Source organism: Talpa europaea (assembly GCF_964194135.1).
Source record: "Talpa europaea genome assembly, chromosome: 12".
Taxonomy (NCBI): domain Eukaryota; kingdom Metazoa; phylum Chordata; class Mammalia; order Eulipotyphla; family Talpidae; genus Talpa; species Talpa europaea.
The window spans coordinates 78,260,539-78,328,499 of record NC_140079.1 but is presented as its reverse complement, the minus strand read 5'-3'; the positions used below and the strand labels follow the sequence as shown (position 1 = coordinate 78,328,499).

The window sequence follows — 67,961 nt, the reverse complement described above, 5'->3', positions numbered from 1 at the left end:
TTTGGGCCTCAGGAACTTAGATAAGCCTTTACTATTTTAAGTCGCTGAATTCTAAAATAACTTGTTTGATGGCAACAGATATCTGATACAGCCACCGTAAAAACCTCTCCAATTCTCTGACCATGACTTGAGTTGAAAATTTGAAGCCCCAAGCTAATCCTTTTCTTTCTGCAACTGCAGGGTCATCAGAAAGAGCCAGCCCACCTCACCATCCTTATAGTTTTCTTAGCCACTTGTTTTCACATGGCATTGAGTTTGACAGATACTCCATCTCAAGCAACTATGAGTGATAATTAAATTTACCGAGGCACCTCTTTTTAAATTTTTTCTTTACATAGAAGAACTGGGGTACAGGCCAGAGGTGCAGCAGTGAGAGGATTCACCAGAGACAGAGTGGGCAGAAGAGCAGATTTACAGAAATGCACTGCTGAGGGGAGTAGCAGGCAAGTCAGGAGAGATCTGCTGTGCCATATGTGGGTCTGCAGCTCCCTGACTCAGGCCATATGTTGATGGGTGCTGAGACTTAAACCCTGGGCCACAAGGGAGGCCCCTAAGGTGCCTCTGTGCTAGACTCTGGGATACCAGAATCCCATATACATTGACAAGGTGCTCAGCATTGAGTTCAAAATCAAAAATAAACCAAATCAAGTTCACAATCTCAAGGTCTTATTCTCTTGCCAGCTGACTTCCTTCTAACTTCTGACAACAGGAAGCACTAAAGGAACCTTGGAAGATGGACAAAAGGGAAAAATACTTCCTTCCAGTTTTCCAAGGATTGTCTGTTACTCAAGCAGCATTTGGCTTCTGCCCTAAACCATTTTGAGCACACAAGAGCTCAGGCTGCCCAAAGCTCTCCCTCTTCGGAGCTCGAGCTCCTCCTCAGTAACCTGAACATCACCCTGTCCTCAGGGTGCTGAACACCAGCTCCATGGAGATGCAGCTTAGAGCTTCTAGGTCCTGGTAAATTATACATTTCAGTTTCTGTTATCCTGACTGGTCTCTAATTGATGTAGTACTGGTACCAGGAATGGAGCTGAAATATTTGCAGAATAAAATAATGGGTATTTGAACTTACAAGAACTAGGCTCCTAGCTACCATCTTACTCTCAGAATGAGCACCTGATAAATTATTCACTCAATAATTAAATCATTCAATATTTATTCTACGTTAACCTCTTGACCATTCCATTCCATCAAACCAGCCATCAACCCCCTCTGCCGCCCCTTCTTGGCCCTATAAATAAATTTAAATGAGATTCAGACTCTACAGCCCTCTATTTGAACAACAAATACAATAGGTTTGTAGTTTTATTAAATTTTTCAAAGAAAGGAAGGGGAAATTTTCAATGAGCCTTTCTTGACTATAACAAAAATAATCTTAATTATTTATATCTTTCAGAAATCATATGAATCAAATGTTATAAAGGCAATCAATTATTAAATAAGATAACCAGTATGTAGAATTTCAGGGATTATTATTTATAGTTTATGAAAATATAGTAAAAAAAAACCCTAAAGTTTGAGTATCTTAAAAGACTAATTTGAACAAATGCCATTTCATGAAGAGGATTATACATTTGCACACTATCATATCAGACAGGAGTGTGGAACTGTCACTATTGTGAATACTCTCAATTTCCTATAGCTTTGTGAGAATGATGTCTGCACTTCAGCAGCTGTAGAACAAGAACATACAGTGTAAATGTCTTTTTCTAAGATTTTCTTGATTAGCAGCATTTTCAAGCAGAATTCCATTAGTTAGCACTGAAAAAAGAAGAGATTTAATGAGCCTAAAACACAAAATGTGGAAAATGAATTGCCAAGACAATTTTTAGACAAAATTTAAGCACAGTAAAATGCACAAATCTTAAGTGCCTAATGTGAAGAACTGTAATAAATGTATGCACCCCAGGTAACCACTGTGCCAATCAAGATATAGAACATCTTCATGTCTCTAGAAAGTTCCCTTTTTTCTCCTCCCATCAACCCCCCGCACCACCACCCCAAAGGCACCCACTGTTATGATTTCTTTCAAATTAGAATATATTTTCCTATTCTCTTTTCCTGTCCCTTCAAATAAATGGAATCCAACAGCATTAGCTTTTTTATGTTTACCTTATTTTGTTCAACATAATTCTTTCCAGGTGCATCCATGTTGCTGAGTACAGTTGTATTTGATCCTTGCAGCTCATTTATATTTCATTGTATGAATATACTCCAATTTGTTTATACATTTTTCTGTTAATGGACATTTTGGTTGTTCCCAGTTTCAGGCTATTACACAATTATATACAAATCATTGCAATGATATGTGTTTTCATTTCTATTGAATAAATACCCAGAAGTGAAATGGCTAGGTCATATGGTATGTGTTTAACTTTATAAGAAACTGCCTAAGTGGCTGCACATTGTTCATTTCCACCAGCAATGCCTGTAAGTTCTAGCTGCTCTGTGCCCTCAACAGCTGTAGGCATGATCAGTCTTATTTTTAGTCACTGGCATCTAATTGTGAATTTAATATGTATTTCTCTAGTGCCCCATTGTATTGATTGGCATGGTGGTTACCTGGGGGCAGACATCTGTATGCCTTAAAGTGAGCATCTTTCCATTTGCTTATTTGCCATCCATATATATTCTTTGGTAAAGTATCTGTTCAAAACTTTTAGAGCTCAGTACACTAACACTTATACTAAAACTGAAATAGACACAGCAGATTAGCACGGCCCCTGAGCAAGGAAGACACATAGATTCATGAAGCCTAATAATCCCTAAGCTAAGCAATACTTAATACATGTAGGCTTTTTTTTTTAAAGATTTATTTATGCGCTCAGGAACTGGGGTACAGGCTAGAAGTGTAGGGGGTGAGAGGATTCACTAGAAACAGAGTGGGGAACAGAACAGGCAGATTGACTGGGGCGTCCCTGGTGGCGCAAGGGGTTAAGCAACACACTATGAAGCAATCCGCAGCCTCTGCAGCACAAGTTTGATCCCCGGCCAGCCAGGAGCAACCCACATGGCACAGCAGACCTCTCCTGACTCTCCCGCTGCTCCCCTCAGCAGTGTGTTTCAGTCAGTCTGCCTGTTCTGTTCCCCACTCTGTCTCTGGTGAATCCTCTCACGCCCCGCATCTCTGTCCTGTACCCCAGCTCTTGTATGCATAAATAAATGAATCTTTAAAAAAAAAAAAAAAAAGAACCAGGCAGATTGACTGAAATACACTGCTGAGGGGAGCAGCAGGCATGTCAGGAGAGGTCTGCTGCACCATGTGGGTATCTCCCTGGCTGGGGATCAAAATTGTGCTACAGTGACTGTGGATAGCTTCATAGGATGCATTTCAACCCCTTGCACCACCAGGGAGGCCCTATAACATGTAGTTTTTATTAAGATATTATTCACATGCCATGTAACTTATCCTTTTAGTGGAACTCGAGTGGTTTTAAACATATTTACAATGTTGTGCAACCGTCACCACTATTAATAACAGAACATTTGCATCACCCCTACTTTACACTAATAGACACTTCTCATTCCATCCTATTCACAGTTTCTGAAAACTACTTATCTAGTTTTTGTCTCTGGATTTGCCTGTCCTGGACATCCCGTAAAAGTGGAGTCACACAATAGTAACATTTTGTGTTTGGCTTCTTTCAATTAACATAATATTTTCAAGGTTCACCCATGTTGGAGCATATGTGGGTGCATCATACCTTTCTCTGTCTGGATGCTATTCCTCTGCATATGTCCTTTTTATCCATTCATGAACTGGTGGACAATTGGACATTGTGGAGAATTGGTAGACAAATTGTTTCCATCTTTGGACTATTAAGAATAAACATTTGTGGGCCTCCCTGCTGGCGCAGCGACTGAGCACTGGGTTGTGAGGCTGCCCGCAGCCTCTGCAGCACTGGTTCGATCCCCGGCCGCCAGGCAAGAGTCCCACATGGCGCGCAGACCTCTCCTGCCACCCGCTGCTCCCCTCAGCAGTGTACTTCGTTACTCTGCCTGTTCTACTCTCTGCTCTGGCTCTGGTGAATTCTCTCACCCTCCCGTGCCTCTGACTGTACACAGTGCTTGTGTAAATAAATAAATAAATCTTTAAAAAAAGAAAAAGAAAAGAAAGAAGTCTTCCTTTAAAAAAAAAAAAAGAATAAACATTGGTTACCAGTTTTCATGTGAACATGTCTTTTCAGCTTTCTTGCATATATACCTTAAGGTGAATTTCTGGGTCATATGGTAACTTTATGGTAAACACTTTGAGGTAGTGACAAACTTTTCCAACTTTTTGGGAATGTGGCTAAGTCCTTTTACGGTTCCACCAGCAAGAAATGAGGGATTTGATTTCTCCAGATCCTCACAAACACTTGTTATTGTCTTTTTTATTATAGACATCCTAGTAAGGGGGAATGTTGTATCTTGATTTAATTTGTACTTCCTTAATGGCTAACGATGCTGGGTACATTTCCATGTGTGTTAGCTATTGTATATCTTCCCTGGCCAAACATGTTCAGATCTTTTGCCCATTTTTTTTTAAAGATTTATTTTTTTATTTATATATACAAGAACAGGGTGTGGGGGCCGGGGGTAGAGATGAGAGGGTTCACCAGAGACAGAGTGGGGAACAGAACAGGCAGATCAACAGAACTACACTGCTGAGGGGAGCAGCGGGCAAGTCAGGAGAGGTCTGCTGTGCCATGTGGGTAGCTCCCACATGGAACTCATGCTGCACTGGCTGCAGATTTTTTCATAGGTTGTGTCTTAACCCCTTGCGCCACCAGGGAGGCCCTCTTTTGCCCATTTTTAATTGGGTTATATTTTTGTTGTTGTTGTTTCAAATTATTTATGTATTCTGTATAGTAAATCCTTGTCAGAACAGATATGTGACTTGCAAATATTTTCTTCTATTCCTTTGTCTTTTTTCCTTCTTAATGGTGTCTTTTATGTATAGGTTCTCAATTTCGATGAGGTCCAATTTATCTAGTTTTTACTTTGCTGCTTATACTTCAGGTGACTCCTAAAAAGCCATTGTCTCACACAGGATCAAAAAGATTTACCTCTTGCTTTCTTCTAAGAGCTTTAGAGTGTCTGTTCTTACATTTAGTTCTGTGATTCATTGTACGTTAATTTTTGTCTATCATGTGAGGGGCAGGAATACAGGTTCAATATTTTTGCATGTGATATCCATTTTTCCCAGTACCGCTTGTCACACAGAGACTGTTCTCTCCCCCTGGAATGGGGAATTCTAGCACCCCTGTCAAAAATCAATTGACCATAATGTATGGGTTTATTTCTGAACTTTTTATTGTATTCTATTAATACAGTTTTGTCTTGATGTCAATGCCAACAGTCTGGATTACACTAGTTTTATAGTAACCTTTAAGATTGGGAAGCTTTGGGGCCTCCCCGGTGGTGCAGCGGTTGAGCGATGGGTTGCGAAGCTGCCCGCGGCCTCTGCGGCGCCGGTTCAATCCCCGGCTGCTCCCCGGCCACCAGAGGAGGGTCCCACATGGCGGGCAGACCTCTCCTGCCACCCGCTGCTCCCCTCAGCAGTGTACTTCGGTCCTTCTGCCTGCTCTGCTCCCCGCTCTGGCTCTGGTGAATTCTCTCACCCTCCCAAGCTTCTGACTGTACCCAGTGCATGTGTAAACAAAACAAACAAACAAACAAACAAATAAATAAATAAAAAAACATGCCTCTATTAAAAAAAAAAAAGTTAACTGACATTTAAAAAAAAAAAAAAAGATTGGGAAGCTTTGAACAAAGCTCCAGCTTTGTTCTTGTCTTTCAAGATTGCTTTGGCTATTTGGGGTCCCTCGACTTCCTATATGAAAGTTTGTCCATTTCTGAAGAAACAAAATCAAGCTGGAGTTTTTTGTAGGGTTTGCTTTGAATCTGTAGGTCAATTGAGGAGGGTATGAGTATTGACACCTTAATAATAATAAGTCTTACAAATCCACTGACATGTCTTTCCATTTATTCAGGTCTTCTTTAATTTTTTTTCAATGATATTTTTGTAACATACAGTGTATAAATCTTGTAGTTTGCTAAAATTATTCCTAATAGTTCTGTTTTTCTAATTAAATTGTTCTTTTAGTTTCTTTTTTGGATTGTTCACTGATAGTGACTATAAATATATTTGAGTTTTTGTGTATTAATATTGTGTCCCTGATGGATTTTTGTTAGCCCTGCTCATTCTTTGTGGATTTATTAGGGTTTTCTATATGTCATCTGTAAATAGCATAGTTTTACTTTTTCCATTCCAGTCTGGATGTCTTTATGTGTATTTCTTCTCTAATTGCCCTGCCTAGAACCCCCAACACAATGTTGAATAAAAGTAGCCAAAGCAGACATTCTAGTTTTGTTTTTTGGTCTTGGAAAGCTTTCGGTCTCTTGCCACTACATCTGATGTTAGCTGTGGAATATTCATATATGCCCAGACTCAAGCTGAGGAAATTGCCTTCTGGTCTCAGCTTAGTGTTTTTATCATGGGAGGACTTGAATTTTGTCAAATTCTTGGTCTATATCCATTCAGATAATCATGTGCATTTGTAGACAACATTTTAAATTGAAAAAGAACTAATTGGGGCCTCCCTAGTGGCGCAAGGGGTTAAGTCTCAGCACTATGAAGCTATCTGCAGCCACTGCAATAAGAGCACTATGCCTGCCAGGGAGCTGACCCACAGGTGCAGCAGACCTCTCCTGTCTCGCCTGCTGCTCCCCTCAGCGGTATATTTTGGTGGATCTGCCTGTTCTGCTCCCCATTCTGTCTCTGGTGAATCCTCTCATCACCCATGCCTCTCACCTGCATCTTGCATGCATAAATGAATAAAAATAAAATCTTTTTTAAAAAAAGAACTAATTTTTAAATAGTTTAGTATTTTACTTCTATGGTTTACATGCATTTCTCATTTTTTAAGAAACTTGACAAGTTGGTCACTTACATCAAGTATTATTAAATAAAGGCAAAAACTAATTACCTTTTAGCAAAATACTCTATGCAACAATTGCCAGTATCAGAAATATGATTTTGTGGTTCACATTTATAATACATGCCCTGAATATGATAAATTCACTTACTGTTTTTTAGATAGCATCTGGCTTTTAGATTAGGAATAAGGATTTTCCGGGGCCTCCCAGGTGGCATAAGGGGTTAAGCAATTCACTATGAAGAAATCTGCAGCCTCCGCGGTGAGTTCCATCCCCGGCCGACCAGGGAGCAACCCATATGGTGCAGCAGACTTCTCCTGTCTCACCCGCTGCTCCCCTTAGCAGTGTACTTTGGTCAGTCTGCCTGTTCTGTTCCCCACTCTGTCTCTGGTGAATCCTCTCACCCCCTGCATCTCTGGCCTGTACCCCAGCTCTTGTTTGCATAAATAAATGAATAAATCTTTTCAAAAAAAAAAAGGAATAAGGATTTTCCATAAATAAAAGTTACTGCAGAACATTCAGTGGTTAACAAGTCAATTATTTTTCCTAGTTGTGGTACCACAGTATTAAAAGCATTAAGTACCTAGGATCTGTGATAGAGTTGATTTATAAGTCAAACAATGCACAAGTCTGCTTTAAAAAAGAATCCTTTCTGGTCATAATTACTTCAAAATGGATTTACATTCAAATCATCTGACATAACATGCTTTAGCAATTATAGAAGTGTGATTTTTGACACATGGCAATTTTATAAGTTAGGTGAATCCAAAATGTTAAAAGTTGTGAACAATTATTCCTCCGTTTAAGTCTAGGGTGCTGCAAAATGTGGGTAATAATTTCGGTTAGCACTGTCAGCCTATAATGCAGCTTTATAAATCAGGAAGGTTTTTGGAAATACAAATCAAAAGTAGATAAGTCCTTTTTTTCAAAATTTTGGAAAATCAACACAGTACTTTTTAAGACAAAACCATGATGTATTTGTTAGATTCATATATCCCTTTAATGATAATTCCCATGGCAAAAATAACATTGAAGTACAAAATCAAATTACTAAGACTTTTCATGAGTTTATAGCAGAGCCATTTGTTTCATACAAATTAGTATGACTTTTAAAATTATATAATGTCCTTCTTTTAGAGTGTATAACTTCTTTCTTGTAAGCTGCTGAGCTAAAACAGCAATCATGTATATAAAATGTGCTGTGTCCTTCTGAATTTGGCTCCAAACCACTCATAAAAAGTTTTCATGTAAGACCCTACTTTAAGAAACTCAAACATAACAACAAATTAATTTTTCAGGGCCTCACTGGTGGCATAAGAGGTTAAGATGCAACCTATGAAGCTGTCCGCAGCCTCTGCAGCACCAGTTTGATGCCCGGCCGGCCAGGGAGGAACCCACATGGTGCAGCAGACCTCTCCTGCCTTGCCCGCTGCTCCCCTCAGCAGTGTATTTCAGTCAGTCTGCCTGTTCTGGTCCCCACTCTGTCTCTGGTGAATCCTCTCACCCCCACACCTCTGGCCTGTACCCCAGTTCTTGTATTCATAAATAAATAAATCTTTAAAAAATTAATTTTTCAAATATCAGTAAGCCTTCCATAAATAGGGCACCCCTCAATGATAAACGATCACATATGTAGTCTTTTTTTAGTTACTGTAAACCAACAGGATCTATTGCAACTCAAATATCATGAGTTTATTGTTCTGGTCCTGTGGCACAAAAGTGGTAGCAGTGAGCATGCTTTTTCCGTCCTAATTTTATTTTTTTTAAGATTTATTTATTTATGCATAGAAGACCTGGGGTACAGGCCAGAGATGCGGTGGGTGAGAGGATTCACCAGAGACAGAGTGGGGAGCAGAACAGGCAGATTGAAATACACTGCTGAGGGGAGCAGCTGGCGAGAGAAGAGAGGTCTGCTGTGCCATGTGTGCCATGTGGGTCACCTCCCTGGCCAGGGATCAAACTTGTGCTGCAGTGGCTACCCCTTGCATCACCGGGGAAGCCCCTCCCTAATTTTAAAGGAGTACTTTCAATATTTCTTTTTTGAAAAAGCTGTTTATTAGATGGCTTTGGTAAATGTTTTATCACAGGTTAGAGAAGTTTCCTTCTATACATTATTTGTGGAGTTCATAAAACAGATTTTGAAAAGTATGTGTCATCTTTTGAGATGCTCATGTGATTTTTTCTTTTTTAAAATGCTAAATGATGGGTTTCATTAATATTTTTAGTTGTTAAAAATCTTGCTTCCTTAGAACAAAACCAATTTTTGCTGTAATATTTTCATTTTTGTATACACTATTGGATTCTGTTGGCTGAGATTTTATTTTTTATGATATACCCGTAATTCTGAGGAAGATGGTCCTCTAGTTTTCTTTCCTTTTTTTAAAGATTTATTCATTTATGCATATAAGAACTGGGGTAAGGCCAGAGGTGTGGGGGGTGAGAGGATTCACCAGAGAAAGTGGGGAACAGACAGGCAGACTGACTGAAATACACTGCAGGCGAGACAGGAGAGGTCTGCTGCGCCATGTGGGATGCTCCCTGGCAGGCCAGGGGATTGAACTCACTCTGCAGAAGCTGCAGATAGCTTTACAGTGCCGTGCTTAACCACTTGGGCTACCAGGGAGGCCCGCTTTAGTTTTCTTTTGTCCTTGCCTTGTTTTGGTGTTGATCTTATTTTAACCTCAAGGAATTTGTGGGTACTGTTCCTTTTGTTTTTCCTCTTTCTATTCTCTGGAAGACTGTATAACATTTTGATGCAATTCCTTGAATATTTAGTGCGAGTCTTCTTTGGCGAGTCTTCTTTGAAGCTGTTGTGAATGCTGTTATTTTAAGATTTAAAATACCATTCAATTTCTCTGATGGTTTTCTAGATCTTGAGCTGTTTTTGATAATCTGTGATTTTCTAGGAAACTCACCATTTGGTCTTATATTTTAAATTATTGTTAGAAAAATGACAGTTTAAGTCTCTTTGTGTCTTGATCATTTCTAAAAGGGTTCATTTAGACTTCTTTTTTTCTTAACAATTGGGCCACAAAGAGGCCTCCCTGGCAGCACAGGGGTTAAAGTCTCAGCGCTATCAAGCTATTGCCGGCCACTGCCACATCAGTTCCATCCCTGCCAGGGAGTTGACCCACACGGCCAGCAGACCTGTCCTGTCTCTCCAGCTGCTCCCCTCAGCAGTGTATTTCAGTAGATCCCCCTGTTCTGTTCCCCACTCTGTCTCTGGTGAATCCTCTTCCCACCCCCATACTTCTGACCTATACCCCAGTTCTTGTATGCATAAATAAATAATAATAAATCTTAAAAAAAAATAATAATTGGGCAACAGGTTTTCTTCATTATTATTTATTCATTTGGGAGCTCATTAATTTCTGTTCTGATTTCATTAAATTCTTCAATTCCCTTTGCATTCACTCCATTTTTCTTTTACTAAGTTATTTACTGAGATTATTGGCTCACTGTTTCATATTTTCAGTTGCATGTATTTATGCCTGTACATTTTAAAAACATTCCTATAGCTACATCTTACAATTGCCATAACTAGAGTCTGATTATTTTCCTATAACCAGTGTTACAAATTCCACTTGATGGGAATTTGGTGGTAAACTTGGTTGCCTAAAACAACAGAAACTATTTTTTCTCATACAGCCCTGGAATCCTGAAGTCAGCATTACTAGGCCAAAATGAAGTGTTAGCAGGGCCAGACTCCTTCCAGATTGTCTAGGGGAGAAAACATTCCTTCCTTGCCTTTTCCAGCTCCCAGTAATCGCCAGCATCCTTAGGCTTGTGGCCCATCTCTGATCACTCTGCCTCCTGGTCTCCCTGCCTTCTCTTCTGTGTCGATCTTAGATAGTAAATAAAAAAACACCATGAAAATCTGCAGAAGTGTATGGAATAAAGGGAGTCTTCACACTTTCATTTTGCGCTGCAACCTACTAATTACATAGCTCAGCCAGCTCTGCTTCCAGAACTCTTGTCACATGTATGTTGATGCGCTTGATACTGTTCCACAGCGTTCTGAGTCTCTGCCAATTTTCTTTTTCTTTTTAGACTTGAGACAGAATAATATGTACTGATCCATCTTCAAGTTTGCAAAGGCTTTTTTCTATCAGCTCAAACCTGGTGAGTCCGTCTAGTGAATTTCTCATTTCAGCTGTATTTTTCTTTTTTTTTTTAAAGATTTATTTATTTATTTATGCATACAACAGCAACAGCTGGGGTATAGGGCAGAGATGTGGGGAGGTGGGGGGTGAGAGGATTCACCAGAGACAGAGTAGGGAACAGAACAGGCAGACTGACTAGAACACACTATAGAGGGGAGCAGCAGGTGAGACAAGAGAGGTCTGCTGCACCATCCCCTGGCCAGGGGGGGATGGAATTGGTGCTGCAGAGTCTGCAGATTGCTTCATAGTGCGGTGCTTAACCCCTTGGCCACCAGGGAGGCCTTCAGCTGTATTTTTCAAGTCCAGATTTTCTATTTGGTTCTTTCTAAATAATTAACATTTCTTATCAATATTCTCTATTTGGTGAGTAACTGTCATACTATAAGTCTTTAAAACATACTCCTTTAGTTATTTGAAAATATTTATAATAGCTAATTTAAAGTCTTTGGCTGCTAAGTCCAGCATCTGGACCCCTTCAAACAGTTTCTAGTTCTGCTTTTCCCTGTGTTTACACTTGGCTTTCCTGAGTTTCTTTACATGCAGGAAGACCAGAGTTTGTCAGTTCAACCCTTTAGTAGCTGTGTGACCTGGAGCAAGCTACTTCACCTTTCTGAGCTTCATTTTCCCTAAATGTGAGCTAGAAATTCCTCTGTTGGGAGGATTCGATGAGATCTGCCTCGTTATTTTTCTTGGAAACTGAACATTTTTGATAATATGTTGTGCTTCTGGATTCTGATCTCATAGGAGTTGCTGTTGAAGATGTTATCATTGTTAGTTGGGTGGCTGCTTGGTTGGTGTAATGACTTGTTTAGACTAATTCTAGTTTGTCTTCCTTGCAGCATGTGACCACCAAAGTCTGTTGTTCAGTTTGTGTGGGTGGCAGAGGTGGTTAATTCTTGTTTTTATTCATAAGCCTGGCTCCCAAAGGATTACCTCTGAGTCAGCATAGCTTAGTGATCCGGCAATGTTCAGAAGTTCTCCTTATGTTAATATGACACCCAGCAGTATTCAGGGACCCCAAACTGTTAAGGGGTACGTGTTCTAAAAGGAATTCAGCCATCTGTGTACACAAAGGCAAATTAAGCAAACTCATAGTGTGATTGATTTTTTTTAAGATTTATTTATTTATGCATATAAGAACTGAGGTCTAGGCCAAGGTGGAGGCTACAGGGGGGAGGGATTCACCAGAGACAGAGTGAGGAGCTGAACAGGCGGATCTACAGAAATACACTGCTGAGGGGAGCAGCAGGCAAGACAGGGGAGGTCTGCTGTGCCATGTAGGTTAGCTCCCTGGCTGAGGATCAAACTTGTGCTGCAGATGCTTGCGATAGCTTGATAGCACTGAGACTTTAATCCCTGCGCCACTAGGAACAGCCCAGTGTGACTGATTTTTAATATAATTCATGTGCTTAGAGAAAAGAAGAAAGGATGCAAATAATAGTTTCCCAAAAAAAAATGCCAAAAATTACCCATCTTCCCATGGGCAAGTGCCCAATCAAGCAGGTTTGTCCTAAAGCAGGGCTGCTGAGGCCCAAAAACTTGCTACAAATCTAAGTACCTTTTGGTGGGAAACCATAAGATAGGAATTTGGCTGGTCCCAGAGAGGTGGGACAGAAGAGACTCAGAATTCAAAACACAGCACATAATCCAACTTGAGGTCAAGATAATGGCTACCATTATCTCTGCCAAGGACCAGGAGCAGCGTCCCCATGTGTCTCTCTTCCAAGTATCTCTTCCAGTGTCTCTACATGTCTCTCTGCTATGTCTCTTCCTGGCAGTACCCAGGAGCAAGTCAAAGTCAGAAAAGCAAGAGATCAGGAGCACAAATGTGTTTAGTTGTAAGCCAAGCATGGCTGCTTAACTCTGCACCCAGCTCCTGACAGCCCCCCATTCAGGAAGTCAAGTTCTTGGCACCTGAGATGTCTTCTGTGTGGAGGTGGGGGTGCAGTCTGTAAAAACATCAAGGGTAAATTATTCCTCTAACACATAAATACCTTCATTCAGTGCCTTTGGCCCTTTGCCAAGAGGATGTGCGTGTGGGTTGGGGCACAAAGTTCAGGCAGTGTACAAGCCTGACTTCATTTTCACTTTCTGCTTCATGAGGCCTCCTGCTTGGGGTTCCCTCCTACATGCTCACGTAGCTAAGTATGTACAGTCTTCTAGGTCCCCAGCATAGGTCAAAGCCCCCATAACCATGTTGGGCCCTTACCTCTTCCCCCACCCCCTTGTTTTTTTGCTTGCTCCAGACAGCACTGTAACTTTAGGTGGCTATGACAATGGCCTTTCCCAATTATTTGCCACCAATTGGCACCATTTCTGTAATGTCACCCCTGACCAGGAACTTTTTTGCAGAGCTTCAATTGCTCAGTCCCTCCAGTAGCAGTGAGGTTGCCAGTTTCATGGCTGATCTGTCATGTCACAGGAAGGAAATAGGGGCAGTCTGGGGATAAAATGCCACAGACTCTATTGTAATTCAACAAGATTCAAGACTTTCTGAATAAGTGCCTTTCCATTTGTTTTATAAATTTGTTAAATTCCAGAGCACTCAAATGGTTGTTTTTTAATAATTTCCCTGGTATTATCATTGCTTCTTTTTGAGGAGAGGATTTGCCACGGTCTTCCCTTTGCCCCTTCTCCTCCTCAATCCTCACTGCTTCTTAAAATGCTCTACATAGAAGGTTCTTTTCCTGAAATATATACCCATTAGCTGAAATATACCAATTAGCAATTCTTTTTTTTAAAAGATTGATTTATTTATGCGTACAAGAACTGGGGTACAGGGCAGAGGTGTGGGGGGTGAGAGGACTCACCAGAGACAGAGAGGGTAACAGAACAGGGAGACTGACAGAAATACACTGCTGAGGGGAGCAGCAGGCGAGACAGGCGAGGTCTACTGCGCCATGTGGGTTGCTCCTTGGCTGGCCAGGGATTGAACTCGTGCTGCAGAGGCTGCAGATTGCTTCATAGTGCGATGCTTAACCCCTTGCGCCACCAGGGAGGCCCAGCAATTCTTTCAGAAAGGATCTATGAGATAAAATGTTGGGGTTTTTTTATACATTTTTCCCTCACTTTACTACTGCAGGAATCTAAATGAACCTATGGCACCAACTTTGAATCAAATGACTCCATCTGGTCTCCAGCTGCTGAGACAAGACTTCTAGGTTGAAAGCGATAGCTAACTCAGCAACCTGACTCAACTCCTTATCAGTGACTAAGAGAGAACACCCACTCACTGATTTCTCCTTATTGCTAAGAAAGAAAAACACCCTGTCCTGTTCTCTCCTGAGACAGGAAGTCCATACCTGCTGAATGTTACTACAAAAAGACCCCACATTGCAACACACTGTTTAAACACGCCCATCAACCAATCAAAAATTTTTAAATAGGGCCTCCCCGGTGGCGCAGCAGTTGAGCACTGCGTTGTGAAGCTGCCCGCAGCCTCTGCAACGCCAGTTCGATCCCCGGCTGCAACCCAGCCACCGGGGAGGGTCCCACATGGTGCGCAGACCTCTCCTGCCGCCCGCAGCTCCCCTCAGCAGTGTACCTCGGTCCTTCTGCCTGCTCTGCTCCCCGCTCTGGCTCAGTGGATTCTCTCACCCTCCCGTGCTTCTGACTGTACCCAGTGCTTGTATAAATAAATAAATCTTTTTAAAAAAATTTTTAAATAAATGACCTAAGCTTACTCAGACTCCTCCCTTGCTTAATTCTTTGAAGCTTGCCCATGCCCTGACTTTGACAGGACACACTTTCGGACTGCCGCTTGGTGCTAGACCCAAGTAGGTCCCTGTTCCTAATAAATGCTTTCTTGGTTATAGTACAGCATGATTATTTCTTTGTTGACAGACTTATTTTAATTATGTTAATGGTTCATAGTGTTTCATCATTCTTGAAACTCATGAGTCAAAAATTCTGGGAAATTCTTAGTCATTATACCTTCATATATTACCTCTACCTCATTCTCTTCCTCATTCTGGAAACTACTTGACATGGGTCAAATATGCTGATTCTATGTCTGTGTTTTCTAACTTCTTCTTCTTATTTTTTCACCTTTTCAGTTTTCTGTGCTTCCTCAAACCTGTTTTCCAGTTCACTAATGCTCTCTTCTACTGGTTCAGTCTGCTCTTAAATTTGCCCATTAAGGGTTTTATTGTAATCTTTATTTTGGTGACTACAGTTTTCATCTTTGGAAACTTCATTCAGTTCTTGGTCAAACCCTGAAGGTCTTATAAGTCTTTGTTTTCATGAGGCTTGGATTTCATATTTTATGTTTTTAATAATTCCTAACATACTGTATTTTACTCTCTCTTTCATGTTGTTGCATAGTTGCAAGATCTGTCAAGATCTGTGGGGGAGAATCAGGTGTAGGCCAGAGGCACAGGTGTGAAAGAATTCACCAAAGATAAGAACATAATAGGTGGATTTATTGAAATAAGCTGCTGAGAGAAACAATGTTTGAGCAGAAGGGGTCTCTGCACAAGGAGTGAGGTTCCTGAGGCTCTATTTATACTCCAGGCATCATTGACTGGTTAAGGTGGCTGGTCTTGGGTGTGTCTTGACTGTTGATCTGAATTAGCACAGAGGATCATCAGCTCTTCGGATCATCAGTTTAATGTCCAGGTTCCCATGACAGTTCCATCTACTCCCTTTATCCATTCAAGCCTCCAAATCTTGCCTGCTGGGCAAGGCATGGGGGCTTGGGTTTTTAAATTTAACAATGATACCACAACAAGATCTAGGAGTTATGATTGTCCAAACAGTTGTGCCTTTGGAGTCCACACTCTTACATGTGGAAAATTTTCCCTCAAGTGTTTTGTGGTATCTTAACTGCAATGCAACATTTGTTTTTGGTTTTCATTTTATGCGACTCCCTTACAGCCTGGGGACATATCTTCAGGGCTCCCCACCTCCCTACCCCTCCACCAATGCTCACTCTTTTTTTCTTCCTTGGGTGTATCTTTGTTTCTGTTGCTTTCTTGGCTTGCAAGTTACAGAACCACCCCTGTGGAGTGTCTGGAATCCCAGGCACAGGTCAAGAGCATTGAGTTCTCAGGTTGGTGCAGACAGCTTACTTATGTCTTCCCTCACCCCTCAGCTCCTTCCACCCCAGTAGACACATTCTTTCTAGTTGTCCTTTCTTGGAGATTGTGGCTTTTCAACTGTCATTCTTTCCAGGGGTCTTGGGTGCAGTTTCCATTTTAGGTGAGTCTAGGCTGCAATATTTAACAACAACAAAAAAAGTGTTTGCATACACACCACAACATATATACACGGGCATCCTGTCCTATATTTGTTTTTTTAGATTTATTTATTTATATAAGCACTGGGTACAGTCAGAAGCACGGAAGGGTGAGAGAATTCACCAGAGCCAGAGCGGGGAGCAAAGCAGGCAGAAGGACCGAAGTACACTGCTGAGGGGAGCAGGAGAGGTCTACGCGCCATGCGGGACCCTCCTCTGGTGGCCGGGGAGCAGCCGGGGATTGAACAGGCGCTGCGGAGACTGCGGCAGCTTTGCAACCCAGCGCTCAACTGCTGCGCCACCGGGGAGGCCCCATATCCTATATTTCTGGAAACCCTAAAACAGGACCTATCTCCATCACTCCTGGTTCCTGACCTCATTGACACCCAAGGGAAGACACATTATCTCATTGGTTGTGATCTAGCATAGAGCCCCTTTAGCCCCTCTTTGTTTCTGGACTCCTAGGAATTCCCTTTCATGGGAGCTATACATTTAAAATAGAATTTTATCACACATTTCAAAGAGTTTTAATAGAAGAGTCTTCTGGTAAGCCTAGCTTGCCAAATCAGAAACATATGGGGAGACTTTTCAGAATATATTTCCTAGTCCCCTGCCAAATTCTGATGCAGCAGCCCCCTAAGGGAGTATACTGAAATCTGGGTGGAGTGGAACCAGAAATGGGGTGGGTGGGGGTTGTTCCTGTGTGATTTGAAAAACAACACACAGGGCCTCCCTGGTGATGCAGGGATTAAAGTCAGCACTATCAAGCTATCACCTTCCACTGTGGCATGAGTTTGATTCCCAGCCAGGGAGCTACCCACATGGCGCAGCAGACCTCTGCTGTTTTGCCCCACTGCTCCCCTCAGCAGTGTATTTCAGTGGATCCTGTTCTGCTCCCCACTCTGTCTCTTGTCAATCCTCTTACCACCCCCACTCACCTCTGGCCTACACCCCAGTTCTTATATGCATAAATAAATAAATCTTTTTTTGAAAGAAAGAAAGAAAGAAAGAAAGAAAGAAAGAAAGAAAGAAAGAAAGAAAGAAAGAAAGAAAGAAAGAAAGAAAGAAAGAAAGAAAGAGAGAGAGAGAGAGAGAAAGAGAGAGAGAGAAAGAGAGAAAGAAAGAAAGAAAGACAACACAAAATCCACCGCCCCAGTGTTCTGACTCAATTCCTGGTGTCTCAGACTTTGCATTCCCAGTGCCTCCCACAGTTTCACAATCGTATAGATGCTGGGGAACTGTGTGCTGATGGCAAAAATGATTATTGGCAGCCACTTTGTGATCAGTGTATAATAACAGAATGCCTGTTGTGCAGGTCTGATACGTCATCAAAGTAGGTCATGCTTGGTACAGCCTAGCACCTAGTAATGCCTCAATAAAGATTATTTTCCCTCCCTCCTAAATGGGGCAAGAGGAGCTCACCATGCCTGTGGACTGGGCAGGCCCAGGGTGTAGACCACCTGCATGTCTGCCTTGGTCCAGGTCTCTCATGACCTAGATGGAGGTCAAGTGGGGAACCTATGGGTTGACCTAGGTAGGTTCTGCTCTGTGGATTTGGGACCTACAAGTTTTTGATGAATGGGCGGGGCAGCCTGCAGGATAGACCCTAGGTGGTGCCTCGGGAGTCTGATTTAGGCCCCACCTATGTGTCTATTTGGGGTGTGGCACAGAACTGAGAAGGAGCAGGAGCAGCTCGAGTGACATCCAGGACTCCAGATGGCTTCTTTTGCCCCTTAAAGTCTCAGCTTTCTTTTTCCATCCCCTTCCTCCCTCCCCCACCCTATCCTCAGGCCTCTCCTGACTCTGGGACTCTCTCCAGAGAGCTCCTTCTTTGCCAGCAAGACTGGTCACCTCAGGGCCTCCAGCTCATCCTCTCTACAGATCTTCATTCTGTTCCTAGAAAGTCTAAAGGCTCTTCAAAGACACAGTCTCCCCACTGCTCAACATCCTGCCCTCCATCTGTGATTCCATCACCACAACGTCATCCTCACCCATCCAGTCACCCTCACTGGATGCCAAGGGACTGCCCTGGTCACCACTTTGTCCTTCCAAATCTGCCTATGGGCTGTCATGAGGATTGTTCTCAAAATTTTTTGATGATCCATTTCAAACATGAAAAGTTGAACCCATAGGTTAATTGTCCCTTGTGCTGTCCATCTGTATTCAATAATTGTTGGCATTTCCCACAGGTATAGGATGGGTTGGTTGATTGATTTGTTTTGTTGAACCATTTGAAATTATTCCCAAACATCATACCATTTTACTTGAATAGACTGAATAGGTCAGTGTGCTCATCCTAAAAAATATGTTCTCTTCAAAACCCACAGTATCACATTCAAGTTAATTAACGATTGACAACCATCCTCAGCATTGTCTAATATGTTGTCCATAGTTGTCTCCCCAACTGTTTCAGTCCCATCTAAGCCTCCCAAACCTGTTTGCTGGGCAAGGATTGGGGGCTTACTTTTTAAATTTAGTAATGATTCTGATGGAGTTCAAGTGATGGGGTTCGGTACGTGGAGTACTTGGGTCCCTCTGAGAAAGAATTCAGACACGGCACATTTAATGAGGAAAGGAAAACAAGGAAGAGAGACGCCTGCATAACACAGGCAGGCAGTCTTAAAGAAAGAGAAATGTGTTTTGCCAGGGTAAGGGGTGTTCTTTTATAATGTTCTTGGATAGAATTACTGTGGAAAGTATCCCTTTGGGGTCAGATTGGGTTGGTCTTCTAAGACTGATAATCCTCTCTGCCTCTACCTTTGGCTGATAATCTTTTCTGACCCCACCTTAGATTCCTGGAAACTTTCATATCCAGGTTTAGTGCAAGGCTCATTAATCATCCCTACACCCACTTCTGGCATCTGTCCTTGTGAGACCTTCCATCCTAAACTTTTCTACTCTAAGATTCCATCAGTAACACATCACTCATGCCCTGGGAACCCACAGGCTGGTTCTCTCAGGCTCTGTAAGGGGACAGCAGTGCCCACCTGCTCTTTCTAACCAGGACCCCACAGAGCATGGCTAAGAGTGCCTGGCTTATCACAGGGGCTCCAGATTATCTGAGAAAGCAGAGCCCAAATTTCATTTCTGATCTTGAATAAGAAATACATTCATGTGGCAGAAAATTCCAAAGTCCCAACTGATAATCTATAGCTGTCCCCAGCAGGTGGAGGGACATTCTCACCCAACATTTGTTTTTGATCTGAATGGACACATGCTCCTCAGTTCCTTTTCTTTCTACCTTCAAATTCTGAAGATCACTTCTTCCCAGCATATGAAAAACTTTCTCAATCCTTTTATTATTATTTCTCTTGGTAAGTTTTAAAAAAATATATGTGATATTTAAATATACAATACATAAAATATAAAAGTGTACATAAGGGAAAAATCTTAATAAACGTTCACAAAATGAACACATTCATGTAATCAGCACCCAAATGAAGGTGCAGAAGTTTCCAGCATTACAATACCCTGCAAGAAACCACTGTGCTGACTTTTACCACTGGAGCTTAGTTTTGTTTGCTTTTTTGTTTGCTTTTTTTGTTTGCTTTTTTTTGTGTCTGGCTTCTTTCACTCAACATTAAGTCTGTGAAGTTCATCCATATTGTGTGTAGTCGTGGCTGATTCATTCTCACTCCTGTGAGCTACTCCATTGAAGGAATAGTCCCCATTTGTTTATCCATTCTTCTCTGGATGGGAGTCTCTGGATGGATTCCAAGTCTTAGTTATAACAAATAGTGCTGCTGTGCACCTTCTCGTATGGATGTGTCCTTCGATGAACAAAATGCTGGTAGGTATTTCTGACAAATATGTACCCATGAGTGGATCCCTCCTTTGTTTTTAGAGCTGCATGGTAAAATACTGGAAGAATACTAATTTATAGCTATTTAAATTGCTTGCAATTTTTTTTACAAAATAATCTTGCATATTTATCATTTCCCATAAATATATTGGTATATTAAATACTGAAAGTAGAATTGTGTTTCAGGGACTCTTAAGATTTGTTTTGTTGTGAAAGTAAATTTTAAAAATATTCTTCTAGCCCTTTCTCCCACTATTTCTCAACTGAGGCAGTTAGCATTTTAGGCAGTCTTTACTCTGTGAGCTGGTTATAAGAACAGGATTCATGAAATGTCAATTACAGTCTCCAGTCACTGAGAGTTTTTAAAAAGCCAAGTGTCTATATATTTTCCTTGCTGGGAAGAGCAGGACTTCCCCTACTGGGGACTCTAGTTATAACTAAGAATTCCTCATCAGTGTTCTTGATTCATATTCCATCTCAGTTAGAATACCTCTGGTGACAGGGATCTCATTAGCTCACAAGGTAGCCCCCTTCATCGTCCAACAGTATTGGTCACTGTCCAGTTCGCCTGTATTTTTTAAAAGATTTATTTATTTATGCATACAAGAACTGGGGTACAGGCCAGAGGTGTGGTTGGGGGGGCTGAGGGGATATACCAGAAATAGAGTGGGGAGCAGAACAGGCGGATTGACTGAAATACGCTGCTGAGGGGAGCAACAGGCAAGTCAGGAGGGGTCTGCTGCACCATGTGGGTCACCTTCCTGGCCGGGGATCCAACTTGTGCTGCAGATAGCTTCATAGTACTGCGACTCAACACCTTGCACCACCAGGGAGGCCCCTCGCAGGTATTTTTTAATCATACTCCAAGTGCAGTTCACTTGACATGCAATATTAAATCCACGCCCTCTTCAGCCTCAGAAGCTTTATATTCTGCCTAAAAGTTCCCCCAACTTTCCTTAAGGTCTGTAGGCCTTTCAACATACTGAGTATGAGCATCATTCTGCATCATATTGCTCGGGACTGATAGGCCTCCCTGACCAGTCAGGGATATTCACTTTACCAATTTAGCTCTTATTAGTCAAACCCTTAACCCTATTTGTTGATAGTGATAGAAACCAACTCAAACTGGCAAAGAAAATACAAAAATTGGTCAGGTGGCTCACACAGCTGTCCTAGCTTAGCAACCCCAGCAAGCGAGGGCTCCCCACTCGCACATGAGCATCAGTTCCAAGGGAGGCTTCCAACTGACTCTTGCATCCATCACTGTGCCCAGGAATGGGGACTATGGGGATGATCCAAACCCAGATCCTCTGCCTTAGCTTGCAGGTGGTAATTGGATGATTGCATGAGAACTTGTTATGCTAGCATGATAAATCGGCAGATGTCTATTAAATCACCTTTAAGATGAATGGCATTTGCTTTTTAGGAACCAGAGTTCACCGTGTCTCAGGATGACTTTATAGATGGCTGGAGAATCCACATCAGCCCAGTCTGAAGGCAGGTCTCGCTTATCTTGAACTAATGTTGCCAACTTTTTTGACAATTCATTTACTTGGCAAACACATGTCACACACCCATTTGCCAGCTTTTCAGCACATGGATGGGATAGAAATGAACTCCGGGACTGGAGGACCCATAGCACAGTGCAGGGAGAGGGGGGCAGACATGCCAATAGCAGTGTTGGTCAGAGGCAGTTATTGGCAATGAGCAGGCGTCTGAGGATAGATGAGTGAGAACAGTGAGGACTAAGAGGGAGGGGGTGTTCTGGGAAGTGGGATCAGCATGTGCAGAGGCAAGCAAGGGTGGGAGTATTTCGGAGTCCAGCCCCTCGGTGGATGCACCTCCAGTCAGTGTCGAACCTGAGATCTGGGCATCAGTTGGTACCTTTGAAGAGCCATCCTCTCAGTGAAGGCGTGAACTTGAGAAAATGTAAGGGATGAACTTGAGAAAATGTACCCATCTACACGGGGGTGACAAGCAAGCAGTTCTGTTTCAGCATGACCTTCCACAGCTCCCAATGCAGCATCACATTGTCCAGGATGTAAATTTTCTGGACAGGTTGGGTCCAGTAATTCCTAACCCAAAACACTAACATCAATACTTAGTCCAGTGATACCCTGGGGTTTAGCAAGAGGGGAAAATGCCTTCTTGGGAAGCTGTGTTCCCAAGATCCAGACTGCAAAAGACTCTATCAGAGGAAAAAAGTAATTAAGAACCAGTCACCCTAAGGATGTTAGTTCACAATAAGAAATGTCAAAATCCTTAGCAGGCATAGGGGAAACAATCTGCTAGGATTGAAACTCAGAACAAATTCAAACAGAAGAGGAGAGACCCACATCTCCAGGGTGCATGAAAGCTGAGAGACCACCAAGCACATCTTCACAATGATTATAGAGCAGTTGCCTTGGGGGGAAGGAGCAAATGAGTGGGCACTCGGGAGCCTCTGGGGATACTGGAATGGTCTGTGCCCTGGCCCAGGTGTTGGCTACCAGCTTTGTTCAGTTTTTGGACTTTTAGTGAAGTTTACAGTTGTGATTTGTACATTTTTCTGAATGTGTGTTGTAATTCAATAAAAATGACTTGGCAAATGCTTTCAAGGAAAAAACTAGGGACCAGAACTCTGAAGAACAGATATTAAGGGAGCATGGCATGAGAGGCAGACTGTAGAAGAATCAAATAGAACTTTTAAAAGATTAAAACTGCACTCAATGACACAATTTTTTTAAAAAGGGAATGAGTTACATAATAAGTACCTAAAATGAAAATTAGTGACCTAGAAGACATATCCAAGGCACAGATTACCTGTGCCCATAACACACAGAAAGCTAAACTGATGGAAAGATAACAAAATTTGACATAATTCTAGTAGGATTCTTTAAGGAAAAAGAATGAGTGAAGGAAATTCAACTCAGGTGCACATAAAAAAGATTCTATACCATGACCAAGTAGGACTTATCCCAGGAATAAAATATTGGTTTAACATCAAAAACCAATTAATGCAGTATATCACCTCACTAGAATAAAGGTGGTATCTTCTAGTCATCTCAAAAAACACACAGAAAAGCATTTGACAAAATAACCCTTTCATGATTTAAAAAAAAAATTCTCAGAAAGCTAGCAATAGAAGAGAATTGCCTTAGCCCGATAAAGGGCAGCTATGAAAAACTCACAGCCCCCATAATACTTATTGGTGAAAGAGGGAATGTTTTTCTGCTAAAATCAAGAACAAGGATATCTGTTCTCACCACTTCTGTTCACATTGTGATTTTCCCCAGACAACAAAATGAAATAAAAATGAGTCTAGATTGGAAAGGAGAAAGTAAGACTATCTCTATTAGCAAAGATTCATAGAAAACTCTAAGGAACCCACTTAAAAGCTAATAAAAATAAGTTCAGCAAAATTGTAGTGGACAAGATCAACACACAAAAGTCAACTGTATTTCTAGGCATTAGCAAACTGAAAAAGAAACTAAGAAAACAATTCCATTTTACAATAGCATTAAAAAAATAAAATACTCAGGATTAAATTTAACAAAAAATATGTAAAACTTACACTGAAAACTACAAGACACTGGTGAAAGACATTAAAGACAAGTGAATGGAGACTTAAGTTCACAGATCAGAAGATTTAAATCGTTTAGCTGGCAGTACTTCTCAAATTGATCTACAGAGTCAACATAATGTTTATTATAATTCCAGCTGATTTCTCATGAGATAAACAAATTGATGCAAAAATTCATACGCAAATTCAAGGAAACCCAACGAGCCAAAACAATATTTAAAAATAATAAAGAGGAGTCATACTTCCTGATTTCAAAACTTCAAAGCAACAGTAATCAAGAGAATGTGCTACTGGCATTAGGATAGACATATAAATCAATAGAATGGAATTGAGAGTCCTTACTCTCCCACTTGTGGTTAATTGATTTTTGGCACAGCTGCCAACACAATAGGGAAAGAACTGTCTTTTCACCAAGTGGTGCTTGGGCAGCTGGATAGCCACCTGCACATTAACCCTATCTCACACCATGTACAAAAACTGAACTCAAAATGGGTCAAAGGCTCTACAAGTAAGAGCTGATGCTATAAAATGCTCAGAAGAGGGCATCGCTGGTGGCACAGTGGGTTACGTTTTAGCACTATGAAGCTATCCATAGCCACTGCAGCACGTTTGATCCCTGGGCAGGGAGCTGACCCACATGGCTCAGCAGACCTCTCCTGTCTCACCTGCTGCTCCCCTCAGCAATGTATTTCAGTCAATCTGCCTGTTCTACTCCCTTCACTCTGTCTCTGGTGAATCCTTTCACCCCACCCGACGCCGCCCCCCACATCTCTGGCCTATAATCCAGTTCTTGTATGCATAAATAAAAATAAATTATAAAAAAAAGAACTCGGGGCCTCCCTGGTGGCGCAAGTGTTAAGACGCAGCCTATGAAACTGTCAGCATCCTCTGCAGCACAAGTTCGATCCCCCACCAGGGAGCTACCCACATGGTGCAGCAGACCTCTCCTGACTCGCCTGCTGCTCCCCTCAGCAGTGTATTTCAGTCTGCCTGTTCTGTTCCCTACTTTGTCTCTGGTGAGTCCTCTCACCTGCCACACCTCTGGCCTGTATCCCAGCTCTTGTATGCATAAATAAATAAATCTTTAAAAAAAAAAAAAAGAACTCTTGGAAGAAAACAAGCATAAATCTTCATGACCATGGGTTAGTCAATGGTTTCTTAGATATGACACTTAAAGCATAAGCAACAAAAGAAAAAATAATTTGGACATCATAAAATTTTTAAAGTTTCTGCTTCAAACAAATAATACCACAGAATGAGTGAAAAATTTTGTAAACCCTATATCTGATGAGTCTTCAATCTAGACTATATAAAGAATTCTTATATTGATAACTCAATAAGATAATCCAATTTAAAAATGGGCAAAAGACAAATATACATTTTTCCAAATAAGATATACGAATGACCAATAAACACCTAAAAAGATGTTCATAGCAATCAGGAAAATGCAAATCAAATTCACAACTGAACGCTCACGAGATGGTTATAATCAAAAAGAAAATATCATAAGAGTTGGCGAGGGGAGGGAAATACTGGAAGCCTCATACACTGCTGGTAAGAATGTAAAATGAGTCAGCCACTTTGGAAAACAGCCTGGTGGTTTGTCCAATAGTTAAGCATAGTTACTGCATGATCCATTATTTCCAACCCTAGGTATATTCCCGAGAACGGAAAAATATGTGTAGACATAAAAACTTATACAAATATTCATGACATTATTCATAATTACCCAAAATGGAAAGCTCAAATGTCCATCAACTGATAAAAAAAATAAGTAAAACATGATCTAGCCATGTAATGGAATTTTATTTATCAATGAAATGACAGATAAACACTGCAGCACCGATGAATCCTGAAAGCATTGCACTAAATGAAAGAAGTCACAAAGGACTACATGTTGTATGATTCCATTTATACAGAATTTCAGAATAAGTCAATCTATAAATATAGAAAGTCATTTAAGGGCCTCCCCGGTGGCACAGCAGTTGAGCGCTGGGTTGCAAAGCTGCCCGCAGCCTCTGCAGCGCCGGTTCGATTCCCGGCCTCCAGGTGAGAGTCCCACATGGCGCACAGACCTCTCCTGCCGCCCGCTGCTCCCCTCAGCAGTGTACTTCGTCAGTCTGCCTGTTCTGCTCTCCGCTCTGTCTCTGGTGAATTCTCCCACCCTCCCGGGCTTCTGACTGTACCCAGTGCTTGTATACAAAAATAAATAAATCTTTAAAAAAAAAATCTGCAGAAAAAGAAAGTCATTTAGTTTTTCCCTTGCTTTTTTGGGGTGAGGTGGGATTGACAATTAAGGCTATGGAGATCAGGGTTTCTTTCAAGTAATGAAAATGTTTTAAAATTGATTGTCTTAAGGCTTGCACAGCTCTGTGCATAGAGACACACCTCCCTTACTGCACTCTACTTTATTGCTTTTCACAGATATTGCATTTTTTTTACAAGCCCCTTCAACAAAAAGATGACTCACTGAGGCAGTTTTTGGCAATGAAGTCATTTTTAATTAAGGTATGTACGTTTTTTAGACATAATGCTATTGCATATTTAATGGACTTACTAGACTATAGTATAAGACAAAATATAACTTTTCTGTGCACTGGGAAACCAAAAAATTCATGCGATTCCCTTTACAGCGACATTTGCTCAATTGTGGTGGTCTGTAACCCACAGCTGCCTGTATACCACAGACCACTGAGTTGGTCACTCAGTTGGGTGAATTATATGGCATGTGAATTTTATCTCAAAAAAATTTAACAATACTAATAGAGCACATGAATGGCACCATCATTGAGGGGATTTTTTTTATTTAGAGCTTCAGGGGGTGCTGAAACTCTGCAATGCTACCCAACCCAACGAGGGACAGAAGAAATGGAAGATAAAGAAATGGTTTTAATCTGACTAGATATTTTCATGATTTTAGTTTTCTAGAAGCAACTAGTATTTATTGAACACCCTTTATAAGGTGCTGGAGCTTTGTCAGCAAGCAAAACAAAGGGAAGACAGATATTAAATAACAAATCAGTAAGTAGGTAAGTCAGGTGAGACATGCTGGAGAAAAGAATCAGCAGGAAAAAGGAAACTGGGGAGCTGCTGCTATTTCAGATAGAGAGGTTAGGGAAGGCTTCTTTGAGTAGAGCCTCATGGAAGTGAGAGTGGGTGCCATATGGGTGTCAGAGGGGTGAGCAGACCCAGTAAGGGCTTCATTCTGAACAACAGGAGGATTTGAGCAATGACAGGCCTGGATTTAGGTTTTAGAAGAAACAGCAGGACCACCATGTGGAAAATAAATTACAAAGGGATTTGAAGCATTCTTCTTCAAATATTGAGATTCTTTTTAACAGTTTTTTAAAATATTTATTTATGCATACAAAAACAGGGGTACAGGCCAGAGGCGTGGGGGTGAGAGGATTCACCAGAGACAGAGTAGGGAACAGAACAGGCAGATCGACTGAAATATACTGCTGAGGGGAGCAGCGGGTGAGTCAGGAGAGGCCTGTTGTGCCACGTGGGTATCTCTCTGGCTGGGGATCGAACTTGTGCTGCAGTGGCTGTGGATTGCTTCATAGGCTGCGTCTTAACCCCTTGTGCCACCAGGGAGGCCCTCTTTTGAACAGTTTTTTGAGCTATTTTGCAAAGTCTGATCATTTTTTAGTACTAGCTGATGTTTAATTTTCATTACAAAGGAAACACCTTCATTCCTCCCCCGCCCTTCATTTTCACGCAGACTCCAAGTGTCATTTCAATTCTTCTCATATTCTGGGCCTCCCCTGGTGGCACAACGGTTGAGTGCTGGGCTGCGAAGCTGCTAAGCTGCTAAGCTGCGAAGCTGCCCGCAGCCTCTGCAGCGCCGGTTCGATCCCCGGCCACCGGCAAGGGTCCCACGTGGTGTGCAGACCTCTCCTGAAGCGCCCACTGCTCCCCTCAGCAATGTATTTCGTCAGTCTGCCTGTTCTGTTCCCCACTCTGGCTCTGGTGAATTCTCTCACCCTCCCGCGCTTCTGAGGTACCCAGTGTTTGTATAAATAAATAAATAAATCTTTAAAAAAACAAAAAAATCATCAATTCTTCTCATATTCTTATTCACTTGTTTAAAAAGTCTTTGAACTAAAGAAACACACATGCTTGTAGTAGAATTTCTAAGTAGCTCACTATGGGTGCTTACTGAGACTACCTCAGGGGTGGATCTGTAAAGATTTGGAGAACATTAAAATGTCTTTTCACATATATTGAATATTTAAGTCATTGATCTATCGCTCAGTATAAAAATGATTCACATTTCAGATTATTTTGGATAGGTAAAGTGTTACACCAACAAAAATACCAACATTTCAGAACTTAAAAATAGCTGAGTACTGAAAACTGGCAGATATCACAATGAATATTATTTGTTTTACAAAGAACTGACAGATTAACAGCAGCCTGGAGTAAGTGAATTGGTAAGGATATAAACACAGGCAGTTTGAAATGCAACCCATAGGCTTCACCACAGCACTAAAGGCTTTTTGGAGACCTTCAAGAGGTTGTATCCGCACACCCCCAGGGTTTAAGGGGATGGCTTAAGGCTGGAATAGCCACTCTGGGGGAAGGTGTTAGAGGACAAATTTGGATCAAAGCTCATGAGGACAACCTCAGGAGAGGTTGGACATTTAACTTTGCCATGGAGGGAGTCGCCATTTATAGAGCTTTCTAGCACTGGCTTCAATCCTCTGTATTCTAAGCCGAGGGGGACTGTGTACTGAGACCAACAGAAAGGGAAGGGGGCTGTGGATAGCAGGACCTAGGAGCATGACTCAAGAGTTTGGCTATGGGTGCTGTTTGGTAGAAACAGGAATTGACCCTGGAGAGGGGGGATGGCCCTGGGATGGTCATGGTACTGGGAGAGCCCCAGCCACAGACCTTCCTAGAGGCTCCCCTCCTTTTATTTCATGCATGAAAAATTAACCCTTTTTCCTCACATAGGGCCCAGTGGGAGATAACTGAGAACCCCCTCAAGATGGTTTCTATCCTTTGGATCTCACCTTGAGGTGACTTTGGACTGGGACACTTTGGAATAAAAAAATGTAAGGCCATTCAAGATTAAATATTAAGGTCTCAATGAAACTGGAAGAAAAAAATAAATAAGAATATTAAGGTTTTCATTTAGTCGAATGCCCTCAAGTGTACTTTAAAGGTCATGGAATTATAGGGCACAGATTGTCCACATTTAAACTGTGCAAGGAGAGAAGAAACCTTTGGTTTCCATGTGCTATGAAATCAAAGTTGTGTGATCGGGGGGCGGGGGCGGGAGGGGAGGGATAGGGGTCAGAATGGGGGGGCTGCAATTGTATGGGGAATATAACAATAAAATTTATTTTAAAAAATAAATAAATAAATAAAATAACACTTTCAAAAAGTAAAAAAAAAAAAAAAAAAAAAAAAGTTGTGTGATCTTGGGGAGGCCACTTCCTCTCTGGGTGTTTCCACAGCTGCAAAATAAGATTTGGAATTACATGTGAAGAATATCCACATTGCTACCACAGACTATGTACCAGGTATTTGACCAACGTTTCCTCATTTAATCTTTACAATACTGAGGAGGTGAGCAGAAATCCCCCCTTATATAGATAAAATCGAGATGTGAAAGAGATTAAGTAACTTGCTTGAGGTCACACAGCTAGTCAGAAGACAGAGCTCAGGTTACTCTGGATCTATCTGAAGTGGTTTCATCGCAAGAAAGACAGAAAAGCAAAAAATGAGTTGCTAGCTACTGTCAACCCCACCAGTGGGATAAAGTAGGAGAAAAAGCTTACATGTAAAAAAACTGGGTATCCATTGTAAGAAAATCCTGCGACATTCTTTTAAAATGTGCCTAGGCACATCAGGGTTTGTTTTATTCGGAATTAGGACAGTCTCAATCATCAGGAACCTAAGAAACTACAGCTGTAATGAATACTCCACATCCCTTCTTTGCTACTGTTACACAGAATTCACGTTACTGCTACATAGAGAATTCTTTCACAGTACAAAGACCAAAGCAAAAGCGAGATGCGCTGGCTCTCCTGCTAGTTCAACAATTAGTCTAATCTCCAACCCCACCCTCACCTCTCAATATCCAGGCAGCGAGGAGACCCTTCCCTGAAGGCAGGATTCCTATCTGCATCCCCATCGCCTCTGCTCGCTCAGATCCTGACCCCAACCTACCCCTTCCAGAGCCTTCAGCCCTGTGCCTTCTCAAGGAGTGCCCAACCATGGGGTCCTCGGCCCACAGGAGGTGGCCCTTCCTTTGGAGGGGCGACCCCTGGGCCGGGAAGAGGGCAAGCGGGGCAGGCCCGTGGGGCGGCTGCCAGGTGGGGAGCGCGCAAAGCTAACCAAGCAGCAGAGGAAGCGCAGCGGGTCTGGCTCAGCGTCCGAGCCAGCCAGGGAGGCTGTCGGAGCGCGCGGAGAGCCACCGCGGGCGGAAGAGCGAGGCCGCCGTCCACGGGCGGGGCCGGGGGGGGCGGGCAGGAGGCGGCCCGGGTGAAGCCGCAGGGCCAGCACACAATGGGCCGCGCCGCGCCGCCAGGCACCCGGCAAGGGCGCCGCCGCACCACGTGGGCCGCAGAGCGCGCCGGGCCAGGAGCGGCCCGTCGGCCCAGGCCGGGCGCGGCGCGGCGCGGCGTACGTGCGCGCGCGCGCGCGTGCGTGCGTGCGATTTGCGATCAGGCGGCGCGGCGGACAGCCCCGGCGGCGGGGCGGGGGGGAGTTATATTGCGGGGTCCTTCCTCGCTCAGCCTGGTTCCTCACGGAGCGGAGACGGCAAATGGCGGACTTCGATACCTACGACGATCGGGCCTACAGCAGCTTTGGCGGCGGCAGAGGGTGAGGAGGGCGTGCGCACACCCCAGCCGGGCGCAGGGCGCGCTGTGGGACGGCGGCTCCCGGGCGGCGGCCTCCCCGCGCTCACCCGAGCGGCGAGCGAGAGGGGCTCGGCCGGACCCGCGGACGCCTGGGAGGCGCCTGGAGGGCCGGGGCCTGGAAATGGCGCGCTCGGGGAGGGGGCGGCGGCGGTTAGGCTTCCAGGGTCTTGCTCGCAGGGCGGATCCCTCCCTCTGCCTTCCGCTGATGACAACGTGTCGCCTTCCCCACGCTTGGCCGCAAGGCCAGGCCGCAGCGGCTCTCAATACCCGGGAGGACGAGCTCCCGCCTCAGCCCCATCCCCCAGTACGGCCGAGCCAGCGCGGGGCTGTGCTGCAGCACGGGGGTGAGGGCCGGGGCCTGCCCTTGCCCTGCCCCGGCCTTGGCCTCGGTCTCCTGTTGTCTGCCTGCTCCCCAGGTATCTTGGCCCCATCGCCATGAGGCCCGCCGGCTAGGTGAGGTCGAGAGACCGAGAGAGATTTCCTTCCTCTTACGTGTGAAGCAGGGATTCCGCAGCTGGAGTCCGGGAATGGTCCGATTCACCGACGAGGGTGGGGAGCCCCCCCCAAACTAGTACATCATAGTGTTTTATTATTTCTTGGGTCTGAGTGCCTTATTGACAGGTTCTACGTGCTTGCTGGCAACGTATTTTATTTCTCCCCAGTTTTTTCTGATCTAAAGGAATCGCATTTAACCTCGTTCTGATCGTGGGTATAGACAAACTATAATGGAGGCAACTTGTTTAGAACCAAACTCCTTGACCGGGTAGTAAAAAGGTTACGGTGTTTAATTCTTAGAACCCGCACTGAGTAATTTTTTTTTTAATACAGATTACCTCTTACAGAAAGTAGAAAATGAGCTATAAACATCTTGCTATTTGTCAAGGACACATGTGGCCTTTGTGTGCTTATGCAGAAAGGATTATTTTCCCAGGATAAAAGCACAATAGTACCTACTGAGGTGTCCAGTCTCCTGGGTTTCAACCCAAAACTGTCTTTGTTTGGTGAAGAATGATCTTTTAATACTTTGGTTTGAGAATGACTCAAACAAAAGCTTGTTTTGGTACATGAGTGTACCCGGTAACATTCATGATACTAGAAAATGGAAATTGGGGAAGGTGGAGCCATTTGTTGTTTCAAAGAATATTTTATTTGCTAATAAAAAAGAAATAGACTTTGGATGACATGTAATATTATTGCCTTTGGGGTAGGTTTCTAGACATCATATTTGTACTTAAATCACCTTCAAATTTAATAACTAAAATTTTTTTCTAGTTTCGCAAACATTTACCTAGTAAAACTTTGCTTGAAAGTGGTTCAGTTTAAGGCAGATTCAAGGATTTTTAGTTAGTTTGGGACTACAATACGTTGGTTTTTAAATTGTGTCTTTTGACAAATTTGCCAGCTTTTCTGATGACTTGAGGTGTTCAAGTTAGACTTTTAATGAGGTGCAGTTTTGAGGAAGTTCTTGAACAATAGCAAGTGATCAAAAGAAAAGTTCTCTTAAGATGCTTTTCATCTCAAATAACGAAAGACAAGTGAAGATACTGGCCATTTGCCCAGACATACTCCAAAAACTGGTAGGAGAGAATAGTGGATAGCACTATCCATCCCCTACTGTCCTGATAGAAAGTCCCTTTACTGTTAAGTATCCTATGTGTCTGACCTTGGATTTTCCATTTGACTTCATGTAAAGGTACATAGAAAATATTGCTCAGATTCCTAAAAGTAGTTTTAAAACCCTGTTGGTGAATTTGTGTGTGGAATGGGTCCAGAAACCTCAAAGGACCAGCCATGGAATGGTGTGGTCTATGCCAAACCTTTCTTATTCCAGAAAGTCAATGTTATTTTAATTACTTGTCAGATCAGGAGTTATCAGTTATTAGGATCTCTGAAATTTAGCATGATGTTAGTACAGTTGACCAGCTATTCTCCAGTGAAAATTTCAGTTGTTACTTGAATTATGTTCACATCAACAAAAAGTGTTGTTGAAATTTGCTTATGTACCTGTAGACGATTACCAGCAATGGAAAGCCAGTTTTGCATTGTTTTGTCTGACACTTAGGTACCTCTTGTCTAAAACACCTTAGAGGTGTCGAAACTTAAACCACTTGGGTCATAAGTGAAGGAACTAGCAAGTTTGAAATGTGTACTGATATCCAAAAGTATTGGTTTTAATAACTATATACATTCTTCTTAATTTTATTTTGTTATCTTGTATAATGAACAGAAGTTGTCGGGAAGCTGTTTGAGCAACTGCATTATTTTAGCAGCCTAGCCTAGGAAGGCATATCTCCAGCAGCCAAGGAGAGAACCAGGGGACTGCATTGTTCAAAAAGCAAGTCAAAACAAAATTCCAAATTATCAAGAGTTGATGATACTACGTCTTGAATGTACTTTGTTTTGCAGTTATCTTTTGTGGTCCCCATTTTTCATTTGCCTTTAGACAAGAAAATGGAGACTATTACTGGTTTTGCATTTCTGATTACAGCAAAACCTTATGAATGTTTAACCTAAAACCATCAATCCTGAGAAGCAGATTGGAACTTGGAGGTAGCAGGAATGGAGATTTTTGACATGGTATTTGTTAAAAATTGGTAAAACTACAAATTTCGGTTAGGGTGTTTTGAATTCTAACCCTTGAGTTTTGTAGGATTTAAGCTTGACATCTCTCTAAATTGCTGGGTGTATTTTAAGACTTAAAAGGAGAAGGAAAGTAATGTTTTAAAAAATGAAAAAAATATAACAAAAACAACCCAAAGTAGCTATTTCCACTGAGACCAGGATCTAAAAACTTATTCTAAAATCCTATTTACCCATCATGTGACAAGTTGCTTGGATTTATGGTCAACCTCCTCTCTTTGCTTCCATGTCCCAGTCGGGATTGTCTCCAAGTCATTACCTATGGGAAGTATTATCACAAATACTTGTATTACCAAGGCAATTCAGGGCAAAAGTCTGAAATCAGGAAAGCCAGAGTGCCATGTCCTTAGTGGCCAAGTGCCAGGTGGCTTCAGCTTGCTGTGAGCCACTAAAAAAGGTGGAAACTCTGGAGGCTCATTGAGAACCTCAGTGAAGCCAAGAACTATTTGGCAAAGGTTGATTGCAAAGCCCTGAGTATCAGCTCAGCCATGTATTTAGCGGTGTGATCTGGAGCCAGTTCTTTACTTCTCTAAGCCCTGTTCTCATATTTAAGAAACTCCTTTATGGGGGTTCTTGGGAGTACTGAATGATATATCTAAAATATCTAATACATTAAAAAAAAAAAAACACGTAAAAGAGAGCTCTTAATTTTTTTTTGAAAGATTTATTTATACAAGAACTGGGGTACAGGTCAGAGGCGCGGGAGGGTGAGAGAATTCACCAGAGAGAGTGGGGAGCAGAACAGGCAGACGGACCGAAATATACTGCTGAGGAGAGCAGCGGGCGAGACAGGAGAGGTCTGCCACGCCATGTGGGTTTCTCCCTGGCCGGCCAGGAATTGAACCCACGCTGCAGAGGCTGCGGACAGCTTCACAGCGCAGTGCTCAACTCACTGCACCATCAGGGAGGCCCAGATAGCTCTTAATTTATGATTTACTTTGGAAGAAATTCTGTTGAATTAATTAAAGTGAGTTTTTATTTTCCTGGTTGTATTTTTAAAACCAGGTAAAAGAAATCATTTTATGTATATGACTTGTATGACATAAATATTATAACTGAGTGATAACTAATTTGTTCTTGGAAATTTATGCTTGGAATATTAATATAAATGTTCCTGGTATTTATAGAACTTTTAAACTTTTATGTTTCTATTTGAGATTAACCTTCATCTTCTGAGAAGACCTCCTGCAAGTTCAAAAAGTTTTTCCAGCAAACTGGAACACAGCAAGCAGAATTGGGGGGTGGGAGACATATCAGTCCAAAAGTAGACTTCATTTTCTGGTTTCTAGCTAACCCTTGAAATAGAAGGTAGAGTTAGACTGGAGAGTATTCCCTGCCCTGTGCCTTTTTTCATTTGTAAATTGGTTAGATCTGTACATTCAGTCCACAAAAGAAGTGTGATCTCATGATTTTGATAGAACTTAAAAACAGCTGTAAAAACTAAGTCCTCTTTTGTGTAAATTGAATGTCTTGAGGTACTCTGAAATTACGCCTCTCATGGATTTATATGCTCCCGCTACATGTTCTCCATTATGTGATGCTCCATTGTAAACTTAGCACCTTTCATTTATGCAGTGTGCTCCAACACAGCATGAATTGATACCATGAGATTTCTTTTTCAGCGCACTATTGTTATACAACATAAGTGTTGTATTTTGGGGTTTTTTTTGTTGTTGTTGTTTTTAGCTTTTTAAATGTCTGGTTTAGTAGAAGATGCTGGCTCATACATGCTCTGCATTCATCCTTGAGATGGTTGTTTTACATGATATATGTGAAAAGTCCAGCCTTACACAGTTGTTGGTATAAGTTGTTGGAAGGGGGGGTGGTATTTTATTTTATTTTATTTTTTTTAAGTATTTTAAAATTCCATCTTTATTTATTTATTTATACATACAAGCACTGGGTACAGTCAGAAGCGCGGGAGGGTGAGAGAATTCACCAGAGCCAGAGCGGGGAGCAGAGCAGGCAGAAGGACCGAAGTACACTGCTGAGGGGAGCAGCGGGCGGCAGGAGAGGTCTGCGCACCATGCGGGATCCTCCTCCGGTGGCCGGGGAGCAGCCGGGATCGAACCCTCACTGCAGAGGCTGCGGGCAGCTTCACAACCCAGCGCTCAACCGCTGCGCCACCGGGGAGGCCCGTATTTTAATAGCCTTTTTTAGATAATTCTTTGTTTGCTACTGTGCCAAAGCCAAACAAATTGTAGTTTTCATAAAGGTGGGTTGCCGTGTGGGTTCTGACACTATCAATAGGCTTTTTCTGTTCAGTTACATTAAAATCTATTGCTGTATTTTGTATATTGTAGTGGATCCTTTACCAGTGCATTGGTTATTTGAAAAATATTGGTCAATTATGCAGATCTTCCGAATGTTGACACGTTTCAAAAGTCATGTTCATTATACAATATCAAAAATTATTGGGTTAGAGAAGTCATTAAATATTGGGAGGTTCTCAAGCTTATATTGAGGCAGTTTTTCTGAAATTGGGTTTTTTTAAGGTTTTGTTTTTTTTTGTTTTTTTTTTTTAGATTTATTTATTTTTATACAAGAACCGGGGTACAGGCCAGAGGCGCGGGAGGGTGAGAGTATTCACCAGAGACAGAGTGGGCAACAGAACAGGCAGACAGACCGAAATACACTGCTGAGGGGAGCAGCGGGCAAGACAGGAGAGGTCTGCTGTGCCATGTGGATATCTCCCTGGCTGGCCGGTAATCAAACCCGTACTGCAGAGGCTGTGGACAGCTTCAGAGCACGGTGCTCAACCCGCTGCGCCACCAGGGAGGCCCTGAAATTGTTTTATGCTTGAAAGCTTGAGTTTTACTATTGACAACAAATACTGGTAGTTGTGTTCATTTTCAAGAAAATGTCTGCCTACTACCCAGGTCTGAATAACCTGAGTTTTAAGTTTGTCAGTTCTTTCAAGTAAGAATGGTGTTCCATGAAAAGAGTAGTTTGGCTTTTAATTCATTTGCATGAGTTCTTTGTCCGTGTTTTGTGACATGGGCTATTTAAAAATGGGTCAAAATTTAATATAATTCATTTTTTTCCTGCTTTATTATTTCATTTTATTTTTAATTTATTTATACAAGCACTGGGTACAGTCAGAAGCGCGGGAGTGTGAGAGAATCCATCAGAACCAGAGCGGGGAACAGAACAGGGAGACAGACGAAATACAATGCTGAGGGGAGCAGCTGGTGGCAGGAGAGGTCTGCATGCCATGTGGGACCTTCGCCGGCGACTGGGGATCAACACCAGCGCTGCAGAGGCTGCGGCCAGCTTCGCAGCCCAGCGCTCAACTGCTGTGCCATCAGGGGAGGCCCTTTGCTGCTTTATTGAGGACTTTTTTTTAATGTTTTTTATTTATGCATACAAGAACTGGGTTCAGGCCAGAGATGTTGGGGGTGAGAGGATTCATCAGAGACAGTGGAGAGCAGAACAGGTGGGTCTACTGAAATACACTGCTGAAGGGAGTTAAAGGTCTGCTTTAACAGGATTAAAGGTCTGCTGCACTATATGTGGGTTAGCTCCCTGGCCAGGGATTGAACTCATGCTTCTGAGACTTTAACCCCTGTGTCACTAGGGAGGCCCAGTCTCACTCTTTTGGTGGTAAAATATATATAACAAAATTTACCATTTTAGCCTTTTCTAAGTATATGGTTGTGTGGCAATAATGGTTACAGTTCACTAATCATAATGTTACATAACCATTACCACCATCTGTTTCCAGAACTTTTTTTATCATCCCAAACAGAAACATTACCTGTTAAGCAACTTTCCATACCATTTCCCAGTTTTAACTTTATAATTATTTTTGCTATTTCTGGTTCACCTATCATTCCCATTGGGAGAGAGGATATAATATTTTAAAGCTAATCCAAGCCATCCTATTATCATTCTATCTTAAAATACTTTTAAATCTCAAATATGTGTTTTAGCTGATAAGGGCTTTTTTTTTTTTTTTTTTTTTTTTTTACCACCTGTTTTCCCAGTGCTTAGTTCATATTGTTTTTCCCACTTGTCACAAAGATTGCTTCATGTTGGCTTGTTAGAATCTGCAAAAAATATTCAATTATAGAAAATTTAAACTATAAACAAAATTAGTCTAGAATGACCTCATATACCCATTACCACTTTTAATTAAAGTGACTACTGTTGTTTCATCTCTAACTCCTTACTTCACTCCTCCCACATATTTCTGTATTATTTAAAAGCAAATCTTGAATGCAACTATCATTTCATTTCATCTAGAAGTACTTCAGTATGAATTTTATTTTTTTTAAAGATTTATTTATTTATGCATATAAGAACTGGGGTACAGGCCAGAGGTGCAGGGGGTCAGAGGATTTACCAGAGACAGAGTGGGAAACAGAACAGACAGACTGACTGAAATACACTGCTGAGGGGCCAGCGGGCAAGACAGGAGAGGTCTGCTGCACCATGTGGGTAGCTCCCTGGCCGGTTGGCCAGGGATCAATCTCATGCTGCAGAGGCTGCGGATAGTATCACAATGCTGTGCTTAACCCCTTGTGCCACCAGGGAGGCCCTTATGAGTTTTAAAAGTAAAAAAAAAAATTAAATATGAATGTACTAGCATCAGAACTGAAAACTTAAACATAACACTGACCTAGTAAACAGTTTAATTTCTCTAGTTAGCTCATAATTGTTGGCATATAGCATTTAGTCTTTGTCACTACTAATAGTCTCCTGTTCTCTTCCTTGGCTGTTTTTAAAAGGGGCATGGGGGAGAATTTTTCATACTGTCAGTATATTTTTAATTCTTATAAATTACAAGAATTAAATATAAGAAAAACTAGCATTAAATGTAAAATACAAGATCAAAATTTGTATTTAATTTTGGTAACATGTGAAGTAGCTATATAAATTTGATGTTAGCAAAGTATTAATCGATACTGAGTTATTAAATACATGTGGTTAGTACGAGTAACTTAAGATTTTAATGATTTGTCAAATATTAAATGATGAAGAGAACTCTTAGCTCTCATTGAATGCCTTTGAATTCCAGATTTTTTTTTTCTTTTTATAGAGACATGTTTTTATTTGTTTGTTTGTTTGTTTTGTTTATACAAGCACTGGGTGCAGTCAGAAGCGTGGGAGGGTGAGAGAATTCACCAGAGCCAGAGCAGGAGCAGAACAGGCAGACTGACGAAGTACACTGCTGAGGGGAGCAGCGGGCGGCAGGAGAAGTCTGCGCGCCATGTGGGATCCTCCTCTGGTGGCCGGGGAGCAGCCGGGGATCGAACCTGCACCGCAGAGGCCGCCGGCAGCCTAGCAACCCAGCGCTCAACCTCTGCGCCACCGGGGAGGCACCAGATTTTTTTTTTTAAGGATTTGTTTTATTTATATATGAGCTGGGGTACAGGCCAGAGGCACGGGGGGGGGGGGTAAGAGGATTCACTAGAGACAGAGTGGAGAACAGAACAGGCAGACTGACTGAAATACATTGCTGAGGGAAGCCGTGGGCGAGAAGGAGAGGTCTGCTGCTCCATGTGGGAATCTCCCTGGCCAGCTGGGCATCAAACCCGCACTGCAGAGGCTGCTGACAGCTTCACAGTGCTGTGCTCAATCCACTGCGCCACTGGCGAGCCCTGAATTCCAGATTTTAAATGGTGGCCTATCTACAGCATTTTGTAGTTATCCAAACAATTGAAATAGAATCATGCCAGGTCCAACATTGCATGAAAACGTGAAGTTTCATTAAGGTGAATTGGAGCCCATAATATGAGATGTAAAATCTCAAAAATCAATATAAATTAGAAGAAAGAACTAAAACAAACTGGACTATAGAAAATAGCTAATACCATAGCTTATAGTTAATGCCATAGTATTGGTATGTGTGGCAGTATTCTCTCAGGACCAATAAGTAGCTCAAGATTTAAGATTTTATGTCTTCTGAAAAGTCTTGGACTTTCTGATTGAGTGACCTTTTTCACCCTTTTGAAATTGTTGAATAATCCATTTGCTTTCATTAATGCGGGGGTGGTCCAAAGTTTAGTTCAGGCACTCCTCAGAGATAGTACAGATTCAGTTCCAGATAATGCCATTGTGAATAGCACCAAGCAGGTCAAGAATTTCTGGGTTTCCAGTGCATTTAAAAGTTAGTTTTACACTGTTGCATACCGTTGTCTATTGAGTGTTTAGTGTCTAAACATAAACAGTGTACATGCTTTCATTTAAAAATACTTTATTACTAAAAATGTTGACCATCAGCTGAGCCTTCAGCCAGGAGCAATCTTTTTGCTGGTGCAGAGTCTTATTTCCATGTTGATGGCTACTGACTGATCAAGGTGGTGGTTGATGAAGGTTGAAATGGCTATGGTAGTTTCTTAAAGTAAGACAGCAGTGATGGTTGCCCCAATAACCGACTTTTCCTTTCATAAATGATTTCTCTGTAGGATGCTGTGTTGTTTGATAGTATCCACAGTAGAAATTCTGTCTCCAAAAATCACTTCCTGTGCTCACCCTAAAAAGCAACTCCTCGTCCATTAAAATTTTATCATGAGGGCCTCCCTGGTGGCGCAAGGGGTTAAGAATCAACCTGTGAAGCTATACGTAGCCACTGCAGCATGAGTTCTATCCCCGGCCAGGGAGCTACCCACATGGCGCAGACTTCTGCTGCGTCACCCGCTGCTTCCCTCAGCAGTGCATTTCAGTCAGTCTGCCTGTTCTGTTCCCCACTCTGTCTCTGGTGAATCCTCTCACCCCCCCCCCCCCACATCTCTGGCCCGTACACCAGTTCTTGTATGCATAAATAAATCTTTTAAAAAATAAAATTTTATCATGAGATTGCAGTAATTCAGTCACTTCTAAATTCTAGTTCTTTGGCTATTTCTACCACATCTGCAATTTCTCTGCTGAAATCTCGCACCCCAGAAAGTCATCCATGAGGGTTGAAATCTACTTTCACTCTCCTGTTAATGCTGATAATATTACCCCCTATGAATCACAAATGTTAATGACATCTAGAATGGTAATCCTTTCCAAAGGGTTTTCATTTGACTTTGCCCAGATCCACCTGAGGAATTGACAGCTATACTCTAAAAAGTGTATTTCTTAAATAATAGTTGAAAGTCCAAATCATTCCCTGATTCATGGGTTGGAGGATGGTTGTTGGATTACCAGGCTTGAAAACATTCATCTCCTATATCTCCCATCAGAGCTCTTGGGTCATCAGGTCCATTGTCAGTGCACAGTAATATTTTGAAAGGAATCTTGTTTTTCTGGGTAGTATGTCTCAACAGTGGGCTTAAAGTATTTAGTAAATCATGTTGTAAACAGATGTCATCCAGGCTTTGTTGTTTCATTTATTGAGAACAAGCAGAGTAGATTTGGCAGTGACTTGGGGGCCATTCATTAACACCCTGGGATTTTCAGAATAGTAAAATGAGTATTGGCTTCAGCTTAAAGTCACTATCTGCATTAGCTTTAAGAATAGGAATTGGAATTGTATGGGGAATAAAAAAAAGAAAAAGTTTCAAAAAAAAAAAAAAAGAATAGGAATTGAGGGCCTCCCCTGGTGGCGCAGCGGTTGGGCACTGGGCTGCGAAGCTGCCCGCAGCCTATGCAACACTGGTTCGATCCCTGGACAATGGCGAAGGTCCCACATGGCGCCACAGACCTCTCCTGCCACGCCCGCTGCTCCCCTCAGCAGTGTATTTTTTTTTTTTTTAGAGGCATGTTTTATTTGTTTGTTTGTTTGTTTGTTTGTTTTGTTTATACATGCACTGGGTACAGTCAGAAGCACGGGAGGGTGAGAGAATTCACCAGAGCCAGAGCGGGTAGCAGAGCAGGCAGAAGGACCGAAGTACACTGCTGAGGGGAGCAGCGGGCGGCAGGAGAGGTCTGCGCGCCATGTGGGACCCTCCTCCGGTGACCTGGGAGCAGCACCGCAGAGGCTGTGTGCAGCTTCACAACCCAGCGCTCAACCCGCTGCGCCACCGGGGAGGCCCTCAGCAGTGTATTTCATCTGTCTGTTCTGCTCTCCGCTCTGGCTCTGGTGAATTCTCTCACCCTCCCGCACTGCTGACTATACCCAGTGCTCGTATAAAGAAAGAAATAAATCTGTAAAAAAAAAAAAAAAAAAAAAAAAAAAGGAAAGAAAGAATAGGAATTGATATCGCCTCTAGCTATGAAAGTTTTAAATGACTTCTTTCAAAGTAAGCCTGTTTTGTCTACACTGGACTTCTATTTAGTGTAGTCACCTTCAGCAACATTAGTTAGGTCTGGATAACTTGCTGCAGCTTCTACATCAGCACTTGCTGCTATATCTTGCATTTTTATGTTGAGATGACATCTTCGCTTAAACCTCATGACCCAACCTTTGCTATCTTCCTGCTTTTCTGCAGCTTCTCAGTCTTCAGTCTTCACGGGCTTGAAAAGAGTTAAGGCCTTGCTCTGAATTAGGCTTTTGCTTAAGGGAATGTTGTGACTTGTTTGATTTTCTATCCAGACCACTCAGATTTTCTCCACATCAACAATAAGTCTGTTTGACTTATCATTTGTGTATTCCCTAGAAAGCACTTTTCATTTCCTTGAAGAACTTTTCCTTTTCATTCCCAATTTGTCTAAGTGGTTCAAGAGGACCTAGCTTTCAGCCCATCTCCAGGCTTTGAAGTACTTTCCTCCCTAAGCTTTGAAGTACTTTCCTCCCATTTCTAGCATTTGATTTAAAATGAGGTGACTTCTTTTTCACTTGAGTGCTTAGAGGCCAAATAATTGTTATTAACTGGCCTCATTTTGATACTGTGTCTCAAGAAATAAAGAGGGTTCAGGAGAGGTAGAGACTGGCTGGTGGGTGAGCAGTGAGAATACACACCTTTATCAATTAAGTTCACCATCATTTATGAGCATGGTTTGTGGAGCCCCAAAACAATTACAGTAGTTAACACCAAAGATCATATATCGTCATAAAAGATAGGTTTTATTATATTTTTATTTTTGTATTTTATTATCAAGGTAAAGATACTAAAAATTTTCAAGGTAGCATAAGGTCTACCCAGAAATGACAGCTAATAAAGCAAGCACATGTGGTTGGGGAAATGATGCTAATAGATTTGCTAGACAAAGTATTGCCACAAACTTTCAAAGTGTAAAAAAAAAAAAAAGAAAAAGAAAATGCAATATCTGCTAAGTGAAATAAAGCAAAGCACAATAAAACGTGGTATACCTGCCTAGGTCATTTTCCTAGTAAGAAAAAGTCCTTTAAAATGCTTTCTATTTCTTATTGTTAGTTATAGTCCAAAAATTTTTTTTGAAAGACACAAGTACCTAACTTGGGGTGTCATCCAAATTCATGTAACACTCTTGTATTTAAATTTTTTTCTAAATGAGAATACCCATATTGGTGACTGACAATGTTTGCAATCTTAGTTACTAGGCCACCCCCGGTAAGAGACTATAATAGTTCTGAAGATAAACGGTTCTTACCTTAGAACTACTTTGCATTTCCCTGCAAGACTTTTTATATTTCACAAATAAGATTGGACGATTAAGATCTCTTTCATAACAGAAAAAAGCTCTTTGAAATAGGGCCTATTGAAGAATGCACCGAAGACACTGCCCTGCCCCCAATGTTTACCAGAAACTCTCAGGATTTCATCAACTTCCTGTTCAGTAATGACAGTTATCAAGGTAAAGAGATTTAATTTTGAGCTCTGATTGAAGGTCTTGGAGAATCATTCAGCAGAGGAAGATCTACTCGGAAATAAAGTGCCTTTTTACTCCAAGTTGTATTGGGCTAGATTTTGAAAACCTGAGCTACAACAAAATGTAATGTGGCCTCTTAGATAGGAGAACAGAAAGGACATTTGGGTTAAAAAAAAGTAAGGAATAAACTGAACTTCATTTAATAATGTGTTGGTATTGGTTCAATAATTGTTACCAGGGCCTCCCCGGTGGCACAGCGGTTGAGCACTGGGTTGCGAAGCTGCCCACAGCCTCTGCAGCGCCGGTTCAATCTCCGGCAGCTCCCCGGCCACTGCAGGAGGGTCCCACAGGGCGCGCAGACCTCTCCTGCCGCCCGCTGCTCCCCTCAGCAGTGTACTTAGGTCCTTCTGCCTGGTCTGCTCCCCGCTCTGGCTCTGGTGAATTCTCTCACCCCTCCCGCGCTTCTGACTGTACCCAGTGCTTGTATAAATAAATAAAAATAAATCTTAAAAATAATAATAATAATAATTGTTACCAGTGTGTTAATATTAGTACAGTGTGTGCTATATGTCAGTTGGTTGGCTGGTTGGTCTGTTGGTTGGTGGTTGCATAGAACTGGGGTGTAGGCCAGAATTGTGCAGTGAGAGGGAGTGAGAGGATTCACCAAGGACAGAGTGGGGAGCAGAACAGGCAGATCTACTGAAATACACTGCTGAGGGAAGGAGCAGGTGAGACAGGAGAGATCTGCCATTTGTGGGTTAGCTCCCTGGTCGGGAATCGGACCATAGAGGTGATAGCCTAGAGACTTGACCCCTAGGCCACCAGGGAGGCTCAGATAGTGTTTATTAAATAAAGATTTGACTTTTGATAACCTTTTATTATTGTCCAGATGCCAAATAGGTTACATTATTTTAAGAGGTACATTTTGACTTTTTTTTTTTTTTTCCCAAGCATGCTCACTGCATTTTGTTGATTGCTTGGATGGCACAAGGGGTTAAGTCTCAGCACTATGAAGCTAGCCACAGCCATTGCAGCACAAGTTCAATCCCCACCAGGGAGCTGACCCACATGGCGCAGCAGACAGACCTTTCCTGTCTCCCCTGCGGCTCCACTCAGCAGTGTATTTCAGTAGATTTGCCTGTTCTGCTCCCCATTCTGTCTCTGGTGAATTCTCTCACCACCAACCACCTGCATCTCTGGCCACCTCAGCTCTTGTATGCATAAATAAATAAAACTTTTTTTAAAAATGAAAAGACAGTCTTATAGTTTAAATAGGTGCTAATACAGTGCCACATGACCAACAGCATATGCTAGTAAGTGTTTCTGGATGGCATATGAAAGGCTATGTTGCTCAGCCCTAATGAAGATAGCTCACTGCTTATGTTCCAAATACCATGGTACTCTAGTCTCAGTATCTTGGCATTGGTCTTGAAGTTTTGAGTGAAGGCAGCAGTATTTAAATTCTGTCATTCTAATGCACCTAAAAAATTTTATAAAATGCTTTCCCAGGAATGAATTAACATGTGTCCTTCATTTTTCATTATCTTTTATAATGAAAAGATGTTATCTTTCATCTTAAAAGTAAGTCTTGGGGCCTCCCCAGTGGCGCAGCGGTTGAGTGCTGGGTTGCAAAGCTGCCCGCGGCCTCTGCGGCGCCAGTTCGATCCCCGGCTGCTCCCCGGACACCGGAGGAGGGCCCCACATGGCGCGCAGACCTCTCCTGCCGCCCGCTGCTCCCCTCAGCAGTGTACTTCGGTCCTTCTGCCTGCTCTGCCTCCCGCTCTGGCTCTGGTGAATTCTCTCACCCTCCCGTGCTTCTGACTGTACCCAGTGCATGTATAAACAAACAAAACAAACAAATAAATAAATAAAAACATGCCTCTATAAAAAAAAAATTTAAAAAAAAAAAAGTAAGTCTTGGCATGGTTTTCTGTTTCATGTCTTACTGGATCTAATCCCAGTCCTAACTTTGCTCTTTTCTTTTTTCTCACAGTCATCCTCCCTTTAGCCTGCTTTCACTCCTGCATAGCTTTGCTTATTCAAACTCATCATTATATTAAGAGTTCAGTGCTGGCCCTCTCTGCTGTCTGCACAGTGGAGTCCAGGTGCCTGTTACTGTGCCTGGGAGAGACTGCTTTCACTGCCCTCTCGTGGATTTTCTGCAATCCTTGCTTGGAAGTTATTTCTTCTTTCTAGATGTCTGGACCCCCTCGGTTGACGTATCAGCTCTTTGAGGGCAGAAACTGAGTCTTGGTACCCTTTCTACAGTGCTTTGTGTTTCATAGACGTCCACTATTCAGTAGATTTGAGGGAAAATTAGTGATTTGTCTGAAAAAGATTTTGGTCATGCTTGGAGTTGAAAGTTAGATATCTTACCTGGTGGCACCAGGGGTTATTAAATCTCAGCGCTATGAAGCTATCTGCAGCCACTGCTGCCAGGGAGCTGACCCACATAACACAGCAGACCTCTCCTGTCTCACCCTGTCAACCCCCTGTTCTGTTCCCCACTCTGTCTCCGGTGAATCCTCTTACCCTCCCACGCATCTGGCCTGTACCCCGGTTCTTGTATAGATGGATAGATAGATAGATGGATAGATAGATAGATAGATCTTTAAAAAATAATAAATTTATAAAGCAGTCAGGAGTTAACAAAGTATGTTTATGGTCAATTTTAAGATCTAACAAATTTGAGGAGAGGAAAGCATATTAAATACCTGCAGTAGAGAAAGTTGTGTGCGAGGGGAAATGTGTATAAAACACTTACCATAGCACCTGGAAAGTATTCTATAAATGAGAGTCTCCTCCTCTCCTTCCAGAAGTCACTCTAAACCATAACCTTATAAACCAGTATATCAAAATTTCCTTGAGCCAACTGGTATTTTATCTACTTTACGTAGAAGCAGAGGCCCTTACAGAATAATCACTGCATCTTGCCAGAGTCTTCAGAAAGAAATTAAGTGAAGCCTCAGCGTTATTATTTTTTTTGTTGTTGTTTTTCTGCTAGTTGTGTTTTATTCAAATAAAGATTCTTACTATTTTTATTTTTTTTTTAAGATTTATTTATTTATACAAGCACTGGGTACAGTCAGAAGCATGGGAGGGTGAGAGAATTCACCAGAGCTAGAGTGGGGAACAGAACAGGCAGACCAACCAAACACACTGCTAGGGGGAGCAGTGGGCACGGCAGGAGAGGTCTGTGGGCCATGTGGGACCCTCGCTGGTGGCCGGGGATCAAACCGGCGCTGCAGAGGCTGTGGGCAGCTTCACAGCCCAGTGCTCAACTGCTGCGCCACCAGGGAGGCCCTCTTAATATTTTTAGTACAAATGCTTTAATCTTGCTACTTAAGAACCTCTTCCCCTCAAATATTTAAAATATCAACTAACAGGAAACAAGTATGGACGTGATTTGTGTATTAAATGAATCTTATCCCTGTGTATCACTTTCAGCCTGTTGTAGAAAGAGCTTTTGTGTAGCACAGCTTATTTAAATAAACTTAAATTGGTATCAAAGCTATTTCATAGGAATTTTAGCTTGAAGAATTTTCTGACATTAGATTTTCTTTTTAGTTGATTGGTGACAGTTTTATCATTTAATCATATGCATGTACACTCGGCTTGTCTCAGCTTGCTGGCACACATTAGCACCCAAATGTTAACAGTAAGTTAGTTAAATCCTCCTGGATGGTCCCATCCCTACAGTCCTGTGATGTCTTCAGTAAACTACTCAGTGAAAAGCTAAAATCACTCTCAAGTCCTGTGGAACTAACTATATCAGATAATGGTGTTGTTTGAGACTGTTTTGGTAATTGTTGAGTAAGTCTGGCATATTGAGCTTATGACAGTTTTGTGAGGCTAGTGTGGAATGAGCAAGTTGATGAACTTGGGGTGAGCTACTTCCCATATGATAATTTATCTAGCTCTTAATATGCTGCTTTCCCTTAACACAAGATTCTTGTCTTCCCAAAGCCAGAGCTGGCATCTCATCCTGCTGCATTCATATTAGTGCCTCCACCATTCTGTTAGCACCTGGCTCCCTAAACTCAAAAGGTCATCAGACCCTATCTTTTTAGTCCTAACATCCAGCACCTTCATCACTGTTCATGCAGACATTTACTGAGCCCTTTTAGCAAACCTTCCCACTTCTATTTTATGGGTTGATCACATAAACACATGCCAGATATATCTCTTCATCCTGACTTTCATCTTACATTTAAAAAATATCACTGTAGGGCCTCCCCTGGTGGCACAGTGGTTGAGTGCTGGGCTGTAAAGCTGCCTGCAGCCACCGCAGCGCCACAGCGCCGGTTCGATCCTTTGCCGCCAGCAACGGTCCCACATGGCGTGACCGACCTCTCCTGCTGCGCCCGCTGCTCCCCTTGGCAGTGTATTTCGTCGGTCTGCCCATTCTGTTCCCCGCTCTGGTGAATTCTCTCACCCTCCCGCACTTATGACTGTACCCAGTGCTTATATAAATACATGAATAAATCTTAAAAAAAAATCACTGTAATATTTTGATATGTAATACATACACAAACTTACATTCATAATTATTTGTGTTTTATGTGTGCTAAATTATAAGCCACTTGAGTACATGGAACTGTTGTTCACTAGATTTTTAGTAAATGCTCGATATGAGTTTTAAGTGTTTTTTCCCCTTATAATTCATTTTCTTGTTTTGATAGTTTTCTAATTAGAAATGTTTATATTGTACCTTCACTTTCAGTATCCAGCCCCAATGAGTATCAGTATCTTTTTTTTAATTTTTTTAATTTTTTTTACATTATTCATTTTTAAGCAATCTAATTAGAGTATCTTAATTGAAAACATTTTAGGTTTTATGGTTATGGAGATAGAACAGTGGTATTGCAAAGAGGAATTAAAATACAAAATGAGAGCAAGTAAGATAGTTTCACTTGAAGAACTATTTTTCTGGTGTTCTTAGAACAGAAGCAGGATTTCCTTTTGGGAAGTAGCAAAATCCTTAGTTATTAAACAATTTTAGCCCTCTAAGAATTGCATCACTGCCTGGTTCTTCTGCTTTAGCAAATTTATCATTAAATATTTGAGACAACCTGGAATTTATCTCAGGAAAGATGAGGAATTTCTTTCATGATTGAGCTAACCATAGATAAGTTACTTTCCACATGTTAATATTGCCCCTGCAAAAAGGATGACTTTGAGCAGACTTTTGATTTTGTTGCAAGGGAACTCATTTATTACTTTTTTGTTATTGTTGCATTTCATTGGTAATTGATAATATATAAGTTTTGGAGTGCAGCTACACACCTCTTCAAAAGTATGATACTACACTGTGCTCCCCACCACGGTTTTAATAACTCTCCAGCACCATCCAGTTGACACCCACAACTCATTCCTCCCAAAATTGCAACTACCATTTTGTTGCTAGAGTCAAAAGGTGGTTTTTATTTTGTTTTTGTTTGCTTTATTTTTTTATATTCCACATATGAAGTCATCTGTTATTTGTCTCTCTTTTTGACTTAGTATAATCACCTCACAGTCCATAGCAGGACTTCATTATTTTTATTTATTTATTTGTTTATTTATTTATACAAGCACTGGGTACAGTCAGAAGCGTGGGAGGGTGAGAGAATTCACCAGAGTCAGAGCGGAGAGCCGAACAGGCAGAAGGACCAAGGTACACTGCTGAGGGGAGCAGCGGGCGGCAGAAGAGGTCTGCGCTCCATTTGGGACCCTCGCCGGTGGCCGGGGATCAAACTGGTGCTGCAGAGGCTGCGTGCAGCTTCGCAACCCAGCGCTCAACCGCTGCGCCACCGTGGGGGCCCTATTTTTATTTTTTTAAAAGATTAATTACACGAGAGATCTGCTGCTGGGCCATGTGGGTCAGCTTCCTGGATGGGGATCAAACTCATGCTGCAGTGGCTTATGATAGCTTGATAGTGCTGAGACTTAACCCCTGCGCCACCGGGGAGGCCTCAGGTCTTGCTCTCCATCCTGCTTCCTTCTCCATTCTCTGCAGCTTCTCCTCCCTACTCAGCTCCACCCTCCCTTAGGTGGGACAGGGAACCTGGAACCTCCCCTTTTCATGGGAGCACCCTGTTTACAGGTTAGCTCCTTATGCAGGGATGAACTCATGTCTCAGTGACTGGTGATATATTTTGATAGCGTTGAGACTTTAACCCCCTGCGCCACCAGGGAAGCCCATCATCTTTTTTTATAGCTGATCATTTGCATAAGTATCTCTTGTAAAAGGGAGGAAAATCCTGTTTATTTTTTTCTCTGTGTGTTCTGCAAGCATTTTATTTTGGAAATTTTCAAATCTAATAAAGTTTGAAGAATAATAGAATGGACACTGATATGTTTATAAGTTTCACATTAACTTTATACACATACACACATAACCTTTATGCAAAACCCTTTTAAAATAATGTTGGCTATCTTGACACTTAATTCCTAAATACTTTTAAGTTTCACCTGAGAATAGTGGCATTCAACTAACTACATTCTACTAATTATCATTCTAAAAAGTTAGCAGTGATACCATAACTTTTCTCCCTGCCATGTTTAGATTGTGACATCTGCTTTTTCTTCTTATAGCTGTTTATCACAGTAGACAGATCATAGTAGCATTGATTATCATATTTAATGTTTCTCCAGTCTTCCCTGCCTTTGTCTTCCATGCCAAAATAGAAAGCACATAATTGAGTTTATCCTGTTACTAGTAATACTAACTTCAGTTACCTGATTATGGTTGTAACTGTTATTATTATTTTCCATTTGAGAAGGGATTTCTCCAGTCCTGAGATTAATAATAAGCTGTGCACGACAATGCTAGATACTGTAAATATCTTGTTCCCCAGAAACCATTTTTTAGGTGGTTTTGGCATTCATTGATGAGCCTTTCCTAGATCAGTTACTACTACATTGGTGGTGGTTGCAGTCATAATTCTTTAATTTCATGATTCCTACATTTATCAGCTGATAATTCTTATTGGTGTAAAGAAGAGCTCTTTTATTCATTGTAATAGACTCTTTTATAGGTTCACAGTAAATTTGATCAGAAAGTACAGAGTTCCCATATATTCCCTGCCCAAGTTGCATATCTGCTAGTCAGTGAACCTACATTGGCAGTGTCATTATCACCCAAAGTTTACATCATTATCCATAGCTTACTTTATTATTTTTTTTTAAATTTTTTTAAAGATTGATTTATTTATTTATACAAGTGCTGGGTACGATCAGAAACGCGGGAGGGTGAGAGAATTCACCAGAGCCAGAGCGGGGAGCAGAGCAGGCAGAAGGACCGAAGTACACTGCTGAGGGCAGCAGCGGGCGGCAGGAGAGGTCTGCACGCCATGTGGGACCCTCACCCAGTGGCCAGGGAGCAGCCGGGGATCGAACCGGTGCTGCAGAGGCTGCGGGCAGCTTCGCAACCCAGCGCTCAACCGCTGCGCCACAGGGGAGGCCCCATAGCTTACTTTAAGGTTCACACTCAGGAGCATACATTTTTGTGGGTTTTGGCAAATGATAATGCTCCCATTTGTTTTTAAGCTTTCTATAAAGTATTTTAAACCTCGGATTATAGATGCCAGTAACAATGTATACTATGTGTCAGGAAGCATATAAAGCACCATATATTTGATACTTCTCAATCTGAAGGGTTGTGTTGGTGTTAACTCAATTTTACAAATAATTGTAAAGAAGTTGAGAAACTCAGTCTCAGGGTCACTATGTCTAGTAAGTAACAGCAGAGAGTAAATCAATGACTCTGTATATGAGCAGTGATGTAGCAGAGCTGAGGTCCTGCCTGTGCCACCTGGTAGCTCTATAATCATGTATAAGTAAACAGCTTTCACTGTAAATGGCATTGAGGTTTAAATGGATTCATAACACACATATATTTGAGGATCCAGTGAAATTGTGCTTGAGGAGTATGTCTATTGCTGCATGAAATGTACAATATTTTTTTAGAGCTTACTGTCTATAATCAGATAATAGCAAGAATTGTATTATGTGTATATTAAACTTCAGCAGCTTCTGTAATCCTTCCTGAATATGATGCAGTCACTCTTTCAATGTCTGTTTCTATATGGATTAGTACTGTTTGTAAGGGAGGTGGTTTGCTTAGGTTGCAGCCTATGAACACTGCAGATGCTGGTTTAAAGTGAATAGGAGAGGGCCTCCCCGGTGGCGCAGCGGTTGAGCGCTGGGTTGCGAAGCTGCCCGCGTCCTCTGCGGTGCCGGTTCGATCCCCGGCTGCTCCCCGGCCACAGGAGGAGGGTCCCACATGGCGCGCAGACCTCTCCTGCTGCCCACTGCTCCCCTCAGCAGTGTACTTCGGTCCTTCTGCCTGCTCTGCTCCCCGCTCTGGCTCTGGTGAATTCTCTCAGCCTCCCACACTTCTGATTGTTGCCAGTGCTTGTGTGTATAAATAAATAAATAAATCTTAAAAAAAAATTAAAAAAAAAAAAAGCACCAGCCCAAAAAAAAAAAAAAGTGAATAGGAGAGGTCTCACTCATAGCAGGAATTTAGAAAACCTAAATAAGGGACCAGGAAAAAGACTAATTAATATAAAAATCAAAATCAACAAGCAACTATAAACCAGACACACACTACCGGGGGCTGGGGGAGAGAAGGACTAGGGTCAAAATAAAGGGGGGGGTGCAATTGTATGGGGAATATAACCAAAATGAAAATGCATACATTGTGCAAAAATGAAAAATGATGTAAGAATTATAAAATATTTTTAAAAGTAATAATAAAGTGAATAGGAGAAAAACAGTTCTCGTAGGACAACATATTATACTTGGATTTTACTTTCCAGAGAAACTTGGTTTTGTAGGTTGTATGTTTCTGTCACTAAAAAACAAGTACCTTTTTCATAAATGGTATTTTGGAATACTCTTTATCTTTTTTTTTTTTTTTTTTTAAGATTGACTTATTTTTGTGTAGAAGAACTGGGGTACAGGCCAGAGGTGCGGGGGTGAGAGAAGTCACCAGAGACAGAGTGGGGAACAGAACAGGCAGACTGACTGAAATACACTGCTGAGGGGAGCAGCGGGCGAGACAGGAGAGGTCTGCTGCGCCATGTGTGGGTTAGCTCCCTGGCTGGGGATTGAACTCAGACCGTGGGGGTGATAGCACTGAGACTTAACCCCTCGGCCACCAGGGAGGCCCCTCTTCATCATTTCAAGAAGATATACATGAGAGTGGAGCATTTTACTTGCCAGTATGGCTGAGTAGAAGATGTTTTCCGTACCCCTGAGTTCTTGGGAACAAGACCTCATGGGCAGACTTGAACTCTCTTCTCTTTCACCTCCTAGGTCCCGCGGCAGTGCTGGTGGCCATGGTTCCCGTAGCCAGAAGGAACTGCCCACAGAGCCCCCCTACACAGCATATGTAGGAAATCTACCTTTTAATACGGTTCAGGGCGATATAGATGCTATCTTTAAGGATCTCAGCATAAGGAGTGTACGGCTAGTCAGAGACAAAGACACAGACAAATTTAAAGGTGAGTTTGGGGGAATACTTAGGGAGGAGAGGGTCCAAACTAAAATCTTAGTGAACCAGAGGACTCTAATTGTGAAAGTGCTTTCAATATTTGCCCTGGCCCAAGAAGCTGATGTAGACATAGCTCTTTCACCCATAGGACTTCAGTTCCACTTGGAAGAAAATGTTTTAAACATATGACTTGTAGAAATATATGTCATATGCCCATGTAAATCTGCTGTTTCCTGCTCCATATAGTAGTCCTGTCTCAGCCAATGAAGGAGTTACCTGAAAGAGCAATGAAGAGGTAAAACTGAGGACTTTTCAGGTGCATTTATTTCACATTGGTGGGCTCATACATTTTTCTTGGTAGTATTCCTATAATCTAGTTTATAAAATGTAAAAGATAACAGGTGCTGTGACTGTGCATTTGTGACTTCAGAGCATGAGTTTAGGAAAGGGCTCAGATTTCAGAAGTGGTATGTATGTACATGGTTTCTTAGAGCACATGAGCAGAGGAGTAAGTGAAATGATCAAATCCATAGTAATTCCTTCAAGGTTTCCTGAAGGGAACTGTGCTTAGTTTTTCAGTGTATGATGCAAGGTACAGGACACTTGGTTTGCCTTATTTATCTAGAAGTGGCACTCTTTAAGAGCTAGAGGCATATTACTCATTTGAATGGGTCTATGTATACATGTATCTATCTGTGTGAAAGTTTTTTTTTGATATTAGAACCTGAAGCCTTGTTACAGTAAGTGATCAAACAGTGAAAGCAAATCACAGTAAGGTCTGTGAAAGTAAGTTCTATCATTTTGCCTATAAGCAAGCATTAAGGATTAAAACTTAGGGTAAAACTGTGGGTGCAGTCAGCCTTCGGGCTGAGTCAGTGGCAGCAGGTTTTAGAGTTGTCTCATAGAGGATCATCTTTAGTTTTAGCAGTTCTGGTGTGTAAGATGCCTGCCTTGGCTTTTGCTGCTCTGAACTTGTTTCTCTCAGGTCCTCTAAACATTAAATTTGCTTTGGTAATGGGGTGGGGAGATTTCTTTCCAGCCAAGCTGTACATTCTCTATATAAATGCTTAATGAACAGTTGGTGAAGGGCAAAGATTGGAGCCAGGCCTTAAAAGCATTTACAGTCTAGTGGGCTTTGAGGGTAAAGTGTGACCATCAAAGTGAGGCAGGGGTAGGGAATAGTGTGAACATATTGGAACGTGGGGAGTGCTTGCCCCAAATTTAGATTCAATAAATAGCAAGGAAGGTGAAAGACAAAAGTGTCGACAGGTAAAGTGGAAAGCTTATTCAGTGCTTTGAGGTGGGAGAAGGTATAGTTTCCTTTGCTTGGAATGTTTTCTATTTGAAACGTAGGTCAGAATCCAGCAACAGGGAGACCAGTTGTTAGGTGTACATGCTTAAACCTGGACCATTTGTCTTTGACTTAGCATCCCAGGGAGCTTGCCCTTACTGCCGAGGGTATATTTTTAGCTTTGTAGGAAATTTTATGCCAACTGCTTGAGTAGTAAATCATAAGCACTTTCAGCCTATTCCTTCAGAGCACTTCAGTATCAAATTTGAAATCGTAGGTTATAAAGTCATTTAGAAGTCAGAACTAAAAGCACTGCAATGACCCAAGAAAGGTTTTAACATTATTGTTTAAACATACAAGAAGAAAGCCTTATAAATTATGGGAACTACTCCTGAGAGAGAAATCAAACATTGTATGAAAATGAACAATGGTATAACATAGGTATAAATGAGTATTTAAAAATAAAAATATAAAAGCAGTTCACTTAAAAAAAAGAAAGCTGTTTTTATAAAACAGCTGCTATTTCAGTACCTGTTTGATAAGCACTTTCTGCTAAAATATAACTGAGGGAGGAATAGGCCTTAAATTCTGCTTATTGAAGGGTAAAGTGCACTTTGACTCTCAACTAGTCACTGTGAATCTAGATACAACAGAAGCGTGGTTCTGATGTGGGAAGTGACATGGAGGGGGATCCCACCATGTCTTAACCCAGAATTCCATGAGGAAAATGGGATTTGTTTTCTCTTACAGGATTCTGCTATGTAGAATTTGATGAGGTGGATTCCCTTAAGGAAGCTTTGACTTACGATGGTGCAGTAAGTATAGATACCTTCAGGTTTTCTCTTACATTTGTATTTGAGTTTTGTTTTTGCCAATACATAACACTATTTTCTCCTTATCATTAGCTCTTGGGGGATCGGTCACTTCGTGTGGACATTGCAGAAGGCAGAAAACAAGATAAAGGTGGCTTTGGATTCAGGAAAGGTGGACCAGATGACAGAGGTGATTAGTTCTTAACTTGCTCTGTGCCCAGTGCCCACCAATTACAACTCTGGAAGGTTACTACTAAAACAGTCTCAGGTCTGATAGGGTTTTGTGAGTTTTTAAAAATGTGTAAAATCTTAGAATGGACGATGCTTCTGCAAGCCTGGGTTTTTTGTTTTGTTTTGTTTTGTTTTGTGTTTTTCCTGTCAGCAGCAAACACTCTTATAATGATTTCTTTGAACTTCCCATCACATGAGTTTGTACGTACGTCTTCCCAATGAGTTTTTCCATGTTTGTGCAGCAAGGTAATGATACAACCTCAACTTTATCTTTTTTGTGTATCCTCAGGAATGGGTGGCTCTCGAGAATCTAGAGGTGGATGGGATTCCCGGGATGACTTCAATTCCGGTATCAGTATTTAAAGTATCACCACTTACCTTTTTCAGTGGCCTTGCTGCTGTTGTATGTTTCTTGTGAGTAGCTCGCCTGGCCAGGCTGCTACTTTAGTTCCTTTCAAAAATGAATCTTTCCTAAAAGGTACCCAGGCATGCAATAAGCCTCTATTAGAACTTAAATGGTGGGGTCGGACTTGGAAGGTTCTGCACTGTGGGTGAATTAAGACTGATCCACCTTCTTTTGTTACCTTTCCTTAGCCATATTTCTCACACATGTCTTTATCTCCTGCAGCAGTCTCTGTCAGAGTCCAGCCCAGGGAAGCCTCTTGGTGCTGGTGTGTATGACACAAATAGAAGTACTATTACTTGTAGAAATAGCATGGAGGTTTTAGCAACTTACAGAAAGCCTTGTAACTATAGTTCATGGTGGCTCCCTCTTAGATGGTAAAAGGATCTTTGCGTGACCTTTTTCCCCTCAAGGGTCATGGAATTCATATCCCTTAATGGTGGACATTATCCACTTTACCATTCCTTTACTTAGCTCACTTGAGGCAGACTAGTAGATTCCTTGGTGGCTCAACTTAAGATTTGTCAGTTTGCGTGTCAGTTCTCTGCTTTGAAGGAATTGAGCCCCTAAATTATTCTTTTTTAATTATATAAAGTAACTTTTTAAAAGTCTATTTTCTTTATTATAAATATGAGCTGCTCTCTGTACTCTGCTGTGTAATATGAGAACATCTGCTCACTCTTACCCACCCTCTCTCTCACACACACACACCCCCAAATCAAAACAAAACTCAGTATAAAATAATTGGTAAGTATGGGGAAATTGGTACAAGAGATCTTCCGAATCTAAATTTTTTTTTTAATTTCCAGTATTGTTTTAGCTAAACAGATGATTATTTATATCTGTTGACTAATTTAATTCTTAAAAGTCTTGTAGCCAATCAGAAATGAGCTTATTCATAAAAGTACAGTATAATCCAGTAAACCTGTAATTTTATGTATAAGCTGGTCTCTGATTGAAACACGCAACAAATGACTTCTCAAATCCAGGTGCAGTGGCTCAATGAGTGGCGGTCTCTAACCTGCCAGTTTTATATTCCATGGTACTGTAGAACCAGTTCAGAGAGCTCCTCGCTCCAGAACTATGGAAGTTACCTCATGAACATCATCAGCCTTTCTGCCATTGGCTTTGCTTGGGTTTTTACTCTGAAGCAGAGGTGGATAGTGAACGTAGCCAAGGAAACAACTACCATGCCACATACCAGTTCTAGTGTGAACTGGTGATATCTAATACCGGAAGTGCCCAAGTGGTGGAATAGTGCCTATATACAGCTTTTGCGAAAGTCTTTTTTATTCTTCAGCAGAATACTATTTTTAAATAAATGGTACATTTTGGGGGGTTTTTTTGTTTGTTTTTTAAAAAGATCTATACCAAGAAAACATGAGGAAAGCAATGCAAATAAAAAATTCCCAGCACCAGAAATAGCCATTGTGTGAAACTAAACTTTGTGAAGAAAATTCAGAAAATCTTATGACTGGTATGCCTCCTAGAAATTGGCAACTTTGATTAAAAGATAATAATTCTATGTCAGATCTTGCTTTCTGTGAATAATCTTCCCGTTGCTCATCTCATAAGAGATTTAAAATGAGGCTGTTGCCTGAGGTTAATGTACACTGGCTTTTCCCCTTTCTCTACTTTGTTTTCATGCACCTAGACAAAGTAGTTGTTGTATTTATCTTGTCAGTGTGATGAACGTGTACTAATTTGTTTTTCACTAAACACCAGTAGCAAAAAATTACTTAATCTCCTATTAAAGGAGAGTAGCTTTAGTTCTGTGCTCACATGAAAAGGTACACCTCACAGTTTGGGGGGATATCGGTGATTTTCTAATTAAACTTATTTAATGAATGTTGTATGCTTAACCATAACCACTTGTATCCAAGTGTGTTTTTCCCCAAGTAAAGTTTTAGCACGTTTTGTTAAAATTGATGTTGTTCAACTCATTCTCTGAACTGAATTTCAAAGAACCCTCTCTATTTCCAAGACACTGAACAGAAGATACCACCATTAGAGGTTGTTGAGTGTCAATATCTGAGATTGTTAGCTTCTATACTGCAGACACCATATTAGCAAATACCATATTGCTTCTCGGGGAAGTAACAAGATTAGGTTCCTGTCTCTGGTCACAACATTTTTGTCAACATCTCAATACGTAATCTTTTTATGTGTGTTTCTGTTTAAAGGCACTTTACACATATTGTTGACTCACAGGCAACAGTACTTTTAACATGTGCCTGAGCAGAGCTTATCTGGTTTCTGTTCTCTCCGTAAGGCCTCCTTAAATGTAAGAATACTAGACCGCTCTTCAGCACAGTTTGGGTACCATTTTGAGCAGTGAAATCACAAAAAAAAAAAAGAGCAAAAATGTGGTAGTAGATAGTGGGGAAAACCCTTGTACAGGTGAAACCAGAAGGCAGAGTACTGCCTTGTTCCTCCTCAGCTGGGAACATGCCTGACAGGTGACTGAGATCTTGTTCTCTGTGCATGCCTGTGTGACAGCAAAGTATTGCAGGTGTTGATTTTGTGGTTACAATGAGTGGATGAATTTACAAATACAAAATTTTCTAATGGGAATCTACTGAGTTAAAGAAGCATATACTCTCGGACTCAGATCTTCTCAAAGTTCAGCTTTGAGAAGGTCTAATCCCTTCCTCAGAGGGATTAGAACATCACTTTTGGGGGCTTAAACCAGGGGGGGCAAGATCATTTGTTAATTACAATCTTAGTGTTTACATTTTTACTGGAAATTAGCTCTTTAAAAATTAGAATTAGCTTAAGTCACCAAATTGAAAGACCTTCACTTAAATACAAAACTAAATACAGCCTAATTTTTTTGAAAGGTTCATTAAGAAAATTTTCTTCTAGGGCCTCCCCTGGTGGCACAGCAGTTGAGCGCTGGGCTGCGAGGCTGCCCGCAGCCTCTGCAGCGCCAGTTCATTCCCCGGCTGCTGGCGAGGGTCCCACACCACCAAACAAAAAAAAAATTTTCTTCTATATACTGATGAACATTGCAGCTTAACATTTCTAAGTGAGATGCAGTTTACTTCTTGGCAATTGCACAAATGAAAGGGTGACATCCCCTTGCAACCAGAGGAGGTATAGGTGGGCTTGCATTCTCTGCTCTACAGCAAGTCCCCCTACTCCCAAGCAAATGGGCCTGAATCGGATAACTGCTTTTTTTACCACACAGGTGCTTTGCTTTTAGAATGGTCGATACCTGAAATGCAGCAGAAACAGAAAAATGGGGAGTGTCACCCAGAGGTGACTTTGTATTTTTATTTTGTCTTAATATCTAGCTTTTCCTGTGACTTTGCATTCTAAATTGAAACTTCTAGATTTCAGGTTTTTCTTTCTAATAACCATATAGGCTTATATTAGAGAATGGAATAAAACATGCTGTGAGGATTTTTGTTGTTTTAAACCATATTAAAATATGGCCTTACATGGTATTCCACTTTTCCTGCAAACTAAGAATTTAAACAGCTCATTTTATTTTAAAGTTAAACTCAGAAACAATTCACAAAAGCTGCGTGATCAGCTTTGAGATAGTACTTTAAAAAGTAATTCACTGTCACTTTCCTTCTTCAGGCTTCAGGGATGACTTCTTAGGAGGCAGGGGAGGGAGTCGCCCAGGTGACCGGCGAACAGGTCCCCCAATGGGGAGTCGTTTCAGAGATGGCCCTCCCCTTCGAGGGTCCAACATGGATTTCAGAGAACCAACAGAAGGTATGAACAGCTCATAAGCGGACGAATCTTGTCATGATTGTTGTCTGTGTCAACTTGACCGGTGTTGCTACACACTACCCCTTGGTCTCAAATACTAAGTTTGCCTCTACTAGAGTATCTGGTAATAGACTAGTAGTTCCTTAAAGCTGTTTTGTTTTTTGTTTTTTGTTTTTTTTTTTTGGTAAGATTTATTCATGTATTTATACAAGCACTGGGTACAGTCAGAAGCGCGGGAGGGTGAGAGAACTCACCGAGCCAGAGCGGGGAGCAGAGCAGGCAGAAGGACCGAAGTACACTGCTGAGGGGAGCAGCGGGCGGAAGGAGAGGTCTGCGCGCCATGTGGGACCCTCCTCCGGTGGCCAGGGAGCAGCTGGGGATCAAACGGGTGCTGCAGAGGCTGCGGGCAGCTTCGCAACCCAACGCCTAACCACTGCGCCACCAGGGAATCCCGTAAATGGGTAAATCTTTAAAAAAAAGAAAGAAAGAAAATGGGCTGGTTCTAGAGATCAGCATAAGTCTGCTATTGCCCAGCTGGGAGGTGGGATCTGTGCTTGGTAAACCATGTTTGTTTCTTTTTTCTTTCTTTTTTTTTTACTCCTCCAGAGGAAAGAGCACAGAGACCACGGCTCCAGCTTAAACCCCGAACAGTTGCAACACCCCTCAATCAAGTAGCCAACCCCAACTCTGCTATCTTCGGGGGAGCCAGACCCAGAGAGGAAGTCTTTCACAAGGAGCAAGAATGAGCTCTCGGGTGGGAGGGAATGGGGTATGGGGGAGCCTGAGCAAGACCACAACTGGCTAGCCCCCCTGGACCGGCAGTCCTGCAGTTACCATTCCTGCGCCTGACCTTTGTCCTCCTTTCTTACAAGGAAAACACAGAGCTTGTGAGTGCATGTCAGCAGTTAACAAGTGGTTTTTAGTACATCCTTGGCTTTGCTGTATCTAGCTAGTGCCTGTTTTGTGCTTTTTTTTTTTTTTTCTGCCACTCCTTCGCCATTTATCCTCCTGTCTTTTTTCCTTCTTGCTCCTTGCTTCCTTCCAGCACATGAGTTTCTTTAGAGGGACAAAGGCAGCCACCACGTGGACTTCTTTGGATTGAGGTGCGACCTCATTTTTCTCCTTTGCTTTCTCTTTTACTTCAGGCACACTGGCCAGATTCCAGTTGCTTCCTTTGGTTTTCTCAGTGCTTCTCTTCTGACTGCATGTTGAGTTCTGTATTACTGTGGCTGCCAAGAGAACAGAGAAGTCACAACTTGGATAGTGTCTTGATTTTATTGGCTGTGGTCAACATACAGAATTCAAGGCACCTTGTTTTCAGAACAAGGATAAAATAATCTGTTGATCCTTGCAAAGTCCTTCCTATCCCTATTTATAGGTAGTCCTGTCTCCATCACCTCCTCCCCAAATAGATTGTTTAAGCAGAGTAGGCTCACATTTCAAGCAGCCAAACTGAAAGGAATAATGTGAAATGTTGGTGGGGGGTTCACCTACAAGGAAATTGAGTGCATCACGATGTTCACGGGTTTCATCATTGCCCCTTGAACGCTGTCCGGCACTGCTGTATCGCAGGCGCCGACATCTGGCTGGGGGCAACGAGCCGCCAGCGTGTTGGTTTCCACCAGGCAGTGGTGCTGTGGGGGCTGAGGGTGTTGGTGTGGAGAGCTGTGCTGGGCTGTGTAGTGCACATGTTGCTTTTTCGCAGATCCCTGTTGTCTGTGTTTTGCATCCCCCTTGTGTTTCTCTGTTCCCTGGTGTAAGTAACATGAGATACTAAGCTTCCCACCATCCCCCAATTTTATGGTGAAAATGAGCCTAGAATTTGGCTCTTTTTTGCTCTTTTCCTTGATGAACTGAAATTTTTACTATGCAGTAAGTTACTGGATCTCATCCTTGGGACAAATTTTATTCTGTGTGGTGTTCGGCTTTACCTGGGGCTAGGAGACTGGGCATTATGAGCTTTTGCGCTTGAACACGTGTGTGAACAAGTCAAATTCTGTAACACCCAAGTCCCAGTCTGTCCCTTTGGGAGTGATTTGGGGTCAGCAAGCCGCTAGAGCCCCTGAGAAAAGAAGCCCTCCCCAGCATGACTTGGAGGGCCGAGGGAGCCCAGCCCGTGCGCGCAGTGTGCTCAGATGGCAGTTCATCGCTCGCCGGCACCCTTGGCCTCTCTTCCTCTGTCTCTGTTATAAGGCCTCAGCAATTCACAGAACTCTCCCTCCTTTCCTTCCTTCCACCTGTCATCTCTGCTTCTGAAATAAGAACCATTTGTATAACACCAATACTTAACTTAAGAAAGACATGCATTATGTGGTTGTAATCAAACCAGATGCTTTCAGATGACCTACTTACATCTTCAATGTGGAAAGATTAAGAACAAAACAAATTCATCTAAACTTCTGGGCAATCCAGTTGACTTTTAAATGTAAGAATGAAATTCCAAACACTTAACACATTCAGCTATATGACAAAGTAAATCTATGGATATGGTATTTTGTGAATGATCTTTTAAATAAAAGAAACCTTACGTAATATTTAATGCTTGTCTTTATTTTGAGCTCTTCTCTGCTGCTTCTGAAATTTAATTTGGGAGGCACGTCCCAAATTTAGAGAAGTGTGCTGTGAGATGAGCATCTTTTAGAAGTCACAAGATTAGTGAAATTGTTTTTATAACTTGTGATGATTAGACATGGGATGCCAAAACCACCCCACCTCACCCCCACCCCCATTTCCTAGAAGTGTAACTTTCCTAATAGAAACCCTACATCCAGTTAGTCTGGCAGGAGTTTTTGGATAATAGAATTGGTTTTTTTCCGCAAGATGGAAGAAAACAAGTGCTTGCTCATCATGTGCCCACTTTTGTCAACTCCTTAATTGTTTTCAGAAGAAAGTCTCGGTGCTCGTCGTGGCCATGGTGGGAGCTGCTTTGTGGCGAGCAGGTCATGGTCAGGGAGGCTCTGCTGTGTAGTTTGCCCTTCAGTGGTTTGGGTTTCAGTGTCTGGGAGGCCCCCCCTTTCACTGTGCTCCCTTCACTCACCTCCAGGTAGGACCCTTGACTGTGGCTAGATCCGTAGAAGACAGGCTGGAAGGTGCCTGGTGACTATGTGCTTGGGCTGCCCCGAAGCTCAGAGTGTATAGCCGGGGATGCACTGTCTGCTGCTGTCTCCAAGGGGGGAAACCCTGAGGAGGAGGGCATGCGGGATTCTGGGGCTGGAAGCCAGAGACTTGGAACATGACTCCAAGACACTGCCACGGTCCTTGAGTTCCCAGCTCTGAAGATCCTTGAAGGAGGCTTATCTAGATCCCCCAATGATTGAGGATTCTTATCACTGAAACTTGTGCAGCTGTTGCCCTGCCTTTCCCCCAGATGTTGCTGTAAGTTGGTAACTACTGCTTCTCATGAGTACCTATATCCTTGGCTTATAAATACATAAGTTTCTTTAATGTACCTGCTGCCATCAGTAAGTACTGAGTAAGGAAGACGTTTATGGGCTTTGGCAGGTCTGTGATCCCTGGTTTCTATACTATTCTTTTTTTTTTTTTTTTTAAGATTTATTTTTATTTATTTATACAAGTACTGGGTACTTTGTTTGTTTTGTTGAGAATTCACCAGAGCCAGAGCGGGGATCAGAGCAGGCAGAGGGACCGAAGCACACTGCTGAGGGGAGCAGCGGGCGGCAGGAGGGGTCTGCGCGCCATGTGGGACCCTCCTCTGGTGGCCCGGGAGCAGCCGGGGATAGAACCGGCACCGCAGAGGCCGCGGGCAGCCTCGCAACCCAGCCCTCAACCGCTGCGCCACCGGGGAGGCCCTCTATACTATTCTTGAGGCTCCAGAGAAACAACTGAATGGAGTGCCAAGCGGGTCCATTTTGTCCTGGGTCAGTTTGTTCCTCCAGGTCCTAATAGGAGAGAACTAGAAGCTTGAGTTTCCCATCATGACTTACAATGTCCAGCTTTTTCAGTGAGGTCTCATTGAGCAGGAGGCATATGTTTGAAGGAAGGTGTCGGGATTGTGACCTTGTATCCACCTGAATGCTGAAGTTCGAATTCTGTAATTTCTAGGGAATTGGCCTGGTTTTTTCAATGAAGCAGTTATTGGGTAGCAATTATTTAGTCTAGGACAAGAGAAACTAATTTCAGTTTGTAAACCTGCTCAAGCTTGAGGCTCGCTAGAAGGTTCCCTTTGGAATGACAACCTTGGTATTCCATGGTCCTTCCTGAGCTGATGGTATTGGGCGAGTGGGGTCATCAAGACTCCCCTTGTATCTCCCCGAGGAGCTCCTCCCCAGGGTGCTCTCAGGGAAGTCAGGAGGGGAAGTGGATTGGGTGTCACATCCCAGACTTTCTAAAGGAGCTTCCAGAAAAGAATAGTAACCCATGGTGCATGCCACATGTATCGCCTGGCCTGCTCTATACCCCTGAGGGAAGAGTGCTCAGAGGACAGGCCGCTGGGCTCCCGAGCTTTCTGCAGGTGAGGCTGTCCAGGCCTTTTCTGCTGAGGAGCTTTGCTCATCTGTTTGATTCCCAATCTTAAACAATGTTGTGTTTGTATGTGTGGTTGGCCAACTTTGAGTGTTCCTTTTGCAATTTTTTTGTTCTGAAAATGAACTAAAATAATGAAGATAATTACAATCCACTAATCACCCTCTTAGTGGATTGTAATTACCCAATTTGTAATCACCCTCTAAAATACTAAATATACAAATAATAGCACACTATTTCACAGTGGCCATCTCCTTGGTGTTCACTTTGGACACCAGAGAGAATATATTTCCAGTACCTGTTCTTTTAATTCACTGGGAGACAAGGTTAGTGTTTATGAAATCATTATTGGCCTGGAAGTTTAAATGGTATTGGAAGGGAGGGAGGGGAGAGGGGGATGAAAGCAGCTCTTTGGCAGCCCAGAGATTCTGTAAATTGTACCAAGATTCCTTGAAATTGGTAGAATTCTTTCTAGTATGTATTATACTCGTGTGTGTGTGTGTGTGGAAGAACCAGGGTGTCGGCAAGAGGTATGGGAGGGGTGAGAGGGTTCACCAGAGACACAGAGGGGAGCAGTGGGCGAGACAGGAGAGGTCTGCTGCCATATGGGTCATCTCCCTGGCTGGGGATGGAACTCGGGCCTTAGCAGTGATAGCACTGAGACTTAACCCCCAGGCCATGAGGGAGGCCCTCATATGCATTACACTTTATTGAAATAAAGAGTATGCTCACTAGATTTTTAAAAATTATCAAAATAAAGTGAGGGTATATGAAGAGTTCCTGCAAATAGGCAGGGGGATAAAAGCAACCTGATAGAAAACTTAGTGAAACATTAACATCTCACAGGAGAACATGGGCCCAAAATGATGTTTTAGCACCATTAGCAATCAGAGGATTATAAATAAAGACTAACATTTTGTGCCCATTCAAATGGCAAAAAGCAAGCAGCCCAACAAACCAGTTGCTGGAGCGTGTGCGTCTCTCGGGTATTGTAGCTGACAGTGTAAATGGGTGCAGCCACTCTTGAAATTAGCTTGAAAATGGAGTGTTGCCTTAGCCGATAGCCCAGTGGCCTCCCCTCCCAGGTCTACAGTCGCAGGATGTGTTCAGACACCATGAAATTGTCCGCAGACGAAGGGCATGAGGTAAGTCAGCAACGATGAGGGTCACGGCAAATGTAGCAGAGGGGAGTAAGCCCCAAATAGGGGAGTAAGCCCCAAATGCTTCAGAGAGCATGATACTTTTTTAATATGCAAAATACTTCAGAATTACACAGAAGACTGACATCCATCCCCTCCCGAAATAATAGTTATTTGGGGGAGGGAAGAGGTGCAGAAAAATGGAATATTTGGGTTCCATTGGGTATCACTACCCATGATTGTAGAAAAGTGCCAAAAATGTGTGGGGATGATACTAGCACCTCAAGTTGGGGTGTGGCAATCAGATAACTCTACAGGTGGGCTCCTGGAGCTTCTAGAATGATGTGTACCACCTCAAGGTGCCTCTTACCAAAAGGAAAGGAAATTCATAATTCTGCATCAGCCCTTGAAGAATATCAATCCTCAGCCCTGGCATTGTCTGGAGATTACTACCTAGGTAACTTGCTTCTGTCACAATGTGCACACAACTGTTACTCAGCTGTGAACTACGAAGCCTAATAGCCCTGTTCCAAGTGATGAAAAAGTTTTGGAAATAGTGGTGATAGTTTTACAACATTGTGGATGTAATTAATGCCACCAATTGCACACTTAAAAATGGTTTAAATGGTAAATTTTGTTTGGTATTTTGTCACAAGTTTAAAAAAAATGATATGGAAAGGTGTTCATTACTAATCAGGGAAATGCAAATCAAAATGCAGTGAAATAGCATCTTACCCGGCAGGAGGGCCATCGTTAAAAAAGACAATGGTGTTGCTAAGGATGTGGAGAAAAGAGACCCCTGTGCACAGCTGGTGGGGTGGTAAATCTGGGGCCACTCCAGAAAACAGGGTGTTCCTTAAAAACAACCATGGCATGATCCAACAATTCCATCTCTGGGTATCTGAAGAAAACAAAAACACTAACTCGAGAAGATACACACTCACAATCATCGCAGCATTATTTACAATTACAGGAAGGCAACCTAGTAGATAGACAGATGAAGAAAATGTGATTATAAACAAGATGTGACAATAGAATATGCATTAAGAACAATCTTGGCCACACATGTAGAATCTAAAATAGTCCATAGATACAGAGAACAGATGGGGTGGAAGGTGTGCATATCAGGGTCAAAATATACCAGTACACAATAAGTCTGGAAGTGTCCCATGTAGGTCATAATGCTGCTGTTGCATACTTGATGCTCTTCAAATCAGACTCTCTGGGAACTCTCTTGCATCTTTGAGAGTTACTGAGTACAGTACAGATCTCAAAAGTTGTTATAAAAGAAAATTTTACGGCTGAAAAGTGATGGAGGCTAACTAGACTTGTGAGCATTTCTCAGTATATACATCCATTGAATCATTGTTCTAAACCTGAAACTAATACAATGTCTTATCAATTATGCCTCAATTTTAAAAATATTTTAATATAATAGTTTGAAAACCATTGAATTGTTTAAAAAAATAACACCTAAGTGGCACTAAAATGTTTACAACGGAACATGAACTGCTTAGAATTGTTTATTTTCTAAATCACAACTGAATGTTTCACAAATAGAATAGAACTTAGAGGACTTTGAGAATTGCCTGGAACGTGAGAAGGAATCTCCTATTTGGGTCCAAAGTGGGTCTTTGGAAAGTGGGCTCAGAGGGCCCAGAGGCTCTTGGTCCCACTGCGGTGGATCTTGAGACCTTATCCGAGGTCAGAGGTCACTTTTGCACCTACTGTTGCTGAACCCCCTGGAGGAATCTGGGCGCATAGAGTAATGTCATCTCAGCAGAACATACGGAGGGTCAGGAGCCCCTGAGCGGATGCAGAGACCAGGGTTGGTGGGAACTGGATCAGGCTTATCCTGGTTGTGAGGAGCAGTGGGGCAGGTGGACATTGCACTCAGAATGGTGGAAAGACAATGAACTTTGGAGGCTTGGGGTCCTGGTTCAAATGCAGATTAGCCTCAGGTTTTCGTCTCCTGTTTAGGAAAACTAGCTGGATGTCAGCTGGAAAAGTTACCATGGAAATTAAATGCTGCATTCGCATCACCCGACATGAAACAAGGGGTGTGGTGTGATGGCACAGGCGTGGCAGTCGGATGAGGTTGAGCTTAGTCCTAAACCCACCAGATACAGGAATGGGAACACACTACTGGCTGCGAAGGCCCCTGAACTCCCCCAAGCCAGCTCCAGGTTCATGTGCTGCCCTTCTCCTCCACTAGGTGGCAGCAGCATGCGGCCTGGGACCTCTCTTGCTGTTTCCATTGGGCTGGGCCTCCTGTCTGAGCTTCCACCCTCACCCTGGACTTGCCACCCCGGCTCAGCCACCCGGAACTGGGACAGAACGAAACCACTCCCAGACCAGGAGAATCAGGGTTCCCAGGCATAACAGAGTCCCACAACCACGCAGCCCAGATTCTGAAATGTCAAACTGGTAGGGATCAGGGGCCCTCACGGGAGGGGTGCCCCTAATAATTTGATCGCCTTGGGCAGTAAGGTGATGTCCTTGAGGATGACATCCGTGAGTACTGGCTCTCCAGGTGCCAGTAGGTGATTCCCTTCCAGCTCTCACATGGGAAGAGGCAGTTCTCGTCACCCCCATCTTCCAGGAGGGAAGGAGTTGGCACAGGAGCAGCAACTGGTCAGAGGGGCCTGGGGTCAAACTGCCCTGTTCTCGCCCCACCCTCAGCCTGCCCCCAATGGACTCTGCGCCTCCATGAGCTCATCTGGAAAATGGGGCAAATAAGATGCAGCTCAGGGCTGAAACAGTCTGTCCTTCCATCTGTCCTTCAGCTTGGCACCTTGTCCTGCTTCCTCCCATGCCTGTGGCTGTCCATTCCCCATCGTCTGTGCGTTTTCCATGGTTTGTCTTGCCCCCAACTTGCATCTGCCGCTTATCTCTGTATCCACCGACAGCCCAAGTTGTGTGTCCATCTGTCTTGCTCTCTGGGTCTCTCTCTCTCTCTCTCTTTCTCCTTCTCTCTCTCCCTGGGCCTCTGGGTATGACGTGTGTATGCTTTTGTGTGAGTTACTCTCCCTGCCTGTGTCTCTGGCTCTGTCTCCTAGCCCTCTCTGCTTCCCTTCCTCCCTGGCTTTCCTCTGCGCATGTGCTCAGTGTGGGTATGTCCTGTGTTTGCTGTTCTCAGGAAGCGGGTCTCTCCTCCTGTCACCCTGCCCTCCCCTCACCTATGTGTGAGCACCACCCTCTTCTCGCTCCCGGTCACTCTGTGTCTTCTTCCTCTTTGCGGTTTATCTTTGCTTGTTCATACAGTTAGGGTGTGTGAGTGGGGGGGTGTCTTTCTGTTCTCCCTGTGCCCACGTTTGTGTGTCTCATTTCTCAGTGTCTGTGTGTCTTTCTCACCGTCTCTGTCCCTCTCTTCTCAGTCTTAGTCTCTCCTCTTCCTCCCCCATTGGTCTCTGTTAAAGGCAGGGCCTGTCCGGCCGAGCAGCGGATGTGAGGGATGACTCCGGGGCTGACAGGAAGCCCGCCCTTTTGCCTGCTGTCCGCCAGTGTCTGTGGCTGCAGCTTCAGCTCAGGCAGGTG

The 67,961-nt window shown here is 42.4% G+C and overlaps 1 protein-coding gene across 2 annotated transcripts; it reads left to right on the top strand.

The window, feature by feature from the left end:
* Positions 1 to 30,465: 30,465 nt before the first annotated feature.
* EIF4H (eukaryotic translation initiation factor 4H) lies at positions 30,466 to 60,174 on the top strand (the record flags this gene model as incomplete). 2 transcript variants are annotated; one of them, XM_084249609.1, is made up of 7 exons in its annotated part: positions 30,466 to 30,524; positions 52,166 to 52,353; positions 54,385 to 54,449; positions 54,540 to 54,636; positions 54,967 to 55,026; positions 58,669 to 58,806; positions 59,410 to 60,174. In XM_084249609.1, the coding sequence occupies 7 exons, from the start codon at positions 30,466 to 30,468 to the stop codon at positions 59,547 to 59,549; spliced, it is 747 nt and encodes a 248-aa protein (XP_084105735.1). In that variant the 3' UTR covers positions 59,550 to 60,174. The 2 variants fall into 2 exon arrangements, with proteins under 2 accessions (XP_084105735.1, XP_084105736.1); XM_084249610.1 differs by lacking the exon at positions 54,967 to 55,026.
* Positions 60,175 to 67,961: the final 7,787 nt, after the last annotated feature.